General features: G+C 38.2%; 3 protein-coding genes across 6 annotated transcripts in view; 2 read left to right on the top strand and 1 right to left on the bottom strand.

Moving 5' to 3' along the window:
* Positions 1-277: 277 nt before the first annotated feature.
* On the bottom strand, positions 278-23,708 carry LOC132097371 (glutamine--tRNA ligase-like). Its single transcript, XM_059503035.1, has 23 exons — positions 23,553-23,708; positions 23,235-23,385; positions 22,348-22,457; positions 21,174-21,249; positions 21,030-21,094; positions 20,889-20,942; positions 18,585-18,639; positions 13,472-13,543; positions 13,293-13,378; positions 9,262-9,348; positions 9,089-9,188; positions 8,512-8,590; positions 7,192-7,431; positions 7,019-7,111; positions 4,397-4,534; positions 4,224-4,311; positions 3,527-3,673; positions 3,049-3,150; positions 2,846-2,938; positions 1,159-1,286; positions 1,001-1,067; positions 636-761; positions 278-546 (listed from the first exon to the last, which is right to left on the bottom strand). Exons 1-23 carry the CDS (start codon positions 23,661-23,663, stop codon positions 496-498), a joined length of 2,319 nt encoding a protein of 772 aa, XP_059359018.1. The 5' UTR covers positions 23,664-23,708; the 3' UTR covers positions 278-495.
* Positions 23,709-24,699: 991 nt separating this feature from the next.
* Positions 24,700-35,584, top strand: ogg1 (8-oxoguanine DNA glycosylase). Of its 3 annotated transcripts, none has more exons than XM_059503037.1 (8): positions 24,700-24,796; positions 25,177-25,332; positions 25,806-26,164; positions 27,071-27,250; positions 34,114-34,292; positions 34,621-34,768; positions 35,176-35,225; positions 35,343-35,584. In XM_059503037.1, exons 2-8 carry the CDS (start codon positions 25,223-25,225, stop codon positions 35,505-35,507), a joined length of 1,191 nt encoding a protein of 396 aa, XP_059359020.1. In that variant the 5' UTR covers positions 24,700-24,796; positions 25,177-25,222; the 3' UTR covers positions 35,508-35,584. The 3 variants fall into 3 exon arrangements, with proteins under 3 accessions (XP_059359020.1, XP_059359019.1, XP_059359021.1); XM_059503036.1 differs by lacking the exon at positions 24,700-24,796 and adding an exon at positions 24,912-25,014; XM_059503038.1 differs by lacking the exon at positions 24,700-24,796 and adding an exon at positions 24,994-25,014 and having other exon boundaries at positions 25,180-25,332.
* A 28,332-nt stretch (positions 35,585-63,916) lies between these two features.
* LOC132097374 (proline-rich transmembrane protein 3) overlaps positions 63,917-71,933 on the top strand; it is a 12,570-nt gene continuing 4,553 nt past the window's right edge. For both annotated transcript variants that reach the window (XM_059503039.1, XM_059503040.1), the window contains exons 1-3: positions 63,917-64,067; positions 71,141-71,233; positions 71,325-71,933. The exon at positions 71,325-71,933 is cut by the window's right edge and continues 219 nt beyond it. In XM_059503039.1, the coding sequence (XP_059359022.1) occupies positions 71,399-71,933 (535 nt within the window). In that variant the 5' untranslated portion in view covers positions 63,917-64,067; positions 71,141-71,233; positions 71,325-71,398. The remainder of the gene's footprint in view (positions 64,068-71,140; positions 71,234-71,324) is intronic.

Here is a 71,933-nt window from a genome sequence, read left to right on the forward strand (position 1 = left end):
TCTAATTTATTGAGAAGCACCTCTATATATGTTAATTTTTTCCCCAAAAATTCAGTAAAAGCAGGATGCCATATAGGGAACCTTTAACGTGTTATGAATTAGGACACCATAACCCTAATCTGGTAGTCTGTTTTAGAATAGTTATGATTCTCCCATAGAAATTTTAATAGATTTGCTTGTTGTCCACAAGAATGCCGGCCATGCCATTTATAATGTGAAGGATATTTCAAATAGAACTGCATTTCAGATGTTAGAATCTGTTCCAACAAGCCATCAAGCCAGTCAAAATCTTTAATCTGTTAATTTCATAGATGTTAAACCCCAGCAGATTGAAAAGGTTATACAAAACAGCCCAGCACTTGTACAGTTAAAAAAGGCTTTACATAATATGGATAGAATATGTTGAATTCCCTGGATTAATTGATTTTATTAAAAGCTGTGTTGTGATAAAGGCTGTGCAGCTGAAAGTAGTAAAGCTTCTGTCTTGCAGTCCAGTCATATCTTTCCTGGATCCTCCTTGAGTGTAACAGTTCTGTTAAACACCAACTGAGGAGAAAACAGTGACAGAGATGAAGTGTTGTCTCCTATACTGTATGTTAATCTGTTTAAACATAATTGAGTGTTTCTGGACTTACCTTTTCAGATGTGCTATCAGGGTCCAGTGAGAAATAACCCACTCTCTCAAACTGAAACTTATCAAACACTTTGGCCTTGCCCACAGAACGATCTACTAAGGCACTTTCAATCACTGTTAATGAATTCTAAGTAAAAAAATAAAAAGGAAAAACCGAGATTAGTAAAACTATCAAATCTTCAAAGAGTTAAGAGGAATGTCTACATTATAAGATTCATTCTCTGCAGTTGCTTGCTTTAGTTTAATATAGCATAAAATCATTAGTTTGTGGGGGTTAGGGAATCACTACTACCACTACTCATATACTTGGAGTTAGAATTTTCTCAAATGTTCAGATCAAACATTTTATATAATGTATTCCCTTACAGGGTTTATGTCACTCAGGAATCCAGCAGGAACTTCAGCTGGGTCCTCTGGGTTTTTATGGAGAAACCTACAGACAGAAACGAGATAGAATGAGGATGTGACATAAAATATGATTAAAAGTAAAATTCTTGGGTCTGTCAGTACACAAGGAGACTTACAGTCTTTCATACAGGCGCACTTCACACCGCAGTGGATCGCTAACCCAGTGAATAAATGCTTTGGGCTTTTCTGCAGAGTCTGAGCTGGCACACGTCACCTCTAGCTCACACACTTTACCACAGCCATCCTGACAAAAAGAAGATATTAAATAATATTGTCATTTATTTTGCATTATTCAACAGTTACAGTAGTTCTGAGTTGATCCTTGATTTTATCTGAACAAAAAGAGTGCTGATGTACAAACACTAAACATTTCACTGTTTGTGTCACTCCATTTGTCTGTGTTTGCTCTCTTCAGTTTCCTTTGGTCTTGGCATCAGTGGTAGGAGTATTTTTGTGACCCTTTAATTTTACACCAGTTGGTGGTGACAAGTGAATACATATTGTTATTACACAATCATTAATTCAACTGATTTGATCAAAACACTGAGTTTTTCAGGAATAAAACAATGAAATTAGGTTTATCAAATTTCACAATGTGTACTTGGACAATTTCACCTTGAAAGGTAAACTCACTTTTCACTCATAATAGGTAAGGTGGGGCTCTAGCCTCTTATTATTTTTAGAATGGTGCATCAACTTGTGAAATTTAAGTTGGCAAAAAATTAAACAAATTACAACAACACTGAATAGAACACTTAAACACTTAAACTTAAACCAAAATTAAATTTGTCTGTAAAGAGTGTGCCTACTGAACAGGTAGAGGAAGTTAGACTTCTTGGAGTTATTCTAGACAGTAGGCTGAAGTGGTTAAAACAGATAGAAAATATGGTAACAGTTATGGGAAGAGGCCTATCAGTTATTAAGAGATGTGCAAAATTTTTACCACAGTATTGCATCTCTCAAGTTGTGCAAACAATGGTTCTTACTCATTTAGACTACTGCCCAGTGGTATGGTCAAGTACATCAAGTAAAAATTTAGAAAAATTACAGTTAGTCCAGAATAGAGCTGCAAGACTAATTCTGAATTGTAAGAGAAAGGTTAATATTATGAGAATGCACAAAATTTTAGGTTGGCTACTGGTGAAGGACAGGGTAATTCTTTCTCTGCTATGTTTTATAAGAAACATTTTAGCATCGAGAGATCCAAGTGTATTGTACTCTAAACTTTTGTATAGTAATGCTAGTCAAAATTTTAGCACCAGGCATGCATTAAAGGGATATTTTTTGCTTCCTGTTTCAAAAACTAATGTCAAGCAACGAACTGTAATGTATAGAGGAATGAAAATATGGAATGAATTGCCATCGGATGTTACATGTTTTTTATCAAGTAAAACTAGGTTTAAAAAATTGTTAAAGAAATATTTAATGGTACAGTACACAGTAAATTGCTGATTTTGATGTTTTGAATGAATTTTGGGTTTGTATGTTTTATTGTATTGGTTTTTTATTGTTATGGATTAATGTAATGTAATTTTGTGTTTTTATTTTTGTCGGACCCCAGGAAGAATAGCCACTACCTTGGTAGTGGCTAATGGGGATCCAAATAAACAATAAACAATGTCTATTATACGCCTTCATCATCACACTCTAAACCCATGAGTATTTTTGCCATCAAACCATGTAGGAACTGAAGTAATAAAGCTTTGAATGTTAAAAACAATTTTATAAAAACCTGTTTAATGTTAACTAATCAAGTGAACCTAGTAGATCATGTGAACTACGTGAAAATTAGTGGTCTTTTACCTTGATGACGCGCTGCACAGAGATGATGTATCCTGCATGTCTCAAGCCTACTGGCTGATCTGGAGTCAGGCGCTTGTAGCCCTTCTCCATCACCTGCAGCAAATACACATAAAAAATAAACAAACAGGGTCAGCTCGGTTTATATGGGATGCTAATTCTGTTCAAAACTGATCCATGTTAGATTTTTTTAAAATCTTGAACACCTCTCTGAAGTCACTCTGCTCAATAAAGATGGTCTTTGAGAAGGGAACCACATGACTGCCCTTGGCTTCATTGGCTGGGAAGTCTGGTACTCGAACCTCCTTCTGAATAGGGGAGAAACAAAGCAGTTATCTACTGCAGTTATAAAAGTAAATTTATGCACCCATATACATTTCCTAAATTATATTTTACTGTTGTCCATAGCAACATTTCACTGCAACTACAGTTAATGACCTCAGAGGTACAGTATTATTTTTAATAATGAGCATAAATCTATAAAAAGGAAAGAAAGAGCTGAATGACCAAAATGACTTTACGTTTATACTATATATATATATAGTAGCCACTTAATAAGCAGAATAATTCAGTTTCAGTCAGTCATTGCAGCAAAACTGATGATCTGATGATGAGCTGATGATCACTGGATAGCTGTATATTGTCACATGTAATGAACACTTATGAATTTCTGCATGTGTTCACCTGTGCATTGGTTGGCAGGTTGGTGATGGTGACTTTGAGGGGCTCGAGTATGGCCATGGCACGAGAAGCGGTGTCATTGAGCACCTCTCTAACACACGCCTCAAGCAGGTGCGGCTCCATGGTGGTCTGGGCAACAGTCACACCCACCTAAAAGAGAACAAGAGATGTTGACAGAGGGTAACAGTTTCTAATAGTTGTTAATACATCAGTGATGGATAAAAGGGCCAACATCTTTTATTCTTTAATTATAAGCATCAGTCATTTAGTTTTCCTGTTAGACAGTTTAGCGTTGAAAGCAAGACAATTTAATATTTCGTTGATATTTGGCAAATAAGCAGCTATATCATTTGAACAAGTCTTTGAATGGCTATTAAAGATTTAATTGCAAGGACCTTGCAAACTTCAACAAATTTAGCTATTAGATCAGTGGAACCTATACCCCAAGCCACTTATATATATATAAAAAAAAAAGTAAAAAGTTTTGGTTTAAATAATTTATTTTAAAATCTATCAATGATTAATTAATAGGTTATCAGCTGGATATTCCCAGTTTACTTTTGGTATCATCAGAAACCAATATCTGTGGACTAGTGGTGATCGTCAGCTACCATTAAGTCTTTCACATACTATATTTTGATTTGTAGTACTTGTGACGTAATACAATGCCACACCATTTTTCTTTTTTTTTCTATCTTACCCGGGCACAGAAATTGTTAATAGCTTGTGGAGGGAACCCACGTCTCCTGAGAGCTGTGAGGGTAAAAAGTCGTGGATCATCCCAATCTCTGAAAAATACAATACAAGAGAACACCACATTACAATGATTTCTAGTTAATTAAATGACACACAAAAATGTTATGTATGTGTTACCTAACAACTCCAGTTTCCACCAGTTTAATGATCTTCCTCTTGGAAACAACAGTGTAAGTGAGATTGAGTCTGCCATATTCCCACTGCACCGGGCAGTACAAATCCAAAGCATTACACAACCAGAAATATGAGGATCGTCTGAGAGAGAGACAAAAACAGGCATTAAGTATGTACAGCAATGTTACTACATTTTCATAAAGAAATTAATTATTTAAGATAGTGTACAAATATTTAAACACTGACTTACTGGGTGCTCTAAAGTTTGCTGTTTAAAAAAAATTCTGAACATTATTTTAGCTTTATTAAAAAAGTTGTCCTTAATTGCAAATATATATGAGTCACTGGAGCCCTGAATGCTGAGTAGACATTGCAGTATTCATATGAACTAAACTACACAATATGGTAAGCCATATTGTAAAACAGCTGTTCATTCAGTACTCTGTATATCACTGCATAACAGTTTACATTTATATGCACACTGTCTGCAGTACAAACAATGTATAAGCTCATGTGAACTTCAAGGCCCATATTCCTAAAGATTCAAAGAATCCTCTCAGAGAGCTCCTAATTTAGCTTTAAAATGTATATGTAGGAGTCTTAGCTAAGTGCGATTCAGGACAAATCTGAGCGTGGAAAAGACAGAAAAATGTCTTGGTTGTCCAAGAAGGAAATAAAAGAGCACTTTAAATTGTAAGGTTTATTATAAGCCTTCACTTTGAAATTACAGGCATAATTTTCCCTGTTTTACCATACTCTCTCTCACACACAAATTATATATGTAAGAATGGTCACAAACATAATCTGTGCACAATCTAATGTGTAGCAACGTATTAACTCACTGTCATGCATTGTGCAACATTTCTTCTCCCTCTTCATTTTTCGATGATATTCTTAACTGCTAAATAAACTCTAAAGCCTCTTAAAAGTCCTAGTCCATACTCCTAACAATGTGTGCCATAAGACCACTTTTAAGGCTTAAGATGCTTTCTGAATTACTTTTTTCTTTACTAGGATCTTTTCTTTAATTTTAGGAGGAAAAGCATTTCTAAGAATTTCCTTAGAATTTTGTTACTAGGAGAAACTATATATATATATATATATATACAGTACAGACCAAAAGTTTGGACACACCTTCTCATTCAAAGAGTTTTCTTTATTTTCATGACTATGAAAATTGTAGAGTCTAAAGTGTAAATTAATCCATAAAATATATTACATTAAATACTACTTAGAACATTTTATAGTTATGTTGCTAGCGTTAGCCACGTAACTCGCCGCAATTGTAGTCAATTGCAAATGCGCAGTGTGACTGCTGTCAAGTTCGTGCAAAACCCAACCTCAGAAAAAACATGAATCACACGTTTTCAACCGTGTTCCTGAAACCTCATGTGTGCGTCTCCTTAATCAAACACACCTGATTCAGACTCCAAGACCTGAAATGAGTGTGTAAAAGGAGACATTAAAAATGTGCAAGGTTTAAGAGGATCCAGGAACAGGGTTGAAAACCACAGTATTAAAGTATAATATGTATTTAAGGTAATTTTGAAATCCATATGGAGAAAAAAAAATTGAAAACAATTATTTCAGAACAAAACCGGTTAAATAAGTGAACTGTCCCTGATACTTCGATAAATCAAGTTTTATTAATTGATGAATACTTTGATGAACCAATATAGGTTCTTAAATTCCAAGATGGATCTTTGCAGGTGATGAGTGAATAAAATGTCACTAAATATTATTCATAGTGTACAGATAAAATACCTTAGGATTTATTTTATTTATTTATTTTTTCAAAATAAAAAAATTAAATAAATGGCTGAAATGTGAGGTTTCAGTTTTTGGTCAAAACTTTTCTTGAACATGAAGTACATTTGAGTAGATAACATGCTATGCTCCGAGTCACCCAACCAACACCTTTTGTTCATTTTAAAAATTAATCTATCAGTATTAATGTTATTATTTTAAAGTTTACACAAACACAAAGTGCATAGCACTGCTAATTTTATTTGTTGGTTTGGTGAATGATTTTATTGTGTGTATCAATACTTGATTTTTGGTGACTGAACATTTCCTTTTACCACACATTTAAACAAAACTGTAACGATTCTGCGAATCATTTGTCGATCATTTTGATCACTATAATTGAGTTTCTTATCGTTTCATCTCTACACATAATGATTATCTCAAGAAAGCCAATTAATGTTGTTAGTAATGTTGTTAACACTTGTTAGTCAATTAGAAAAAAAAGCTAGAGAATTTTCCTAAATATAAGCTAAATATACTACATAATCATTAGATTTTAATTAACCTGTTAGTGAAGTTTTATTTAATGCATGTTTGAATAAATTTATCATGAAAATATATTATTACAGTCACAATTTAAATGTTTATTTTTCAACAACAAATTGAAGTAAACAAATAATTTAAATATAAAAACAGCCTAAAAACATGCAATTAAAATGTTTGTAAACAACTCTTTTCTTAATCTAAAAAGCTGTTAAATTTGATGGTTTGGGCTTGTTAGTTTTGACCTTTAAAGCAATGTACCCTTTACAGCTTTAGTTGAAAGAGATTTTATTATTATTATTATTATTATTATTATTATTATTAATGTTGACATACCTGGACTGAAACTCTTTGGTGCACAGTGAGTGTGTGATGTTCTCAATGGAGTCACAAAGACAGTGTGTGTAATCATACGTTGGGTATATGCACCTGTGCACAGTACATAAGAAAGTATGGCATAACGACAATAAACAAAAATCACACCACATGAGCAAAATAAAGTGTCCTACCAAGTGTCTCCTGTCCTGTGATGTGGCGTGTATTTGATTCGGTATGCCACAGGGTCCATTTTTCCATCTTCCATCACCATCTTCATTCTGAGAGTGACTTCTCCCTCTGCAAACATGCCCTTTTTCATCCTGTCAAACAAAAGCAAAGATTCTTCCACAGGTCGCTCTCTCCAGGGGGAGGGAGGGATGTTGTGACCCTTGAGTTCCTCTCCACGTTGGTGGCACACATATGCATGACCCCTGACATACAAACAAAAATTAATCATTAGTCTATCATATAAACCACATTCAGATCCAGCACACATTAATGTCACCACTATGGTAATTCCACTGCTCTAAAAACAATAAGGCAACACAGTATAACACCAAGTCAAATAAACTTCAATGATATCGATCTATCCAGTTAGGAAGCATAGTGATTGTGAATCAGTAGCCACACTTACATGGACACTTTTTGTTTTAATCAAAAAGAAATAATTCTGAATGTTAAATCCAAAAACAGAGTTTACACTGTTGTTCAAATGTTTGGAGTCTCTAATAAAGATCAAGGCTATGTTTATTTGATCAAAAACAGAAAAAAATTGTAAAATATAAATATTATTGCATTAACTAATATTTTATAATACTAATATTTTTCCAATATACTTTAAATTACAATTTATTTCTGTGACGCACTACTAGAATTTTCATCAGCCATTACTCCAGTCTTCAGTGTCCAGTCTAATATGCTGATTTATTATCAGTGTTAAAACTGTTGTTCTGCTTGATATTTTTTATTTTTTAAACTGGGATACTTTTTTCAGCATTTATTCAAAATATAAATCTTCTCTAACAATTTTTTGTAGGATCATATCACACTGAAGACTGGACTAATCATGCTGAAAATTCAGCTTTGCTTCACAGGAATAAATTCTATTTTAAAGAATATATAAAAAAGAAAACTTATTTTAAATTGCAATAATATATTTCACAAAATTATTTTCTTTCTGTATTTTTGAAAAAATGCAGCCTTGATAAGCATAAGAAACATCTTTAAAAAAACATTCAAAATCTTACTGATCACAATCTTTTGAACGGCACTGTACATCATAACTGAATTTAGTTATTACCGGTAGTTTATGTGCATGTCCATGCTTCAGATGGAATTTAATCTTCTGACATGCACACCGCACACAAATGCTGAATTTCCCACTGTTTTCACGTACTTTCACATTCTCCTTTATATTATATTTTAAAGTAAAAGTTTACCAAGTTCATTACTATGAAAGAAAGTCTAAAAAAATCATGCAAAGCCCTGTGGTGTCAGATTTGTAATCCCACCTGCGAATAAGATCAACAGCAAGATCATAGAGAAGCTGGAAGTTATCAGAGGCGTGTGTGACAGCGTATGGTTTGTACCCTGAGTGAGAGAGAAGAACAAACAAGCAAACATCAACAACATGTTTGAAGAAGGCTCTTTAATAGACAAGTTCACATTTGAAACACTGTAATATCTGTCATCCAATACAAAGCCCTTTCATTTAATTTTTCCTTTTAAATCTTTTTCTAAATTGTTTAAATGCATAATGCATTGGAAGCACATACTGCTGTAAAGGGTGGCACATCAGACACTTAAAGGGTTAGTTCACTGTTGCTGCTGACAACCGCTGAGTGGCATTAAACAGCTTGAAAGATCAAAGACCATTTTTAATATAACTCAGACTGGATTCGTTTGAAGCAGAAAGTCAAATACACCTAGGATGCCTCTGTGGTGGGTAAAACACATCCCAATTTTTGGCTGAACTAACCCTTTAAGTGTCTGCTTTTCACGTTTGAGTGAACTACACATTGAATATCAGCTGTAAACTGCAATCAGGTTAAGTCTGACTGCTCAAGCAAGTCAGCTCTTAATACTCACCAAGCCACTCCACCATTTCTTTGATGGCAGTAAAGTACTTCTCCTCCTCTTTCTCAGGGTTTGTGTCATCATATCGCAGGAAACAGATGCCATTATTGGCCTTCAAAAAGACGCAATGTCAGAAAGGAATTTCTTGTTAGACATGGTTCATATGAGTCTGTGTTTGTGTGTACCTTGGCATAACCAAAATTGAAATTGATTGCTTTGGCATGACCAATATGCAGAATCCCATTAGGCTCAGGGGGAAAACGGGTGCGGACCTACAAAGAAGTGGAAGAAAAGTGAGATTTGGATTCAAACAGTATGAATTAGCTCAGTTTAGTTTCTAAAAAAAACAGTGATGCACCAAAATGAAAATTCTGGGTCTGATACCAAAATCAGGATGTCATTTTTAATAATTGTGTTTCTACTCTAATTTGTTGTTGAAAAATAAACATTTAAACAGTGACTGTAATAAAAAAAAAAATATATATATATAATAATAAAAAAAGATTTAGTCAAACGTTATCTATAGCGAACAGAACAGGCCAAATAAAAATATAATTCCAATAATTGAAATTTCAGTATTGGACAAAAACGTTCCATTGTTAAAATATCAGCAAGTCAAAAAAAAAAAAAAAATCTTAATCTTAATCTTCTTCTCGTTTATCATCTTAATCTTTCATCAGAATGTAATAACCTCTGTCACCTCAGATGAAACCTAGGCCATGCAGGATAATGGATGATGCTAACCAAGACTTTTAAGTAGGGCTGGACGATTATGGCCTAAAATCAAAACCTCGATTAATTGAAAATCTTACCTTGATTACGATTAACCCTTAAACAGGCAAGAGTGGAAAATGATAAGCAAAAAATATTTTCATGTCATTTTTTTTTTTACATCATCTGAGCTTAAGTAAAACATATCCAAAATAATTTTTGAAATATTTGATATATTTTGGATTTTATGAGTTGTGACTCCCAGGTCACATTGCCTGATTAGGGTATAAAAAAAGGACCCAAGTCATTAATCTGTTAACTGTTACTGGCCTACTTGCCACTGCATGCTTAAAACAATTATATCATATACTTTACCTGATGTAATGTTGACAAATTATATATCATTCAAAAATTATATATCATCAAAGCTTACGAACTCAAGATTCAGCCTGTGAAAACCATTTTGAAATCGGACCCTGCTTTGCCATAAAAATGGTACTCTGTTACCCCCCATTTTTTAAATAGGCATTAAAGTGCACTATCCAAACTTAAATTGCTGTAATTTATGAACACTTTGGAATATGAACCATAAGGGGCAAAAGTGGAATTCTTTCAAGAAATTGAAGTATCAAAAAGTTATAGAAGTTTAAATGTACTGTAAATAATATGCACTATATTAATTTTATTATGTTTTATTTATTATAAATATTTTACATAACAGGTTTTACTCAAAAATTTGTATAAAATTAAAGCCTTGTGTCTAAATAAGTTATGTTACAAATTTGAAGTTGATATGAAAAAAATTGAAGTTCATGTGAGATTTTATTTAGGGCGTCATACCACACACATCCACTGGGAGTCATCAAAACTATTTTGAATTTTGCTTAATGATTTTTTCTCTAGATTTCTCTGTGAATTTCACTTCTATCTCAAAATATGAAATCCTGAGACTCAGACCTTTCCAATGATATGTTTATAAAATTATAAGATTATAAAAGTTTTGGTTCTAGAAGACCGTAATGCATAATGTTTTATGACACTTGACCCTGCCCACTAAGGGCGAGGTTACCGCCATTAGATTTTAAAGTACCATTTCCATGGTACCATTTCAATGTCCGATTCCAAAATGGTTTTCACAGGATGAATCTTGGGCTTCTAAGCTTTCAAATGATATATGATTTATGATGATTACTAAAAGATTTAGTAAAAGACAACAGAGAAAATGACAACAACAAAAAAAGAGTGCCAAGCGTCCCACAGGTTATGGGGTTAATTTCTTTTACCAAGCTCCTCACCTAGTGGGTGGTGTCAGGTTTTGTATTACACAATTTATTTGAACTACTTTACCTTTACTAATCTTGACAAAACACATATCATCAGAAAGTTCTGAGTCTTACGGTCCCATCTGCCAACTGTTTTTTGATATTGAGACTGAAATGTATAAATTTGATACAGGAGAATGCAAAAAAAAAAAAAACACCCAGTGGCTATTTTTGGTAAAACGCCTAAAAATCTCATGGGAAGTTACATTTTGTGATATAAAATTAAAATTTAGAACACAAATTGGTTAGACATATGACTTTGATTTGATAGTAATTTTAGAGTAAAAATTATTTTGTAAAATATATATTTTATATAAAATATTTAGAGTACATTTGATTTACAGTAAATATAATAATTTTTTGAAGTTACTTTTTTTTTTTTTTTAAAACAAGACCAAACTTGTCTATATTCCAAAACATTCTTAAATTACAACCATTTAAATTTAGTGTAATGTTACGTATATTCTCATACTCAATAGTCTCTTTTTTATACCCTAAACAGGCAACGTGACTCAGGAGTCACATACATTTCAAAACGTGCTAAATAACAACATAAACAACATATGACAATTCTTTTTTCTTCAGCACCCTAAGACAATGTTCAGAATTAATGTTAGCAGTTATATATTTCTTTTTCCAAAAGAAAAGTAAGTTTAATATATAATTAACTACCTCAAAATCTGAATGTTCTCCACCACTGGCAGCCATGTTGGATTTAGATCAGGCTGACTAATATACCACTGAAAACTTGAAGCAAATCATGTGACCAGCATACTTGAGATTTAATAAAAAAATTGTTCTTATGCCCCAAAAAAAGACAATAAAAACTATATGACTTGTGAGTCACGTTGCCTGATTTAGGGTTAATGAACGATTATTTTGTTTCAGTTTTTTTTTTTTGCCCTCATAGTTCACTGACAAGGTTTGTACTGTAAATATGATTGACTATCAGCAGTTATTTTATCTATGTTCGTAACATTTCTTACTAGGGTTGGGTATCGTTTGAATTTTATCGATTCCGATATATCGATTCCTAGTTTCGATTCCAATAAGATAAAAAATCCAATATAAAAAAATTAAGTCAAACATTTAGATGTCAAATATTTTTACAAAGCATTCTGTTGCAGCTGAATAACATGAGCAAAAATCAGCAGCCTACAAAACACTGCAAGAGGAATTTTGCCTGTGATTAAAAAAAAAATACTATAGCAAAAACTAAACAAAATTTCAGGTACAGAAACTGTAATTAAAAGTTTAAAAACACTGCATAGTTTTCTTTTTATAAATAAAATGAAGATTAATCAAGTAAAGTTATTAAATATATTCAGTCAAAATCAGTGAATGATTTTCTTTTGTTCTTTGATTAACATTAATGACAGGCAGCGCGTTTATTAGGCTGTTGTCTCTTTAAGCAAAAATACTGCACGTGTGTTTTCTTTCTCATCTGTTTACGTTCACATAAGACAAAAACGGCTGCATTTATGATGATATACTGATGTAGTTTCCCGTATCGTAGTTTCAACTCTGAACAACCTTTTCTACAGTTAAAATACACAGAACAGTCCGAGAACGGACACAAACCGGGAACCCGCAGCGCGACCGCCAACCGCTGCTCTCTGTTCACGCGCTTGTGCTTCATGTGCGCTGCACACAAACATACTATAATAAGTTTTGAAATTCTAAGCTACTTCAGTGATAAATCACAGGACAGCGCTGACAACTAGTTTCTGTGTTCCTCTATGCGCGTGATCTTCATAGATACTGTTTATATGAGTGTTTTCGTGCCACAATGCAGCTGTGCGAACATGGTAGCTTGATATAATGATACACATCCGATCATCTAATCGCTTGAATGTCCAAACCATAAAACAAATACAACTGACAAAGTTTAGTGAAGACGCAAGGCTCAATGCTCACGCGCCATCACTATGTGTTGAACCGGCGTTCACCTCCGTGTTTTGCTTTTATGCCACTGACTGGAGAGCAGAGTCGTGTGGCTACACACGCGCTAGTATGCTTTTAAGGGGGAAGTGTTAACAAGATTAAAAAAACGAAATAACCGACATGGGAAAATTACGTCGGTTAGAGGTTATGAATTTCGGGGGGTTTTTTCGATTATTTTTCGATTAATCGTCCAGCCCTACTTTTAAGCATCATTTAGTAAACTTGCATTCAGGTCATACCTGTCCTCCAGTCTCTTCCAAGTGCTTCTTCAGCAAATTCATGGTGTTGGGCGTTACAACATAACCTTCAGTCTTGTAATTCTCCCCTAAAGAGAGATAACAATAAGCATCATTATTTACTTTTAGCCAGTTTTCTCCTGATGGTGCCAGGGAAGCTGCCAATGATCAAAAAGTCTCACCTGGCTTATGGAACTTGAGCGCCTCTCCTCTCAGCTGCTCCATCAATGATTTCCCCTCTGTGTTCGCTTCACCTAATAAAGCGAAAACAAATTTTATGAAGAAAAAATTTGGGGATCTAGGTTGCTTCTGTTGCTTTTTAATCAAATATTAAGCCACCTTAAAATTAATCCATATAACTGAGGGGTTTTATCCAAGTATTGTGAAGAGATATAATAGCTGTATACTGTATGTTCCAGTTATATTTAGGATTGATTTTAAAGTACTTTTACTCATTTAGAAAACCCTCAATGACCTAGGACCAAAATATATTGCAAATATGTTCACTGAATATAAACTTAACAGACCACTCAGATCATTAGGATTGAGTCAGTTAGAAATACCAAGGGTTCACACAAAACAAGGGGAGTCCGCCTTTAGTTACTATGCTGCCCGTAGTTGGAATCAGCTTGGAGAAGAGATCAGATGTGCTAAAACATTAGTCACATTTAAATCTAGACTCAAAACTCATCTGTTTAGCTGTGCATTTATTGAATGAGCACTGTGCGATGTCCGAACTGATTGCATTCTATTTTACGTATTCACTGTATTTTATGTAAAATCATTTTCTATTTTTAACTGTTTTAAATTAATTAAAAAAAAGGACATTTTTAAATCATTTCCAAAGTTTTAAAATTGCTTGTTTTATTGTTGTTATTATTTTTCTTCATGATTATTTTACTTTATGTAAAACACTTTGAATTACCATTGTGTACGAAATGTGCTATATAAATAAACTTGCATTCACTTGCCTATGATGAGCAGATTTAATTTATGCATTTTAGATGATCTCTTTAAAAGAACTGTTTGCCCAAAAAATTTAATCTTTGTCATCACTTAGGCTACGTGTGCACTTATCTTGATACTTTTGAAAGTTTCTCTCCGTTCTACAGTAAGACTGTGTTTTTATCCAGCAAAAACTGAGCTTTTTTTTTTAAATATACTATCTGAAGTTTCTGCATTGTAGTGTTGACTGGAAAAACAAAGTTTTATTTATTTTTTTTTTAACGATGCATGTTTAGTCGTGATGCATATTGTAACTAGTGGTTCCCTTTCAAGGGAACTTCGAACTGAGTCCTCTAGGGGTCACTATGGGGAACGCATTGTCATGACCCGTGTCTGAAGCATACATTGAAAACACCAACAACACGTTGGCCAGCTTCCCACGGTCCAGGACCCACCGCTGCTGAGGCACAGATGAGATTGAGCTTGTGGGGATCACAGGCGGATCTGCCTGATGACTTTAAAGAGGGACTTTCCCTCTCATGCTCATTGGCTGTGGATGAGAGAGAGCCACTGGAGGATGATGTTATTTCCTTAACATAGTCTAATCTGGGGGCCAGTGCTCTGCTGGGTTCTGCCCTGCGTATGACGAGCTGTTGGAGGTAATGGATCGCACAACAGCAAGGCTGGACTTGCCATGTAAGCGGGGCTAAGAAAGTGACGCTGCAAGGTTGTCTCGATGAGCGTTATCTTTCAGGCCATAGCCCTCCAGCTCAGGTGTGCCTTCCATTTCTTTCGAGCTGTTGGAGGTAATGGATCGCGCAACAACAAGGCTGGACTTGCTGTGTAAGTGGGCTAAGAAAGTGATGCCGCAAGGTTGCATCGATGAGTGTTATCTTTCAGGCCATAGGCCTCCAGCTCCGGCGAGTCTTCCATTTCTTTCGAGCTGTTGGAGGTAATGGATCGCGCAACGGCAAGGCTGGACTTGCCGTGTAAGCAGGCTAAGAAAGTGACGCCGCGAGGTTGTCTCGATGAGTGTTATCTTTCAGGCCATAGCCCTCCAGCTCAAGTGAGTCTTCCATTTCTTTCTGATCTCCATAAAGAGATCAAGAAGGAATGGATGAGTCCATTTTCCTCACGAATCTATCGATTAAAGCATATACGTTGAGAGCATGGGAGGATGCCCCCTGTAGAAGAGACTGGCTAGTTATCTCTCTAAAGGCAAGATGTCCTCTATTAATACTCCCTCCTTGCCATCTAAGCCCCTTCAGTCTTATTTTTGTCCGAATTATTCATGACTATTTTTATATAGTTTTAGTTGACGAAAACTGATGACATTTAGTCTAGTTCTGGTCAATGAAAATTGCATTTTAGTGGGTTTTTAGTAATGCAATTCTATTTAACATAGTCAATATGTATAAGTTAACATAGTCAACAAGTAGAAGTACCTAATAGTAAGATGAAACCAAAATTTTCTTTTAGCCAAAATCTGTTAAAACTAGTTTATATTGTTATATTATTGTTACCTTATAAACTCAAGAATACGCCCATTCCAGACACCTAAGATGCTCTGATTTGAATTTACAACATTTATTTTTCCAACCAAACATGTTAGAAGTACACACATTTTGTGCTTGAAGAAGTGATGTCGCCTGTGTCTGCGCAGTGCGACCTGATGCAGCCCCTGAAGTGAGACACAGGAAACTTACATACTGCAAAATACATACTGCAAATTTACATACTGCAAAATAATAATAATAACGTGACTAAATGAGACAAAATAACGTTGTAACTAGGGCTGCACGATGTGTCGTGTAAGCATCGATATCGCGATGTACGAATACACGATAGTCACATAGCAGGATGTGCGATGCATGCAGGTTGTCATAGTTGATCCGTTGTTCATTAACTGTACGGGCCAGCTGCTCCGCGGCCCTTGACGAATTGCACAGCTTAACCATCATAGAGTGAATGTTTTGACAGGGCAGAGAGAGAGAGAGAGAGCGCGCATGAGAGAGAGAGAGAGAGCGAGAGAGACCGTCTTCAAACAACACGAGCGCTGTCTTGTTCTCTCTCCCTCGCACATATTAATCAATTGACACGATGGTGTCGATGTTTAAATCATTTAAAATAAGAATGTAAGTGTGCTCACCCGATTTTTGTTTGTAAGAAAAAAATTGATTAGATTTCATATCGCAGTATATATCGCAGAAAAATAAAATATCGCAATGTCATTTTTTCCCCAATGTCGTGCAGCCCTATTTGTAACATTTTGTTTCATTTCGTTTTAGTCAACGAAAATTAAAGAGACATTTTAGCATTTAGTCTCGTTTTTATTCATCAACAATAATGCATTATACAATTAATCAATCATCATCACATGACAAGCATTTACTTTGCCGATATTTAGTCATAATTTCATAATTAAGTCATAAAATGTCACGAACAGCTGTCTAACGTCCTAGGGGCAACTCCCATGTAACGTTGGTACGTAGTGCTCGCCATTGTTCTTGCCTGCACTCCCCTCAGAATGGTCACATGGGTATACTGATCCCCATAGCGACCCCTAGAGGGCGCAGTTTAGAGTTCCCTTGAAAGGGAACTTCTCAGGCTACTTATGTGACCATGGTACCCTGAGTAGGGAAAGAGACACTGCGTCCTCTAGCTTTCTGATATGCTTCAGACACAAGCTTCAGATGAAGAAGTGGATGACGTGTTCACCCAGTGCCTATTATACTATATTCGCACTGGTAGTGACGTCATTGGTTGTCGCCGGCCAATGTGTTTTTGGTGTTATTCAATGTATGCTTCAGACATGGGTCACGATGAGGCGTTCACCAAAGCGACCTCTAGAGGACACAGTGTCTTGTTTCCTACTAAGGGAACCATGGTTACATAAGTAACCTGAGACGTTTTGAAATATCGGCATCAGCCGATAGATTTTTTTTTTTTTGGCTGATGTGTTCGAGGCCGGACTTTTATTTTGACGGTGCTGAGAATGGCAGCTCCTAAGCAACAGTGCTGTCTAATAATCAGATAGAATGGTTAAACAAAGGAATAAATATATACAAAAAGTATGATAACGATTGCTTTTATATTATAAGTAATAGAAAGGCAAACATTGTAATACTTTCTCATTTGTCGTTTGCATTAAGCAAATACACATTTATATCATTTAAACAAATCTTTGAATGGCTAATGAATATTTAATTTCACAAACCTTGCAAACTTAGTGAAATCCAGCTGTGAGATCTTGAAGTGTGCATTTTTATCCAGCATGATCAAGTGTTCTCTGGTCAGTCTGTGTTAACTGAATACTCTAAACTCGTGATTTAAAATTATGCTGTGCTTTGTGCATTTGCGAACTGTCATGTTAATTAATAGTAATTTTCTCTGTGCTGCATGTAAAATGAGTGTTACCCTGGCTTTATTTGAAAAAATATTATTCCCAACCCACACAAACTTCCTAGAATACGGAGTGCCCTGTTGGTTACAGTGTTTTACTTCCTTTTTAATTATATTTTTTATTAAATATTTATTTATTTGTAAATAAAAATTCTTTGTCATCTAAAGTATAAGTATGTTTATTTTACACATTTATTTTTTAATCCATTGTCAAATGGATGGTATTGCACTCCAGAATGGAGGCAGATGAACGTGAGCTTGCAGGGTTAACATGACTCAATTACTGGAGAAGTCCAGCATACGTCACCAGAGAGAAGCCTATAGCTTTCACTTCAAGATCAGGTCAAGAATTTTTTTCTATTAATTACTGTCATCATTTTTTTACAAGAACATCTAGAACATTCACCTTCAAAATAGATGGATTATTATGTGAATTTATATTTCATGCCCTCTTCAATCCAAAATATTTCTTTCAAATCTTTCTGATTTGCACTGGTACAAGGGCTGTGTAAAAATCCCTGCCCTACAGTAACCTGAGAGTCACATGACAACGCAACAGTTAGCAAACAACAATGATTCAATAATTTCCTGATGGACTAGATCAAGTCCAACCCTACATTTTTCTCATTTGAGCGGCCATTTCACTCAGATATATACATCACAATAGTTAATTGCAACCTCAGATTGTAAATAGATTATTGCAACTTCAGTTTTTATGCTGACATTGAACAGCCCTGCTTTGTATGGCAATATTTACTTACAGTACCACAATGTCCACGGTATAGCAAAATCTCTTCAAAAGAACATTTGTATTGTCGCCACAATATATCACCTTACTGCCCAAATTTAGTATCTCTGATGCAGCATTTAATTTACATACAACCAAAGATTCATGAGTCACATTAAATTGATGAGGGAAAAAAAACATCTCCGGTTTCTTTGTCTTACCATTTGGAACCTTCTCAATCTTCACATCTTTCTCTGCAGCTTTGGGTTTGGCACCCTGTGATAAGAGAAAAAAAAACATTTCACAGCAGCACGGTTCACATAACAGCAACAGAAATGTCTGTTACTCATTTTAAACCAGTATGCTGCAGGTGATAGTGGTGTAGGGCTGTGTATTGCCAAGAATCTGGCGATACGATACACATGACGATACGGGTTGCAATACGATATATTGCGATACTGTAAGCAAGGCGATATATTGGGATATTTCTTATTTAAGGAATAGTATATATTGTAAGGAAAGCTGTCATTAAAAACACCCACCATAAGCAAACCTTAGCATAAATAAATAAAAATAGTTTAACCAGAACACAGTGGGATCTGCATTTGTAATAATCAGTCCCTGTAACATTCATTGTTATTGAATCACTTTTTGTGCAGTATGAGTTAAGGGGGATAAATTAAAGTGCTTGCAGGATCCTTTAATAAAATAAAACAATATAAAAACAATAAAAGCATAATATAAAAAAACAAGCCTTGTGCATTATGAAGAATATAAAACAGTTGGTTTGATACCTTTATCTCAAACGGTGTCAGTTTAATTAAAGTGGGTACGGTATATAAAACAGTTGAAAAAATATGGATTCAGTACTTTAGATCATATGGTGTTGTCGTTTAATGGATTTATATTTATTCTGAACATTTTAGTATTGGTTTTATATTATAACGTCACGTAGTTAAATTGTTTAATTTAAAAGGTTCATTGTTAACCACCCCCCCCCCCCCCTCTCTCTAGAAATTAAGCCTTTTTCAACGTAAAGGGCATACATTTCTGACTATCTGAGTTTGTTTGGGCTTAAAACATAACATCCGTAACTTAATTGGCAAAAAAAATAAAATAAATGAATGTCTACTGAATGTCCAACTAACTTTACCAACATCGAAAACTGCGATGCGAGCATCACACCAACTGCACAAAACGCCCCTAAAATGAGAGAAACTGCAGCCTCAGTTCCGCCGTTGCCACGACCATAGACTGTATATAAACAGGCCGTGACCCGTGTGAAGAGGCCCGCATGGGGCTCAACCATAGACGGGAGGGGGTCGCACCGCACCTGTCTCTTCACACGGGTTGCGGCAAGCGGCTGAACCGAGGCGGCACCAGCGCAACAGTCCCGCAGTGGACGTTACCACAAAAGCCTAAATGACAAAATACTTCAGCTTTGTACACCGAAACTGGGACAAATCTTTCACCATCCATTATTAGCAGCGAACTACATTTACACTAACATTAGTGGTGTGCTTTAATGCTAGTATTTCCTGTCACTCAGGATTTGTTCAGAGATGAAGACTCCCATCTAGCGGTCGGAAAATAAACTCGAAACGAAACAACTGCCATTAATCTTGTATGATTTTTTTTTTTTATATTGATTTTACGTTTTTGAGAACCGATACAGTAACGCCAAACAAAATATAGCGATACTCACGAGTACTGATATTTTCTTACACCCCTACAGTGGTGTAGCCAAAACTCGCCCTGTTCTGTGCATGCCTCAAAAGGAACAACTGTTAAACCTGTTCTTGCTCAACAACAACTCATTCAGGGATTAAAACATATGTATGGTATAGAGGTAAGATGTCCACATGCCCACATCGATATCGATATCGCGATGTGCGCACTGGCAATGTTTAGTATTGAGAATGGAAATGTAAAATTAAGGCGATATGATGATACGTGTTGATTAAATACATAAGTGGTTCTCAATTCCAGTCCTTACGTACCCTCGCTCTGCATATTTTGCATGCCTCTCTTGTGTAACCTGATTCAGATAACTAGCTCTTTAGAAGAGAGCTTTATGAATGAACTGTTCTGATTGATAAGGTCCCTACAAAATGCCATTTTAATCAAATAACTATGACTAAAACTAAATCAAAATTTGCTGTCAAAATGAACACACACAGAAAGCACCTGGGGAACAGTGTGATTAGTTCTGTCTCAGATTTTAAGTGTTTTTTATTAGTACATTACTTCATAACTAACTGCTACATCAAAGCTTATAAATGCATAAAGACAAATTACTTTGGAAGTCTAAAACCAGGAATAAGACTTGCAATCAAGCACTGTAATGATACAGCAGTTTTTGGGCCGGTACAACATAACCTGCCTATATACTGCTACATAATTTATAGAAAATGTTATGAGAGATTTCAATTTGTTATGGTTCGCAACAGATCCTCACCAGCACTGTTTCCGTAGAAAAGGGGTTATGTGTGTGCCACAAGAAAACAGAGAAAGTAAAAATATACCTTGTGCTTTTTCTCCAGATCTGCCTCAGTTTTTGGACCCAGAAGGTGCAGGACCTGAGAAACAATGCAACAATGATTTGGTGCTCATACACACAATGATTTGGACTGATTTGAGCAAGGTAGTAAAACTGTCACACGAACCTGCATATCCACTTCATTCTTGACAATCTTCCCATCAGCCCATTTGAGAGCAGTCCTGGCCTCACCTGAAGAGCACAAACCGACACTATTCCTCAGCAGCACCACACATGACTGTATTCACACAAATATGATATGCTGCCTCACCCATGAGTATCCCCATGTTAAAGCGATATCTCTCTGCCAACAGCTGATCTTTGTGCTTCCTGATAATCAATTCAACCTGTGGAATTATTAAATTATTAATATTCAAAGACCGATTAGAATTCATGAAGCACTAATTGAAAACTACTTTAACATTTATTTTAATTCTTTCAAATAAATAATGGATAACTAGATAAATTAATTTCTCACTAACTTGCACTAACAATACTTTTGCCTCAATATAAACCTAATTACTGTTTATTAATACTAAGTAATTTAAAGTAGTTCTTGACAATTAGTTTGGGTAGGATTAAGGATTTAGAATAAGGTCTTTCAGTGAGAATTGGACACTGAGGTGTTACCAATATTCTTGAGAAGTGAGAAGGTTACATAAAAAGCATGCATTTCAAGGTTAGACTTTTAATTTTGATGTTAAATTCACTATTGTATTGTATAAAAATATTGTGTATACAAAATAATTAGTTCAATTACATAAGAAGTAACTAATTAAACTCACTGCCATTTCAATCCTTGGCCACTATATAAACAATAAAAAATAAATGAGAACAAAGACGCGTCATTCAGATGAAACTGGTATTTCTCATTATCATCATAAACTTTTGATTAAAACAAAAAAGCTTTTGGTGAAACGCTAATGAGCTGGAGCAGGCAGCAAAGGAAAAGCAGTCAACGAATGTCCAGCATACATAGGAACCTTTCAAAAGAATCGCAGTTTTCATCAGAAAAAAAAAACAACATTCTGAAATTAGTAATAATAAAAATAAGGAAAAGGGTTAATTTTTGATTGCCCTATTTATGATGACATCTCCTACATGTCTGCCCTCACACCTCAAAAATCTTTTCAAATTCGGTTTTCTTTTTTTATTATTATTATACAATTAACAAAAGCAAAAAAGGACTCTTACACTGGCTTGCTTATTCTTTTCCTATTCTAACTTTTTATTTTATTTTTATTTATCATATGATTTAAAGAACCTTGCTGTGTGTACTGCATTAAGTTAACTGAGACTTGTTATAGCACTTGCATACCATTGCTCTTTTGTTGATTTTGATAGCTTCCATTTTCCTCATTTGTAAGTCGCTTTGGATAAAAGCGTCTGCTAAATGACTAAATGTAAATGTTATGTAAAAAACCCTGGTAATGAAGTATCCTTACCGCATCTTCTATCTGCTCAGGTGTGACCACCACTCCCACGCCACAGGCAGCCTCAAACTCAAATCGATCCAGATTCTCCTGAGGGTGGCTTTTTATAAAGTCCAACGCCGCTGAGATAAATATCAGAAATAAAAATGTCAGCAAGTGGCGAAATGCAAATTATTGAAGCCCTCTAAACCATGACAAAGGGTCTCGCTAACAAGCATTAACATCATATGGTGGTTTATTTAGTAGTGCTGATAGATACAGATAATTCTGAGAATCTAATCTTCTTTTATAGTTTTCTCTTCACATTTATATTTGAGTTTTCTTTTCAAATTATGTCGATATTTCTTTGTCTAATTAATCTCGCCAAGGTTAACAAGTTGCATGTCTTGTTTTCGATTTCCCGCAATCATGATTACGGTGTTAGTACATTCACTGTGCGTTGAAAAGTCACACAATTACAGCTGAATTGAATTGGCGTATACTTATATGAGGGGTGCTTTAATGTAAAACCTCTTAATCTCGCAGATAACAATAAGAAAAATACGTTTCTTAAGAATTATGACCCATTTTTGTACAAGTTAAGGCATCTGTTTACATAATTCACTTTCATTTTATATTATTTTATTCAAATTAAGTTTGTTTTCTTGCAATAAAAATAATATTACAATCATTTAAAAACACTACCGTAAGTTTTATCAGAAAATGAATGCACTAGAAATGCACAAAACATTTGCATCATTTTAATAATCACATAAAATGTAAAAATCACAACAACAAAATATAAAATAATATATATATACTAATTTTACTGATCTCTACAGTACATATAGAAATCAAAACATTATGGACACTGGGGAAAAAAACACAAAGTGACAGAAGAGTAAAGACAATCAGATAACCTGACAGCTGCAGTTCTGAAGTAATTTTTCGTGTAATGGTGTATTCTGTGAGGAAAGACAGTTGATTGGAGTCTTTGAGTCGAGTCACCATATTATACAGCATAGTGCCTGCAGTCTTATCAATGCTAGCGGAACCCAGCAGCCCTTGAGCCTGAAAAATAAACAGTAACATCGGCAATAATATTACAAGTCTTTTCCAAATACTTCTTGTAAATGTAACGAGTGAAGAAACTGACACGTGAGTTTTCTAGATAGGATGGTGAGGTCGACAGCGCACAGCAACAACTGGTTTATAATACGTATTAATTAACTATGTACCTGTTGGATCGCCGCCATGAGTGTTGATGAGAGTGCTTCATTTTTCAATGTTTCCTTAGCTTTCTGCTCACTGAGGCCAATTGACATGAAGATAGACACCGAGTCCGCCATTTCTCTTCCTGCACACAATTCCAGCCCCGCAGGAGCACAGCTCAGCAAGCATGCATTCGGATTGGAACGAACCATGATGTATCCAATCAGATTTGTGCATCCTTCCACCAATAATCGGTACGCTTCTGTTGACACACAGTTGCATCAGACGAGCATTGCCACGTGAAGTGCAACAAATTGAAAATAAATAAATATCTTTACATTTTTTGATCTAAGTTATGTAAAGGAACTTTAGGACAGTTTAGCTTCGCCACTGTAACGTTAAGTGTACAGATCAAGACCACAGTTGAAAAAGACTGGAAGTCACCCAGGGATCGTTTACTGATGGCCAGTTAAACTCCGTGAACGTTTCATGACATATTTAGAACGCTTGTATTAAAAATAGAATTGTCCAATAGAAAAAAAAACCTTAGCAGCCCAGACTAATGATTCTCTCGAATTATATATTTAAATAGTTAATTGTCATATTTTAATCCTTTACTGTATATTTATTTTCTATGGACTCTAAAAATATTTTTGAGTTATCGGTTTTTTCAAATAAACTCTTTTTCAAATAAACTCTCTTGATTTTAAGTGATATATATATATATATATATATATATATATATATATATATATATATATATATATATATATATATATAATACTGTACAAACTGTATATTCTATGGCCCTACACCAACCCTACACCTAACCCTTACCCTCACAGGAAACTGTGCATTTTTACTTTCTCAAAAAAGCTAATTCTGTATGATTTTTAAGCGTTTTGATGGGGACATGGGTTATGTCCTCATAAGTCACCCTCTCCCTGTAATACCTGTGTCATACCCATGTCATTATACAGAGTTGTGTCCTTATATGTCACAAAAACAAGAGCACACACACACACACACACACACACACACACACACACACACACACACACACACACTATAAACATTTTTACACCGAGTTGGATTTTATGTTAGGATGTAATCCACTAAGAGGAGTTCTTCAAATGAACTGAGGAGGGCAGCAATACGCCTTTGATGTGTCTAGTCTGCCGAAGCAACAGAAGAAGGATGGACCAATCACCGTCATTTACTAGACGGTTTCTATTTGTATCTCGGAGGACAATCCTTTTCATTATTAGACGTAATTTATTTACTGACTAAATTCCAATACGAAATAATAAAAAATCTGGTATAAAAACAAACAAACTACGATTTGAATGCACCTTGATGGAGGATTTCTTTTTATGAGCCGTCGAACGTCGCTTGGAAGAATGTGCATTAAGTTACACATTAGCTAGCAACAACCAAATGGATTACAAAATACTTTTGTACATGTATGAAGATATATTAGGTATACTGGTATAGTCTGACTTATCTGTGTCTCTTTGTTAGCTACAGACCATTGTACATTTCACTTTTTGTTATGTGCAAACCATAGTTTTGTGTGTGTTTCCATAGCATGCATTTACATCTGTTTTAGTTTATGTTATTGTTTCCTTTAATGTATTTTTGTTATCACAGTAGCTGATTTGGCTTGTCCTAACGGTGTAAGGAACAGAGCTACATAATGTCCCAGCATGCTCTGCTCTCTGCGGGTTGTAAGGCATGGCGGTCTCTGTCATGTCCCCGGTCAGAGCTTCGGCTGGATCTCACTCTGGGATGTGGTCAGACGTTCCGGTAAACTATATATTACTGTTTCATTGCTGTCTTCAACAGAAACTTTTCTTATAGGGGTCACATTTTATGTTTTGCATTTTATTAACTCCTTGATGTCCATTTAAATTTGAAATTTTCTAGGCCTCAGATTTAAGCAGGCTGTTTTCGATACTGTACCTTTAAGATATCTGCCTGTAAATGACTGGTCCACCTCCTCATGTGTGATATAATTAACAACACCCCCACCAAGCTGCTGAATACTAATATACTGATATGAAAATATGGGCAGTATTAAAAAATAAAATGAATAAAGAAAGAAGTGAATTAAGTAGTGTACAGTACAGTAGCACTGTGTAGTATTGTGTAATTAGTAAACTAGTATTCCATTATGAACAAAGCATTAGAATTAAACAAGCTGTGTTTTTGATAATGCATATGAACTTCTGTGTTTAGTTTTCCACTATAAAGAATGACCATATTGCCCATTCCTTTAGATGGCGTGAGACTGGAGATGGTCATTGGACGGGAGTAATGCGAGGAAAAGTGTGGACACTAACTCAAACAGAGGATACGTTATGGTACTATGTTTACAGTCATCAAATAAATCCAGGAACAGAAAACAAACAGAAATGGAAGGTGGAAGAGGAGGAGCAGTTATTGGGGAAGATGTCAAAAAGAAAGACTGACATGAAGCAGGACGAAGCGGGATTTTGCACAGTGATGTCAGATCCTGACAACAAAGAGGAGGAACTTCTGAGGGACTATTTCCAGTTGGGTGTTAAATTAGGGGATCTCTACAGGGACTGGAGCACTGTGGATCCACACTTCAAACATACAGCAGACATCTTCAAAGGTACATAAAATTAATTTAGGAATTTTTCTTGTGTCATATGATTTTCTACTGAACGCAAATGCAGTGTTTGCCTGAATGTTCATGGTGCTTCCATACAATTAAAGCATATATTGTGCTTTCTTATAATGCCGACACCCTTGGTAAGAGTAAAACATGCTGTAGATAATTGAATTTGCCGCATTTTTCCACTCCTGACATTCACAGGTTGACATTAAGTAAAATAATAATAATAATAATTAGTAAAAATTATATATTAAAAGGGTCTTTATTTTTTGGAATTTAACAAAAAAAAGCAAACTTTCTTATATTCTAGTTTCATTGCACACACAAATTTAAAGATTTCAAAAAAGAAAGTTAAATTACAAAAAATAAAGAACTTTTCCGTGATATTCAATTTTTTTGAGATGCACCAGTATGTGTACAAAGATATATTGGGAACCCCTACAATTAATACTTCATCTAGCCCAGCACTTTGACACCCCCTGGGCTCGGTATGTTTTCAAAACCATATATGTGAGACAATATGTAATTTCCACCTTTTAAGCGGCACCAGGTGTGATTTTTTTTTCTTTCATTAAAAGAATATTTGAACATATAGAACAGAAAAATTATTTTGAAAAATCTAGATCCAATGTAATATACTTTCAAGAAACAGATTAATCATGGCTGAGTGCACATCTACATTACAGTAACATCTGTAACTGAAAATATTCACTTCTGCATGAGGCTGCATTAGCATTGCTAAGTGTCAATAATATATATCCAAGACAACTGACATATTTGCATGTGCAACATCATTCAAAATATGCTGCATTCACCTTTAACAATGTAGAAGAAAGGTTCTTTTGAACAGTTCTTAATACAAAACACCTTTTTTTTCTGCATCTGTCTGTTTGAACATCTCAGGAGTGCGTTTGTTGCGTCAAGACCCTGTGGAATGTCTTTTCTCATTCATCTGTAGCTCTAATAATCACATCTCGCGGATTCAAGGCATGGTCGACAGACTGTGTCAGACACTCGGGGCTCTCCTCTTCAAGCTTGATGACGTGGCCTATCATGATTTCCCCCCTCTCCAAGCTCTTACAGGTAGCTATATTAGTGCTTATAGAATGCAGTAGCTAATCAAACATGTTTTAGTTCAATACTGCTTAATATGACTTAGTTATCCTGTGCATAAATTTGTCGCATCTCTCCTCTCACACATAGAGCACTGCAGTAATGCATATTGTTTTATTTAAAGCAAGCTGGTACACCCTTAATCTTGTTAAGTCTTTTGTGATTTTGGGTTCAAAGTGATACAGTTACAGTGTTCACCAGCCATTGTTTTCTAGTACTAGTTTGGTTGAAGTAAAGTTTTTTTTAAAAACCTCTGTATTTTAAAGATAATGTATACAGTAATATTAAAAATATATAATTTTCTGCTTCTGAAATTGTAGACCTGTAAAATTTTCTTCATAACAAATATTTAATCAATTGCAAATAACCAGAAACAGGCTGGCCATTTATTTTAATTCATAATTACATCATGAAGCTCAGTACAAGTGGTCCATTGATCCTACAATTGAATATAATGTATATTAAATTAAAATAATAAAAATATAAATAAAATAAAAATTGGACTTTGGTATTTACTAAATAAAAATAAATGAATAAACTTGAAATATTGAATATTTAAATTTCAATTAGTTTACCCTAAAAATATTTACTCACACCCATGCGTTTCAAATCCATAAGGCTTGTGTTTAATCTTTGCAACACAAAAAAAGATATCGTAATGTCTGGAAAAATTATGTCCCTCCATTGGAAGCCCATTCACCCAAAACTTTGCTTTATGTGTAAGTGACTTGTTCTCACATGTTGTGCAAGCACATTTAAGCTTCTGCAAGAACCAATGAGGTTTGTTCTTGAGCGTCATGTATGCTGTTAATAAAAGCTGAAATTAAATCTGTAGATCAAATCATCATTAAATCTGTTCAACAATCAGTGTTGGGAAGGTTACTTTGGAAATGTAATAGGTTGCAGATTACAAGTTACCTTGTTTAAAATGTAATAGTAGTGTAACTTTTTCAATTACTTTATTAAAGTAATGTAACTAATTACTTTTGAGTACTTTTTGATTACTTTTATAAATTTGTGAAAATTAAAGAATAATAAATAAAAGCATATACATCAACTTAAATACAGTTATCTAATAAGCATGTGACGTATTCTGTGTAATAAACTCCTGAAATATTGGTGTTTTTTTTAAACTGCTGTCTCTTTGTATATGATGATAGTTTTCTCAAAATAAGTAAAATGCACATGAAGTGACACATAGCAGTTTTAGGAATTATGAGGAATATTGAGGCGGCACAGGTTGAAAACATTGCGAGCTTCAGTAGGCATGTGTAGTAAATGAAACCATGTCTTTGCAGGAGGGGCGGACTGGGAAAAAAATTCAGACTGGAAAATTCAAACTCATACAAACCAGTTCATGGACAAAACTATTTTTTGTTTGGACCTGACATAAAAAAAGGTTTAAATCTTTAGCTTGGGGACATGCAAAATAATTAAAAGTTCTCTCCTGAACTGCACCTTCACTTCTATTTTTCTCTTCAGTCTCTTTATTTTGTCCCTGTTATCCATCTCTCTCATGACTTTAATACTCAAGATTGAACAAAACTATACTTTACAAACAATACTCTACAATACTACAATATCTTTATAGAAAAATCCTAATACTGTACACGAGTCATGTTTTTCCCTTACAAAAGTTAAACATGCTTTTATTAGCCTATATAAAAGCAAAAAAAACTTTTTTTTTTTTTGCAAATGGATTTGTATTTATTTTTAAATAAATGCATTTGTAAAATAATTTTACATTTTTGGTTACCACAGTTAAACAATAGTAACCATTTTCTCTGGATTTATTTATATTTATTTATAGTTAAATATTAAAATGTTAATTTTCGTAAGGGTTGTGTTGTCTGTCGTAGCTCCCCCTAAACCTATAAAAAAAATCGGATTTTTTTTCAGCTAAATTACTACTGTAACATTACAACAGATAATAATGATGTCCTTTATATAGTATTTTGAGTGATGACTGATGAGCAACGTGCTGCTGCTTGATTAAAAGAACAAAGACAAAAAAGCATCTCTACAGATGAAACTGACCTGAAACCCTGAACAGTAGTTCTGCTTCTCTGCTCCAGCAGTCCACTGCTCCAGTCTCTCTCTCTCTCTCTCTCTCTCGCATTGATTACTCTGAGTCTGATCAAAACCGTTTGGCGGAGGCGCGGAGAGCGCACGCGTCATGACTAACAATTCATGATTTATTAGAGATTTAATTATCAAATGGCGGATTCACAAATGATCGCTTTAGTACATTCGGCAGGCAATTATACAATAATGATATTAAATAGTGGGGCAAAATCGGCTGCCAGGCCACCGGGAATTGTCCCGGTTCTCCCGGTGTCCAGTCCGCGCCTGATTTCCACAGACACGCAGAATGTGCAAGTCATATATTGCATTTTTGGGGCTTAATATTCACAGACACTAGTCCATGTCATGTTTTGATTCAAGTGTACTGACCTACTTTTGATTTAGTCATCCAAAATGTGGCATATTCCGTCCGCGTTAGGCATTCCGTTTTTATGACTGGATTCTACAAACCAGACTGTATTTCTGCATCCCGGAAATTATTAGGGCGGTATGTCTCAGAATAGTCAGTGCAATTTGGGAAATAAATCAGTTAAATCTGTATGTGGATGTGTGTAAATATTCAAATGTAATCCCCTTTGTAATCGTTAAAAATTTCATAAGTAACTGTAATTTAATTACTCATTTTTTCTTAGTAACTGTAACTAATTACAGTTACAATAATTTTGTAATTAAATTACGTAACGCCGTTACATGTAACTAGTTACTCCCCAACACTGTCAACAATATCATGTCTTTTGAAGACTTGCATTAAACTGCTTAGTATTAAACTGTCTCATATGGATATAGGTTGTATTTAAGTTATATTCACTTTCTGAAGTGTAATAGTTTTTATGAGAATGGATATTCAGTGGAGGGACAGATACCTTTGAGATTACATAAATATTATTATCTTTGTGTTTAGAAGATAAATTGAAGTCATCATGATATTGAGAAGTAATGACAGTTTTTTCATACTTGCGTGAAACATCCCTTTAATTTTTTTTAATAATGTGAGAAAAAAAGAGCATGTCGTGATATGATAGACATGAAAATGGCATACATTATATGTAAGAAGTGGGTTGCCTGTGATAACAGTTAGTTTTACAGTTTACCATCTGTCACGATCGGTGTTACAGAAAACACAGGAGAGGGAACCAATCGCAGGTAAGTCATTTATTAAAGGGTAATCCAAAAGGGGTAAACAGTCCAGGCAGGGTCAAAACCAGAATATCCAAATCCAACATAAACAAGACAAGAAGACACGAAGACAAGGTAAGGCAAGGCAAGGCAAGGCAAGAAGCGACGGACATGAATAATCATAGGACATTAAACAAGGACTCCGTAACACAGACTCAGACAGACCGGGTATAAATACACAGAAGGATAATGAGGGAACAGGAGACAGGTGGGGAACAATCAATACTCAACAGGAGGAAGGTGACCAAATAAGGGAAACAGGAAGTGATAAGGTGACAGACACCGTGAGAAAGGAGGACACCTAGTGGAAACCCAGGGAACACAACCCAGACACTGTGAGGCCAGAGTCCTCCAGGGCGGGGCAGAAGACCACCACAACCGTGAGGTCAGGGCGGAAGCCCCCCAGGGCGGAGCAGAAGACCACCACAACCATGTGGTCAGGACGGAAGCCCCCCAGGGTGGAGCAGAAGACCACCACGTCCTTGTGGACGAAGCAAGAGTCCTCCAGGGCGAAGCGGAAGGCCACCACAACCGTGTGGTCAGGGGCGGAAGGCCCCCAGGGCGGAGCGGAAGACCACCACGTCCTTGTGGACGAAGCCAGAGTCCTCCAGGGCGGAGCGGAAGGCCACCACAACCGTGTGGTCAGGGCGGAAGGCCCCCAGGGCGGAGCGGAAGACCACCACAGCCATGTGGTCAGGACCAGAGCCCCCCAAGGCGGAGCAGACCTCCATGCGGCTGGACCAACGGGACGACGAAACTCTGGTAATCCCCTGGTGTTCTTACTGGACTCCAGAAGATTGGTGCTGGCCTGACACTGCTCATGAAGATCATTGGTGACTTGTATTTGTACATGAAGATCATTGGTGACTTGTATTTGCACATGAAGATCATTGGTGACTTGTATTTGCTCATGAAGATCAATGGTGACTTGCCTTTTTTCATGAAGATCAGAGGTGACTTGCCTTTTTTCATGAAGATCAGAGGTGACTTGCCTTTTTTCATGAAGATCAGAGGTGACTTGCCTTTTTTCATGAAGATCAGAGGTGACTTGCCTTTTTTCATGAAGATCAGAGGTGACTTGCCCTTGTTCATGAAGATCAGAGGTGACTTGCCCTTGTTCATGAAGATCACCGGTGACTTGACTCAGTCCTTGAAAATCACCAGAGACTTGACTCAGTCCTTGAAAATCACCAGAGACTTGACTCAGTCCTTGAAAATCACCAGTGACTTGACTCAGTCCTTGAAAATCACCAGTGACTTGACTTGACTCTGAAAGTCCATGGTGACTAGCCCTGACTCTGGAAAGTCCATGGTGACTAGCCCTGACTCTGGAAGATCAGCGGTGACTAGCCCTGACTCTGGAAGATCAGCGGTGACTAGCCCTGACTCCGGAAAATCAGCGGTGACTAGCCCTGACTCCGGAAGATCAGCGGTGACTAGCCCTGACTCCGGAAGATCAACGGCGACTAGCCCTGACTCCGGAGGGTCATCGGCGACTAGCCCTGACTCCGGAGGGTCATCGGCGACTAGCCCTGACTCCGGAGGGTCATCGGCGACTAGCCCTGACTCCGGAGGGTCATCGGCGACTAGCCCTGACTCCGGAGGGTCATCGGCGACTAGCCCTGACTCCGGAGGGTCATCGGCGACTAGCCCTGACTCCGGAGGGTCATCGGCGACTAGCCCTGACTCCGGAGGGTCATCGGCGACTAGCCCTGACTCCGGAGGGTCATCGGCGACTAGCCCTGACTCCGGAGGGTCATCGGCGACTAGCCCTGACTCCAAAAAGTCCACTGGGACCTGACTCGACTCTGGAGGGTCCACTGGGACCTGACTCGACTCTGGAGGGTCCACTGGGACCTGACTCGACTCTGGAGGGTCCACTGGGACCTGACTCGACTCTGGAGGGTCCACTGGGACCTGACTCGACTCTGGAGGGTCCACTGGGACCTGACTCGACTCTGGAGGGTCCACTGGGACCTGACTCGACTCTGGAGGGTCCACTGGGACCTGACTCGACTCTGGAGGGTCCACTGGCACCTGACTCGACTCTGGAGGGTCCACTGGCACCTGACTCGACTCTGGAGGGTCCACTGGCACCTGACTCGACTCTGGAGGGTCCACTGGCACCTGACTCGACTCTGGAGGGTCCACTGGCACCTGACTCGACTCTGGAGGGTCCACTGGCACCTGACTCGACTCTGGAGGGTCCACTGGCACCTGACTCGGCTCTGGAGGGTCCACTGGCACCTGACTCGGCTCTGGAGGGTCCACTGGCACCTGACTCGGCTCTGGAGAGTTCACTGGCACCTGACTCGGCTCCGGAGGATCAACTGGAACCTGACTCAACTCCAGAGGGTCAGCTGTGACTCTCATCCTGTGCAGCGGCGCTGGGCAAGCAGCCATCTTGGGCCATGACTCTGGACAGGCGGCCATCTTGTACTGTGGTGCTGGGCTGGTGGCCAATTTGGGCTGTGGCGCTGAACCGGTGGCCAATTTGGGCATTGGCGCTGGGCTGGCGGCCATCTTGGGCTGTGGCGCTGGAACGGTGGCCAATTTGGGCATTGGCGCTGGGTTAGCGGCCATCTTGTGCTGTGGCGCTTGGCTGTTAGCCATCCTGGGCAGTGGTGCTGGACTGGTGGCCATCTTGGGTTGTGGCGCTTGGCTGGTTGCCATCCTGGGCAGTGGTGCTGGGCTGACGACCACCCCGACGGAAGAGACAGAAGTGGCTGGGGCATCCCACCGAAGCCGATGCTGCAGGTAGCGCACGAATTCCCAAAATTCCAGTGTCTCTAACTGCGCCATCTCCTCATGAGACACTGGATCATCCAGCCCGCCATTGAAATAGTCCTTGAGGGCCACATCGTTGTAGCCCATGCCCATGCCCTCGGCCAGGGACCAGAACACCTGAGCCAGGGCACCCACTTCATTGCCCTCTTGGCGGAGGGCGTCAACCGAAGGTACTTGGTTCGCCGCTCCGCCATCTTGGCTGGGGAAGGGAAAAATGACATACCGCTGGTTCCTAGTGTGACGGAGTCCTTCTGTCACGATCGGTGTTACAGAAAACACAGGAGAGGGAACCAATCGCAGGTAAGTCATTTATTAAAGTGTAATCCAAAAGGGGTAAACAGTCCAGGCAGGGTCAAAACCAGAATATCCAATTCCAACATAAAGAAGACAAGGTAAGGCAAGGCAAGGCAAGGCAAGGCAAGAAGCGACGGACATGAATAATCATAGGACATTAAACAAAGACTCCGTAACACAGACTCAGACAGACCGGGTATAAATACACAGAAGGATAATGAGGGAACAGGAGACAGGTGGGGAACAATCAATACTCAACAGGAGGAAGGTGACCAAATAAGGGAAACAGGAAGTGATAAGGTGACAGACACCGTGAGAAAGGAGGACACCTAGTGGAAACCCAGGGAACACAACCCAGACACTGTGACACCATCATTATACAAAAAATATTTGGCTGCTGAATAAATGTTATCAAAATCATTTATGTATCATAATCCCAAATTATAAAGCACTTAATGTTTAATATTTGAATGTTTGTATGTATGTGACAGATCCTAGTGTGGAGATGCATTTGCGTGATTTGGGTTTTGGCTACCGTGCTCGTTTCCTGCAGCAGAGCTCACAAATCATAGTGAACTCTCATGACCCTGACTGGCTCCTGTCACTCCGTAGCGCACCCTACCTGCAGGCCAGAGATTCACTGAGAGCTCTTCCAGGAGTTGGTCTCAAAGTAATTATTTATTCAGTCTACATTTATGCATAAAAATGTACAAGTACATGAATGGAACTTCTAAACTTGCAGTTGCAACACAAGTACTGTAGCATTCTCAACTGCTTCTATGGAGGATTTTCTCTTTTAACTTTCTTTACAATGCAGTGCAACACTTTTGTGTTTGTATATTTGGATAGAGTATGCTTTTGGCATATGCCCTTTTACTGCATACTTCCCTTACCATGAGATATTTTATTTTAATTTTATCCTGTTTATTCTAGCTATTAAATGCATTCATTTATCATAACTGTCTTACATTTGTGAAATCTATCTTTGCTGGGATTAGGTGGCTGACTGTGTATGTCTGATGTCACTGGATAAGTTTGAGGCTCTTCCTGTGGACACCCATGTGTGGCAAATTGCCAAACGTGACTACTGCTTTGCAGGTGGGAGCAGCCAGAAGACTTTGACTGATAGAGTCTACAAAGAGATTGGTTAGTACCCAAAAATGATACCCCATCCTGAAAACCACTCACAACAGCATAGCAATTGTGCCTGTTAATTTTGGACTGACACACAAAAAAAAAAAAAATAAGTGAGTGACGTGACATACGGCCAAGTATGGTGACCCATACTCAGAATTTGTGCTCTGCATTTAACCCATCCAAAGTGCACACACAGCAGTGAACACACACACTGTGAACACACACCCAGAGCAGTGGGCAGCCATTTATGCAGTTGGGGTTTTGGTGCCTTGCTTAAGGGGACCTCAGTTTGGTATTGCTGGCCCGAGATTGAACCCACAACCTTAGGGTTAGGAGTCAAACTCTCTAACCATTAGGCCACGACTTCCTACTTTACTTTTAAAATAAATTAGATTTTTTTTTATTCTCTTTTGCAGGTGACTTCTTTAGAAAACTCTGGGGTCCCTATGCAGGCTGGGCACACTCTGTAAGTAATACTTCACATCATCGGATATTATTATTAATAATATTATGGTATTTTTTTATTATTATTATTATTAGTAGTACAGAATGATTTATTCTTTTTGTCTTTTTTGGGTCTCAGGTACTTTTCTGTGCTGATCTAAAGAGGTTTCAGAAGCTGAAAGAAGAGATTCCTGCACTGAAAGATGAGAAAACAGAGCTGAAGAAAAAGATGAAGGAGAGAAGACATGACAGATGTGAGGAAAAACAGAAAAGAAAAAAAGGCAAAAAGCAGCAGAGGACATAAGGTCAAAATGACATTGTGGATACATACTGTACTCAGGCTACAGAAAGTCTGCTTCCAGTGTGCTCTTTTTCAATAAATGTAGATTAATAAATTTTAAACCTCTACAAAATCTGACAGCTCAATGTTATTGGTAAGAGAAAGGACCATATTTTACACTTAAAGGTATACTCCATCCCAAAATGAAGATTTTGTCATTATTCACTTACCCCCATGTTGTTCCAAACCTGTAAAAGCTTTGTTCGTCTTTGGACACAATTTAAGATATTTTGGATAAAAACTGGTAGGCTTGCCCCTAGACTGGCAAATAAATAACAAGTGTCAAGGTTCAGGAAAGTATGAAAAGTATCATCAGAATAGTCCATCTGCCATCAGTGATTCAACCTTAACATTGTGAAGCAATGAGAATACTTTTTGTACACAAAGAAAACAAAAATAACGACTTTATTCAACAATTCTTCTCCTCTGTGTGTCTCCTAATCAGCGTAGCACCATTTTGGCAAATCTGAGCTGTACGCAGATGGCGTACGCTCTTCTGTTTTAGCCGCGCCACAATGCAGGGGCGTCGGACTGGGGGTAAAACCAGTACTGATTACCAGGGCCCCAAAGGAAGAGAGGGCCCTTGAAAAGATTGGAATATATTTTATTTGACTTGGATATTTTGATGGGCGGGGCCATGGGGGCCCATCAGGACTGCCTATGCATAGGGCCCGTGATCTTGTGCAGCGCCCCTGCCACAATGATACGTTTTTTACATGTATTTACACTTTGGTTTGAAAGCAAATGTGCAGTGTGGAGCGTTCGCCATCTGCGTATAGTCTAGATTTGCCAATATGGCACTACACTAATTTGGAGACTTTGGAGACTAATTTACAAATTTTTTGCGGGGTTTGGAATGACATGGGAGTAAGTGAATAATGAGACAATGTTTTGGGTGGAGTATCCCCGTAATTGTATAATAAATGTGCTGTTTTTTGAGAATTAGGCATATGCAATATTGGACCCACCGGTGGGTCCCCAGAGTTGATGTGGTTAAACACACTGAAGGCTTTTTGTTTGTGGCAAAGGATGAATTACTTTTATATTATGTAATTGTTTTTTTTTAATTTGTAAATGTGGTGAAATGGTAGAGTATTATAACATAGGGCTGCACCATAAATTGGAAAGTGAATCGAAATCACGATTAGACAGAAGCTGCGATTGTCATGCGTGTCAGTGAAGCATGGTTCTGTGATCAGCAGTAAATCTTCATACAAAGGCTCCTTGCATAAGAAACCCAGGAAATGCCTATAGCGGTAGCTGGATAAATAGAAGATTTAACTGTTTTTATTGATTCAGCGTGACTAATAAACATGATTATGACAATATATGGTTTATCTGAGTTATTAAATTTTTTATTAAAATAAAGTATGTTTATAATGCAATGCCTTTATCACTGCTTAGAATACTATGAAATATGTTGCGACTGATGTTATGAAGTGAGTTAGGAGTAAAAACATGTTATTAAATGTGGTATTTTCACATGCTTTCAGGTGGAACTGCATTTAAGTCTGATTTATTCTTCTGTGTCGGATATACACCATAGCCTCTATGCCGAAGGCTGTGCATTGGTTTTGATTTATTCTTCTTGATTTATTCTTCTTGACAGCTACACATTCACCTCAAAACAGATTAATCCGCGTTGCATCACAACCCACGCATGGAGTTTAATTCTGGAAGGAACTGCAATTCCAGGTTTTCAAACATAGATGGCGAAAAAGAGGCAAAATTTACAGACTGCAGCTGTAAAAAAGAAGGTGTAACATTAAAGTATATTAAAATGCAAAAAACACACAAAACTCAAACACATACAGAGGGAGGGGTACTAGAAGACCAATCACAGCCCTTGCAGTCCACGTAGATTTGACGCATTGTGACATTTTTGGAAAGGTGCACGTCAGGCTACGCCATAGTTTGGACGCTGAAGTATAAATCAGCCTTAATTACACAGAGCCGTAGTTCACTGAGAAGCAACGCAAACAGCTTTCATTATCGCTAACGATTTCTTAGTTTTCTAAATTGCACAATAAAATTGCCTGCCATTGTTTTGTGTAACTTATCTGTGAACTACAGCTCTGTGTAATAAATGCTGCTCCATCTCAAAGCACGTGGTGATGATTTACTGATGATTACAGAACCGACTTTACTAACAATATGCAAATGACAATCGCATTCAATTAATCACGCAGCCCTATAATATAGATTTTTTTTTTTAAATTACCTTTTCTCAAAGTTCAGCACTGATTTGAACGTGAGTTTGAAGTAGCATAGTTTTAAGTCTCGGTTTCTACATGAATCACCCAAATGACCTTTTTTGAATTTAAAATGGTAAATTTCGGTGAAAGGTATAGATCTTGGTTAACAATCTCCATTTTCTCTTGATTGTAAATCGAATGCTCCTACACAAAGATACTACAATGTTTCTGAGCAACAGATACAGTAGGAAATGAATGAATCAAAATACATGTTAATTGACTTAAGCATACAAATCTCTGTTTATCTATTATAGGCCATTGCTTTCTTCTATTCATTTTGTTCATGTGACCGTGTTATGTATGTGCCTGATTAGTATCTATTTCTATAGGCCACTATAACTAAAGCATCCACCTTATTGGAATGGTCAAAGCAAGTCCATGAACACTCAAGTTATGTTAGCTAACGCCTTCAAATTATTTTTTTTATTATTTTTTTAGCAAAATCATCTGCTGTAGCTAACTTTAGATATATGTTATATGCGTATAACAATGGTTGCAGATGCACAGTTGATTTGCTCTTGAGTATTCACAGACTTGTTTTGACCATTTTTAAACAGAATTAGAATTTATGTGCCTTAAGTGTCCACAATTTTATTTTATTTTGTATGTCCTTGATTTCTATTTAGAGATAATTTTTGACTTTGAATGAGACTCATGATATGGACTGTCAGTGACACTGTTTTTTTTTTTTCACATCAACGCAGACATACGATGTTTGAAGGTAGGAGCCAAACAGACTTTCAGTCCTGAAAATGTCTTTGTTTGATATCTGGTCCTCTGATAAAACATTTCTATTATGCAAGTTATTTTGACATTGCTTGGCATGCTGTAAGCCCCTCAGAGCAAGAACAGTGCATGGGTCACACTTACATAAGCCACTGACTCAATCCAGTCTTTCCTTTTTTAGTGTCACGGTGTTTGTGTCTCTGGGCGAGTGGTCGTGCATTAATGCATGGATTTGTTTAACTAGGGAATAAAAGGTATTCATGGTAATTGAAGTGTAGTTCCTCTTTGTATATCATATAGATTCAGATGTACTTGCCAAATTATTAAAGGAAACATTTTTTCTATTTAACGCGTTTAGCATTTTAAATCAATAAATGTCAGTTTGTGGTTGATGGTTATTCTGGTGTCAAAAATGAGTAGTCTTTGTTTTCAGTTACATTACTCTCATGTGTACCTCACATTATTGAATAAAGCATTGTCTGTCCATATAAGATGGCCCCTTCTACAAATGTGTGCTTGTGTAATTGAGTTTGTGTATGTGGATTGAGCTTCTCCGTGATGATTATGCAACTGTATCTGTCTTTGTCTTTGTACCACATACGCTTACTCTCGGTGGCCTAAATCTGTTCTTTCTCCTGTCAGTCTGTAAATATCTCTGTTTTTCATTACACTGAGTCCCCCTTTCTCTTTTAGTGCTCACACATATTCAATTACACAAAAAAACTTTTTCCATATTTAAACCATTCACTGGCATGCACCCAGTAAGACCCACTCTGCATTGACTTTTATAGTTACTATATGTGACCCTGGACCACAAAACCAGTCTTAAGTGTCAATTTTAATAAATTAGCTTCCCAGTGATGTATGGTTAATAAGGATCGGACAGTATTTGGCTGAGATACAACTATTTGAAAATCTGTGGGTGCAAAGAAAATCGAAATACTGAGAAATGAGCCTTTTAAGTTGTCCTAATGAATTCTTAACAATGCATATTACTAATAAAAAAATAAGTTTTGATATTCACAGTAGGAAATTTACAAAATATCTTCATGGAACATGATCTTTACTTAAAATCCTAAAATCTATCATTTTGAACGATTTGTTTTTTTTTTTTTTTGTTTTTTTTGGGGGCTATTGCTAAAAATATACCCCAATGACTTTAAGACTGGTTTTTTGGTCCAGGGTCACATATATGCGGACTGTGCTCCAAATGTTGAAACAACCTTAAATATTCTAAATTGAGTGAAACATGCACATAAAAAGCTGTAGGATTTTCAGAAGCAAGAATGAAGAAATTAAGAAATATTATTAATATTTCACAAGTCAAGTCAGCTTTATTTATATAGAGCTTTATACAATGCAGATTGTTTCAAAGCACCTTTAAAGTGATAAACAGGGAAATAGTGATTCAATAGTCCAAACTAAATTTTATCATTCTGTAAGGCAGCTCTGAAAAGACGATAGTAATTCATCAATTACCGGCATCCAGGTGGATGCTGCACACTGGTGGTGGATGAAGAGATACCCCCTGACAATGTAAGCGCTTTGAGTGCCTAGAAAAGCGCTATATAAATGTAATGAATTATTATTATTATTATTATAATTAAATTCAAGTTTATTTGTATAGTGCTTTTTATGATACAAAACATTGCAAAGTAACTTTACAGAAAAATTAAGTTTCTACAATATTTAGTAGTAGCTTATCAGTGGTGACTGTCAGTTTATGTGCATATGGCAGGAATTTTCAGAAAAATTAATACAAGATGTAGTCAACCAGATGATGGACTATAAATAGCAATTATTATATGATGCAATATGACTTGTAGCAATATTTGTTAGTTTTGTATGTTGTTTCAGGGTTAGCATCATCTGAGGTCCTCTGAGGGGCTTGCATCATCTCTTCTCATGTGTCCCCCAGATACAGATCCCCTGTAAAGACCTTGTCTCAGAGGAGCACCAGGACAAGATCACAGGAAACAGATGATTCTTCTGCACAATCTGACTTTGCTGCAGTCTGGAATTGAACTACTGGTTTCATCTGGTCAGAGGAGAACTGGCCCCCCAACTGAGCCTGGTTTCTCCCAAGGTTTTTTTTCTCCATTCTGTCACCGATGAAGTTTTGGTTCCTTGCCGCCGTTGCATCTGGCTTGCTTAGTTGGGGTCACTTCATCTACAGCGATATCGTTGACTTGATTGCAAATAAATTTTTTAAACTGAACAGAGATGACATCACTGAATTCAATGATGAACTCCCTTTAACTGTCATTTTGCATTTTTGACACACTGTTTTCCTAATGAATGTTGTTCAGTTGCTTTGACGCAATGTAGTTTGTTTAAAGCGCTATATAAATAAAGATGACTTGACTTCTGGATCCAGACTGGAGCTTGTGGCAAAACAGAGAAACAAATAGAGACATAATTAGTGTAGCTGCTTTTCCAACCAAGTAAAATTAATTAATTTAAGCCAAGCTAAAGAATAATAATGCACACTCAGATACAACTGCAGTCACAAATTATGAGATGCATTAATCGAATGCTTGGCGAAAGAGATGTGTTTTTAATCAGAGAGAGTGTGTCTGAATCCTGAACATTATCAGGAAGGCTATTCCAGAGTTTGGGAGCCAAATGCGAAAAAGCTCTACTTCCTTTAGTGGACTTTGCTATCCTAGGAACTACCAAAAGTCTAGCGTTTTATGACCTTAGGGAGCATGATGGGTTGTAGCATGGTATAAGGCTAGTTAGGTATGCAGGAGCTAAACCTTTTAGGGCCTTATTTTTTAGGGCCTTTTAATTAAGTAAATTTTTTTATCCTTTTTAAAGTTTTAAAATTGCTTGTTTTATTTTTTGTTATTATTTTACTTTCTTTTATGTAAAGCACTTTGAATTACCATTGTGTATGAAATGTGCTATATAAATCAACTTGCCTTGCCTTGCCTTATAGGCAAGTGATAATAACTTGTAACTGATACAAAACTTAATAGGTAGCCAGTGCAGAGACTGTAAAATTGGGGTAATATGATCATATTTTCTTGACCTGGTAAGGACTTTAGCTGCTGCATTTTGGACTACCTGTAGCTTGTTTATTGATGATGCAGGTCAACCACCTAGAAGTGCATTACAATAGTCTAGTCTAGAGGTCATGAATGCACATACTAAAAAATCTCAGGTTAAAAATAACCCAACCTGTAACCCAACTATGGGTTGGTATAGCACCTTCCCATCTGTGGGTTATTTCAACCCAACCCATTGGGTTAAAATTCTGTTGGGTTAAAAGTTAACCTAACAGTTGAGTTAATTATTTATATTAATTAACATCAGTATTTTTATTAAAAATGACTTAATACAAACCATATTATGAAACTACTTTGTTGTTAATTACAGATTTTATTTTAATATGCAGTAACACATTTACAAATATATTTTAAAATATTTTATTTAATTGTTTCTTTCACTGGTCCGATCCGATAAATGGTCCGTGTGGCTGATTTCGTTCAAAGTTTCACATTTCACCAGACATTTTTATTAACTTTAAAAGATTAGCTGCAAAACTTTTTAGACAAGTATTACTTAATGTATTAATGCTGGCGAACAAACAGGAATAGCATTAATTTACAATCGATCTGATTCTCTGGGGGAAACAAACGGACTAAAGAGAAGAAAAACTTTTTTAACGTATAAAAAAAATAATAATTAACGTATCAGACACATTACTTAATGTTATAACAGTTATATAAATCATACGATTATATTAACAGTTACTTACCCTTCATAATCATGCAGGCTGCCACTGATGTCCGCGCTGAGTCGCTGTCTGGACCGTTAAAATTTGAACGGAGTGAAGCGGGAAACATATTTAACCCAACAGTTGGGTTATAACTAAAAAAACCCAACGACGAAAAAAAAATGACCCAATAAATTTTAAGATAACCCAACACATTGACCCAATATGTGCAACACAACGGTTAGGTTAAAAAAACAACCCAACGTTTTTTACTGTGCATGAACTAACTTTTCTGCATCAGAAACAGGTAACATGTTTCGTAGCTTTGCAGTGTTTCTAAGATGGAAGATTGGTGTTTTTGTAACATGGGCAATATGGTTTTCAAAATACAAGTTGCTGTCTAATATAACACCCTGATTTTTGACTGTAGAGGAAGTAACAATACATCGGTCTAGTTGCAAACTGTAGTCTACTAGATTCTTTGTACAGTTTTTAAGTCCAATAAGTAATATCTCTGTCTTATCCAATTTCAATAGGAGAAAATTATTGGTCATCCAATCTTTAAAAAAAAAAATCATTTTTTTTTTTAACACTCTGTTAGCTTAGTTAATTTAGAAGTTTCATTTGGTCTCGTTGAGATATATAGCAGAGTATCATCAGCATAACAGTGGAAACTAATCATGTATTTTCTAATAATATTACCAAGGTAGTAGGATCTTAACCATCTTAGAGTGTTAACTATCTTTGTGAGTAAAAAAGGAATGGAATAATTGACAAATCTCATAAACTTATATTTTATTTACAATAGAATACAGATAACATATCAAATGTTAAAAGTGAGATTTTGAAATGTCATGCCAAATATTGGCTCATTTTTGATTTCATGAGAGCTACACATTCCAAAAAAGTTGGGACAGGTAGCAATAAGAGGCCGGAAAAGTTAAATGTACATATAAGGAACGGCTGGAGGACTAATTTGCAACTTATTAGGTCAATTGGCAACATGACTGGGTATAAAAAGAACTTCTCAGAGTGGCAGTGTCTCTCAGAGGTCAAGATGGGCAGGACCACCAATTCCCCCAATGCTGTGGCAAAAGTAGAGCAATATCAGAAAGGAGTTTCTCAGAGAAAAATTGCAAAGAGTTTAAAGTTATCATCATCTACAATTCATAGCATCATCCAAAGATTCAGAGAACCTGGAACAATCTCTGTGCGTAATAGTGATGCATGGGTCGCAGTACCGCCGCTGTCTGCGTAGGGCAGGGATAGGCAACTCTCTTGTTCATGTGTTTAATTAGGGTTGGAGCTAAACTCTGCAGGACAGTGGCCCTCCAGGATCGAAGTTGCCTATCCCTGGAGTAGGGCACCAACTCCCAGAGGGGACACCATCCCAGTTGCTAAAAAAAAAAAACTTGCATCATTCTCCCATCGAGTGTTCATAATTGATGGATGGACATCTATGCCCTGGTAAAGGACATCAGCAATCCGGCGCAAAGAAAAGAAAACTAAAGAAAGTAATAAAAAAAAGAAATCTGGCATAAAGTTGGCCCTCAAATTTAGGGACCGTCTCTAAAGTTACATGCGATATTGGTATACACTTTTCTAACGTCAGTAGCATTTGAGGAGAATGACTTGCAATCATAAAAACAACTGTAATTGTTCATCTAGGTGTCAGCTATAATGCACAATTGAATTGAATGTTTGATATTTATTAAAATAAACTGTAAATCATATGTAAATGATGGTACTTTTTCACATGGGCTCAAATGCAAATTTGAAGCTCAATAGCATTTGAGGAGAAAGACTTGCTGTCATAAAACAACTGTAATGTGTTCATTTAGGTGTCAGCTACAATGCACACCTTATACATTATTAATATATATTAAAATAAATTATAAATCATTTAGGTAAAAACGAGGCCCATTTATCACTTCCAGGCACATTCCTGTGAAAGGTTATTTTTTATATATATAATTTTTTTTTCAGGTTCCCTTACGAAAATTACCCATGGTTTTAAAGGTCCCATTCTTCGTGATATATATAATATATATATATATATATAGTATAAATAATATCTGTAAAATTCTAAAGCTCAAAGTTCAAAGCCAAGCGAGATATTTTATTTAACAGAATTCACCTACAAAAAACGACCCGTTTGGACTACATCCCTCTAGTTCCTGCAGTAATGATGTCACTAAAACAGTTTTTTGACTAATCTCCGCCCACAGGAATACACAAACAGGGGGACGTGGTCTTGTTGCGCTCCGACGGAGAAGAGGAAGAGTTGCGTTTGTGTTTGTCGGCCATGTCGTCGAAACGCTGCTATTTTCATCTCGGAGTCCAATCACCTTTGTTTGGGCTTCCCAGGGATGCTGTACTTGGAGATAAATGGTTACAATTTATGTTTAACTCGGTTCCCGAAAATTATAATCCACATGTAAAACTATGTGCAGCACATTTTGCTGAGGACAGCTTGCGGAGGACAACTTCAATCTCAATCAGTTTAATGCCGGATTCGCACAAAGATTATTCCTGAAAGATGGAGTAGTTCCCTCTTTGTCTGGAGAAGGCGTTGTTTATGGACCACAACCGATTGTAAACACAGTCAAAGTTTCAAAAAAGCGCAAATAACGGGACCTTTAACAATAACACCACAAATCATCGTTCTTGTAGCCACGGTAACTGCAAATTAACCATGGTTTTGTTACTTCAAATAATAATTTACAAATAAGTATTAATACACTGTAATTTTATATATATATATATATATACATAAAACAAAGACGCAACAAGGATTAGTTAATAATAACTGTGTTAAAATGACATAATGTAGGCAAATACAAAATAAACAGTTCATGTACATGTTATTACGAATGGGAAGGGACGTGTTATTACGAATGCCATGTAATTACTGCTGTTACACTTACAGGACAATCAAATCCTTGTTTAGGCTACTGACCAAACATTTAATTCAAATATTCACTTAAACTTTTATTTTTGGCCACCTTTTTGCTATAGATGACACCATGGGCGGATCTACACGGGGGCAAGGGGGGGGGCAGGTGCCCCCCCCACTCTAGAGCCTTGCCCCCCAAGCTGCCCCCCTAACTTTAATGATCCAAAAACTGTACTTACAAAAACAACCCACCACTATGTCCAATACATTTACCAAAAGTGAACAATTTAATTTTTAATTTTAAATGTATTATTCGCCCTTCCCCCCTGCCCCTCAAATACTTAGTTACGTCCCTGATTCAAACGTGCAGAGCGGCGTTCGCTCAGTCTGGCTCATACACACAGCGAGTCTGCTTCGGTGCGGTGGCCCTGCAACCAGAGACTGAGCTGCCCCGGTCAGATCCTCTGAAGGTGAAGTGAGTTTCCCCAGGTGTAGTTTAAACACACGTTTAACTTAAAGTTACATTTGTAATGAATGTATTGTATGCTAAAGACGATTCAGCATCAGCAAAAACAGCGAGTCTATTACGTTAGGCAAAATCAGCGGTCAAATCGCTCCCTCGTGATTTGTAAGAGCACTCTTCTCTTTGATTAGCCTGATTTTGATTTTAGTAAAGACAAGAACAGCTTAATAAAAATATAAAATATTGAGGGGCAGCGCTAGGGCTGGGCTAATGGGGCTTAAAGGGACACTTCACCCATTTGCATTTAGCTTTGTATTGTTAGAAACCCAGTCATATATTATAATGATCATGGATTTTCCCTTTATTTTTCCCTGAGATGGGAGAAATAAGGATTTAAGTGTTTTACTTCCTGCTTATTATGACGTAAAAATCGTCATTTTGCGTCATAATAAGCAGGAAGTCAAAATTCATTGAAAAGTGTAGAGACTACAGAGACTAGCTTATTATTATTCCAGGGGGTGGGACCCACTCACCCTACAGGCCTATTACAGATCAGTGGGTGGGACTAAACTTACAGAAACGAAAATGAAAATCCGCCATCTTGTTTGGAAGCTATGTAGCTAAGCTAACAAGCGCTTATGGAGTCAGATTTACGAGAATGGCTGGAGGTACAACTCATGATACGGAAGAAGAGGATTTTCTGTTGCTCGAAACAGATGTTCGTGGCTATCTATACGAGCCACAATATAGCGCAGAGCAGCTGAGGCTGATGGAGGAACAGGAGGCGGCGGCTGCAGCCGATGCCGGAGACCTGCCTGTTGCGTCCGAGGAGCCCGGGCGTGCTCGAGCTGGTGCGGACTGGTGGTGGCTGTGCTCTCGTTGTGCGCCTACGGACACAGAGCTCGAGTCCGTCTGCTGCAAGAATTTGAAAGATGCCAATTTCTCCTCGAAGAAATGTCTGAGGCAGACAAGGACATGGATGTTTGCGTTGTGAACCATCCTAGTTTAGCCCCGCATATGGACAGAGGCGTCCTGGAGACATACTTCAGAATTCCGAAGGTAAACTGGAAACGCCAGCCGAAGCCTGCAAAAATGGACGTCTAACTGTAAAATAAGTGTTTCAATTTTATTTATTATTCATTTCGTGAAATGTACACAATTTATTCAAGCATTATTATCACGAAATGATTCCCGGTTAATAAGTTCCGTAACGTCAACTGTAAACTGTTTGTGCAGTACCTTTTTTAATGCACAAAAAGCTTACTGTGGCATTGTTTACTACTGTGGCACGTAAATACCATACATCGCTAACTGTGTCCTCAATGTCTTGTAGACAATATCGCCTAACAGCGGTGTTCTGGATTAGTGGGAGTGGCTTGTGGAGCTGTGCAAATGTGTTGCATTTTGGGAGTTGTGGTTTTACATACAAATGAGCCCTAAAGTTACTTTCTGTAATAACTCGGTCAAAAAGGCACCAAATTCGAAAGTTTTAATAGATTTCGACTACATATATGACCCACTTTCAATGAAGATCAATGTTCCCACGGGTGAAATGCCCCTTTAAGCCCCGAAAGTTTTTAGTAAAGCCCCGAATATTTTGTTAAATTGTCTTTCTCACAGAGCAAAACAATTCATCAGAAAAACAAATGTGAATAAGATTACAGCGGCCGCGATTAACTAATCATGAACAGTGCATATTACATTTTTATTTATATTTTTCCCTTTGCATTAAAGGTACTTTTGACGTGCTTTTGCAACGTTGAGCATTGTAGCCAATCACAGACATGTCTGTTGATCACATCGGCCAATCAGAGGCGTTTAAATGAGTCGCTGTGCTGAAGATGTGTTTTGCGCGAGCTCACCGAGTTCACGTTCGCAAACCTGTCATTATTATTGGCAATAAACTTAAGATGCAGATAAGAGATTCACTTGATATTATTATTGATGCTGCTCTGATGCACTACATTACGCAACGCTCTGTTTGTTGTTATGAAGACTAAAAGTTCAGCGGTCTAGCTCATCAATGTCAAAATTATTAATTAACAAATGGCTGGTAAAATGTAAGTAGATAATTTAATATTTGACTGTTTTACAATAGAAAAGTTCAACTTTTTTATCTATTTATTAAATTTTGCCTTTTTGAATTGAAAATATGCTATAATTTCCTTGATTCATTTATGTAAATTAAAAATAAAATATTAGTTGCAAATAGTTACAATTATTTCACTAATACAACAAGCCTTTCTTTTTCTTTATTCCCTTAAATCGCTTTAATAATTAATTAATTACTTTAAATAAAAATACCCAATTTTAGTTTGGGCTGTTACGTTACAACACACAGTGCCAGTTAGGAGATCGATCATTTGATTAGCTAAGCCTAAGCAGTCCTATTAAATCCAATTCCTCTCAGATATCACAGCAATGAAACCAGGTTACAACTGGGGAAATAACAAATACAATAGAATTAAGTAGTCTAAACATAACTGGTGTGTGTGTTGTGAATTAAAAAACGTTGTAGTGTGTAAGGGCATCATTAAACAATAACTACTGTAGTTTAAAAGTGTTTTTGTGTTTTTTTTTTAAAGCAATTCATATATAGGGATTCCATGTACCCCTGCCACCCTGCCAAGACCTTTTGCCACCCCTTTGCCCCCCCCCATGCAAAATTTTCTAGATCCGCCACTGGATGACACAGACTTTATAATTTCTTCAACAAAAACATGGATATCACTGTTACAAAGGAGGCTCCCGTGCTGCCTCCTTCCCACCACCAGAGAGAACTCTCACCTGAATATTGACTGTACCCATTGAACTCCAATTCCCATCCTGCCGCATTCCAGGGACTAATTACACACACACCTGCAAATAATATACACACACACATATAAGCAGCTCACTCACTCCTACTCACCGCGAAGTCTTGATTTGCCCCGGCTGTCACTACTGAGCGTTTGTATCCATTTATTCTGCCTTCTTGTGTTGACCTGGACTGTTTTACGTTTACCTATTGTTCTCTGCCTGCCCTGATTCGGATTGACCTGTTCCTGTGATTGTTTGCTAGCTACCCTGATCTTGTGCCTGTATCTGGTTCTGTCTCAGCCTTGCCTTCTCCATTGTATCTACTGGTGATTGACCCTGTCTTGTCTGACTATCCAAATAAAGCTGCAAATGGATCCCGCCTCTGCTGATGCCTCACAACAATCACAACCCTTACAAAAATAAACCATGGTTTTATCATAGTAAAACTGCTTAATTTCCTTTTGCTTGATTTCTGAATGCTTGAGATTATAAAATAAATTAGAGTCATAATGAAGTTATAGCCATAGGTAAATGTCGAGAGCTACAATTGTAATTTGTAAATAATACAATTTATTAATTTACTTTTTTATTTGATTAAAGTTATATTTTCATCCCTATAGTAGGTGTTTTTTTTCCATCATCATATTTGAGGAAGGGGGGCACCACAATACAATCCTGCTTAGGGCACCCATTTGGCCAGCAGCGGCCCTGGTGGGTCGTCTCATAACCCGTGGACCCTGCGGGGCTGGTTGGGGCGGGTAAAGAAATTGTCACTTTATTTGCGGGGCGGGTTGGGGCGGGTCATTAAAAAAAAAACAAATCCATATATGTTGTGGTGTTAGGCGATATGGTGATTTTTCAAATCAGATCAGGTCGACGATACACAATATTATAGTGCATGGGTGGAGCAAGAGAGAGACTCTTTGTTCTTGTCATAGCAGAACTGTGGCATTAAACTCAGTTAGTGAGGGCTCTTTTAAAATATTGCACACATATAGGCCGTTCAGATTACTTGTTAAAGTGCAATGAAATACCTTATAGCTGCAGACGTATGTCTGTTTGTGGTACGTCTGTTTGTGGATGGAGACTTCACTGGCTACATAAGCTAATCGTCATTTGCGTGCAGTCGCATGCGTGTGTGTGTGTGTGAAATGCGGTGCTGAAGTGAAATTAAAAATTAAAATAGGCCGCCTAATAACTTGCGGGTCGGGGGTTGGGGCTGGTAAGGAAATTTTACTTTATTTGCGGGGTGGGCTGGGGCAGGCCAAATAATTTCATAAAAGCAGGAAATGCGGGTTGGAAAAAAACCCGACCAGCGCATCACTAGTGCGTAAGGGTCAAGGCCGGAAAACCATACTGCGTGCCCGTGATTGTCGGGCCCTTAGATGGCACTGCATCACATACAGGATTGCTACTGTAATGGAAATCACAACATGGGCTCAGGAATACTTCCAGAAAACATTGTCGGTGAACACAATCCACTGTACTATTCACCATTGCTGGCTAAATCTCTATAGGTCAAAAAATAAGCCATTTTCACTGGGTCAAGGCTGTGACAAAGTGGAAAACTATTCTGTGGTCAGACGAATCAAAATTTTGAAGTTCTGGGATGCCATGTCATCCGGACTAAAGAGGACAAGGACAACCCAAGTTGTTATCAGCGCTCCTTTCACAAGCCTGCATATCTGATGGTATGGGTTTGCATGAGTGTGTGTGGCAGCTTACACATCTGGAAAGGCACCATAAATGCTGAAAGGTATATCCAAGTTCTAGAACAACATATGCTCCCATCCAGACGTTGTCTCTTTCAGGGAAGACCTTGCATATTCCAATATGACAATGCCAGACTGCATCAATTACAACATCATGGCTGCATAGAAGAAGGATCCAGGTACTGAAATGGCCAACCTCCAGTCCAGATCTTTCACCCATAGAAAACATTTGGCGCATCATAAAGAGGAAGATGTGACAAAGAAGACCTAAGACAGTTGAGCAACTAGAAGCCTGTATTAGACAAAATGGGACAACATTCCTATTCCTAAACTTGAGCAACTTGTCTCCTCAAATCAAGTCAAGTCACCTTTATTTATGTAGCGCTTTAAACAAAATACATTGCGTCAAAGCAACTGAACAACATTCATTAGGAAAACAGTGTGTCAATAATGCAAAATGACAGTTAATAGCAGTTCATCATTGAATTCAGTGATGTCATCTCTGTTCAGTTTAAATAGTGTCTGTGCATTTATTTGCAATCAAGTAAATGAGATCGCTGTAGATGAAGTGACCCCAACTAAGCAAGCAAGAGGCAACAGCAGCAAGGAACCGAAACTCCATCGGTTACAGAAAGGAGAAAAAAACCTTGGGAGAAACCAGGCTCAGTTGGGGGGTCAGTTCTCCTCTGACCAGACGAAACCAGCACTTCAATTCCAGGCTGCAGCAAAGTCAGATTGTGCAGAAGAATCATCTGTTTCCTGTGGTCTTGTCCTCAGTCCCCAGGCGTTTGCAGACTGTTATAAAAAGAAGAGAGGATGCCACACAGTGGTAAACATGGCCTCGTCCCAACTTTTTTGAGATGTGTTGATGCCATGAATTTATTTTCCTCTTAAAATAAGTTCCACTATTCAGGGAACAGACAGAGTCTTAATAGACTGGACAGTGCAAGTACTTCTATCATTTAAGCGGGTAGAACAAAAGTCATCATAGTAGTTATTTGAGAATTGGCTTACTAGTCATATGGAGCGAAGTGTCCTGGCGATGTTGTCCAAAAGGACTTCTGCACCGACTCTGCTGGGGTGCAGGCCATCAGCGCGAAAAAGCCTAGGACACTCCCAGAAAAGATTCCAATTATTAACAAATAGTAGTTTCTGTTCTTTACACCATGACAATAACCATTCGTTTAAAGCAAAAAGTCTAATGAACCTTTTGTGTCCTCATCAATATGTGGGCAGTGGTCCTGACACGATGATTGTCGCTGTGGGCACCATCTCGATCAGGCTCCTGAAGTCCCTCTTCAATGTCTCCATCTGCTGCAGCGTGGGGCTCTCGTCGGCCTTCAGGATCGCGGGTATCTATGCAGAAACATCCAGAACATGAGCACCAGGGAAACAGTGAGTGTGCACTTTACCTTCGGCTAGCGTAGCACGGACGTGTCAGATGATGGAGTCTCCGAAAATCACAGCGTTCTGGGTGGAGATCTCAAAGACTGGAGGGGGAGAAGTCGTCAACTGGGGCCTGGCTCGTGTCCTCCGTTGTGGATGCACCCAGGGTCTGTGGTGTCCCGTCGCAGGAGTGAAGGACATCTGAGAAGATTGTGTCCTGGGTGCACAGGGCCTGTGCAGAGAAACACACGGAGTAGTTGTGGGACTGTTAGCAGTGCACTATATACTTACCCCAAACTTATGAGTATCAGCCTGGGAGGTTTCCAGCATGGCTCTCCGCTCACTGAATGGAGCTCAAACGTGTCCTCACCTGCACTCAAAGGTAGACATACATCCACCATTAAAGCTAGTAACAGTGAGTAAAACAATGGTAATGTGTGTGAATAGAGTATTAGCAATGCAAGCGGTATTAGCGGCAACCACGCTGGCGATGCTAACGGGCTATAAGCTAAATAGCGGATTTGGGAAATCAAAATAAAACTATTGATAACAAGGCACTCTGATTGTTTTTGGTGTAGAATACGATAGAGGATATATTCACACATTATAGAAATGAAAATGATGTTGTATAAAATTGATTTTTAAGATAAAAAATAGTCGATAAAAAAGAACGTGATGGAGCTCAAACTCAATACACATGGCAGCAACAAACAGGACATGACATAATCAAAATGCTACATTAGTGAATTAGAGCTCATCATATTCATTAGTCATTATTCATATTAAATCAGTTCATTGTTGATTCAGTTCAGTTTAATAACTGTGCAAAGTTGATCAATTATGAAAATTAGATTAATTGATCTAAGAACATGTAGAAAACATTGATGCCATCATCCAACTCAGTTCATTTCTCATCAACTATTGCCAGTCAGTCAAGTCAATAATCTTGCCAAAACAATAAGGTCTCATCACTAACAGTAAAAAAAAAAAAAACGAAAACAGAGAGCAGTATATTTTGACAACATTTATTAATCTTTATTAAGGTATTCTTTAGGACATTGTCAAATGATACTGAATAATGTGGATAATCAGGTTTTGTTCATGCTCAAGTGCCAGCATGAACATTACGACCATGAAAGGCATGAACAGAGAGCAATCGCTCAGCGCTATTGCCATGAATGAATGCATGAATGAATTTGGCAATGCTTGTGTGCAGTGTGATGTCATTACTGCTCACTGGGCAGCCTTGGGGAGAAACATGCAGTCAAACATGTGAAGAACAGTCTGAATTTCTGTGATGACACAACGCAAGACAGATGAGGTTGCTTTTTTAGAACAGGGGTTTTCAAACCATTCCTGAAGTCTTCCTAGCACTGTCCATTTCGGATGTCCCCAATGTTGCAACAGTGTTTAGCAACAATTAAAAAAAACATATTTTGAAAGTTATGCATTATTTAGTTGCCCAGTGGAAGGAGCTCCAAGATTGAATATTATATCAATTACATATTATATAATTTTGCCATTAAACCACTATTTGGTGCTTAAAGGGGCCATATGATGTTGCTAAAAAAAAGAAAATTTTTGGTGTATTTGTTGTAATGAAATGTGTTTATGTGGATGAAGGTTAAAAAAAACATTATTTTCCCCATACTGTAAATTATTGTTTCTCCTCTGTGCCCCGCCTTTTGAAACGCGTCAATTTTTTAAGGGCTCATCGGTCTGAAAAGCAAGGTGTGCTCTGATTGGCCAGCTATCCAGTGCGTTGTGTTTGGCCGAATACCTCAAGCATATGACGAAAATGTTACGTCCCTTAACATATTGTGATGCCCTGTCTGGTCGGAACAATGAGACATAAACATAAAACCAATTTCTAGTCGTGTCTTTTGTCATTGCCTAAGTCGTGGCCTAACGGTTAGAGTGTTGGACTTGCAATCCAAGAGTTGTGAGTTTGAGTCTTGGGCTGGCAGGAATTGTAGGTGGGGGGAGTGAAAGTATAGTGCTCTCTCCACCTTCAATACCACGACTTAGGTGCTCCTGAGCAAGGCACCGAACCCCCAACTGCTCCCCGGGCACCGCAGCATAAATGGCTGCCCACTGCTCCGGGTGTGTGTTCACTGCTGTGTGTGTGCAGAGCACGAATTCCAAGTGTGGGTCACCATACTTGGCTGTATGTCATGTCACTTTTGGAAGGCCAAACAAAGTAGTTTTGCTTTCTCACTGAAACAGCATCACACACAGTGGCTTTGAGTGAGTGGAGACCAGAGGCCTAGAGTGAGCAGAGGCGGGCGGGCTTGAGAATGGCATGGCTGGCGGATTCTAAGAAGGAACATCTGTTGGGCTTGCAGCAACCACATGTGATGACCCTAGGCTGGACTCCGCTTCGTCCACAGTGAAAGCCAATCCGGCGATCCACAGTGCAAAGTTGATGTATTTCCTCAGCGACCAGCACGGATCAGCTCCAGGCATGACGAAGCGGACAGCATCCCCTTTGGGGGGCCAAACTAAGTAGTTTTTTTTTTTTATAAAGAATGTGTCTTTGGATTTGAGAATTTAGTCAAGTCAAGTCACCTTTACTTATATGTTGCTTTAAACAAAACAGATTGTGTCAAAGCAACTGAACAAGATTAATTAGGAAAACAGTGTGTCAATAATGCAAAATGACAGTTAAATGAGAATTCATGATTGAATTCAATGATGCCATCATCCAGTTCAGTTCAGTTTAAATAGTATCTTTGCAATCATTTGCAATCAAGTCAATGATATCGCTGTAAATGAAGTGTTCCCAACTAAGGAAGCCAGAGACGACAGCGACAAGGAACCAAAACTCCCTCGGTGACAGAATAGAGAAAAAACCTTGGGAGAAACCAGACTCAGTTCGGGGGCCAGTTCTCTTCTAGCCAGATGAAACAAGCATTCAGTTCCAGGGTGCAGCAAAGTCACATTGTGCAGAGGACTCTGAGGACGTCTGAGACAAGGTCTTTATAGGGAATCTATATCTGGGGCTCATCTAGTTGTCCTGTTCTCCGCTGTCTTTCAGGGCTGTAGACGTCCTCTCTAGGAGTTGATGGTGACCTGGGAATAAGAGAGAAACAGACTAAAATTAGCATAGATGCCAATCTTCTAACGATGTAGCAAGTACATTGGGTGTTATGGGAAGTGTTCCCAGTTCCAGTTGACCTAATTAATGCAGCCTAAAAATCCTTTAATGGATATGGATATTAGAAGCATATTAGTCTGTTATATGTAAGCCAGTTTAAAGAGATGGGTCTTTAATCTAGATTTAAACTGCAAGAGTGTGTCTGCCTCCTGAAAAATGTTAGGTAGGTTATTCCAGAGTTTAGGCACTAAAGAGGAAAAGGATCTGCCACCCACAGTTGATTTTGATATTCTAGGTATTATCAAATTGCCAAAGGTTTGAGAAAGCAGCAGATGTGGAAGACTACAGGTATAATGTAACAAGAGCTAATTCAAATACTGAGGTGCTGAACCATTCAGGGCTTTATAAGTAATGAGTAATATTTTAAAACCTAGATGATGTTTGAAAGGGAGCTAGTGCAGTTTTGACAGGACCGGGCTAATATGGTCATACTTCCTGGTTCTAGTAAGAACTCTTGCTGCTGCATTTTGGACTAACTGTAGTTTGTTTACTAAGCATGCAGAACAACCACCCAATAAAGCATTACAATAATCTAACCTTGAGGTCATAAATAGATGGATTAACATTTCTGCATTTGACATTGAGAGCATAGGCCTTAATTTAGATATATTTCTGAGATGGAAAAATGCAGTTTTACAAATGCTAGAAACGTGGCTTTCTAAGGAAAGATTGCTATCAAATAGCACACCTAGGTTAGAGTATTTAGGTCCTATAATTAACACCTCTGTTTTTTTTTTTCAAAATTCAGCAGTGAGAATTATATTGACTATGCATTCCATTAGTTTTTCAAATTGGTGTGTTTTGAGTATCATCAGCATAACAGTGAACGCCAACACCATGTTTCCTGTTGATATCTCCCAAGGGTAACATGTAAAGCATGAAGAGTAAAGGCCCTAGTACTGAGCCTTGAGGTATTCCATACTGCACTTGTGATCGATATGATACCTCTTCATTGACTGCTATGAAATGATGGTGGTCATATAAGTACGATTTAAACCATGCTAATGCACTTCCATCAATGCCAACAAAGTGTTCTAGTCTATGCAATAGAATGTTGTGGTCAATAGTTTCGAACGCAGCACTAAGATCCAATAGCACTAAAAGAGAGATACAACCACGATCAGATGATAAGAGCAGGTCATTTCTAACTCTAAGGAGAGCAGTCTCAGTACTATGATACGGTCTAAATCCTGACTGGAAATCCTCACAGATACCATTTTTTTCTAAGAAGGAATATAATTGTGAGGATACTACCTTTTCTAGTATCTTGGACAGAAAAGGGAGATTTTGTCTGTAATTAACTAGTTCTTTGGGGTCAAGCTGTGGTTTTTTGATGAGAGGCTTAATAACTGCCAATTTAAAGGTTTTGGGCACATATCCTAATGACAATGAGGAATTAATAATAGTCAGAAGGGGATCTATGACTTCTGGAAGCACCTCTTTTAGGAGCTTAGATGGAACAGGGTCTAACATACATGTTGTTGGTTTAGATGATTTAACAAGTTTATACAATTCTTCCTCTCCTATAGTAGAGAATGAGTTGAACTGTTCCTCAGGGGATCACTCGTGCACTGTCTGATGCGATACTATAGCTGATGGCTGAATGGTTACAATTTTATCCCTAACAGTATCGATTTTAGAAGTAAAGTAGCTCATAAAGTCATTACTGCTGTGATGTTGGGAAATGTCAACACTTGTTGATGCTTTATTTTTCTTTAATTTAGCCACTGTATTGAATAAATACCTGGGGTTATGTTTGTTTTCTTCTTAAAGAGAAGAAAAGTAATCGGATCTAGCAGTTTTTAGTGACGTTTCACAAACGAATTTCGGGAGAAGCGTGCACGGATAATTAACACGGCCAGTTCATCATCATCAGCAATTACACTGGTTACCAATCAGCTCGAGAAAACGCCTATAAATAATCAAGTACATCCTACCTTCGTTATCTCTCGACTTTCAGAATTCGGTTCGCGCAGTTTGCCATCTCACCACAGACCCAATTTTCCATCCAACGAAGAGATCTAACGTTAGACCGGGGATTTTTTCAGATCTGTTGCAATTCGCCGGCCCCATGATCACTCCTATCCCGCCTAACACAGCCGCCGAGCATCAAGCGTTATCGCGACACCTGCTCTTCTCAAACAGCCACACGCTGTGGCCAACAGACCATGCAAAGCCCCGAGCTCGCCTCGCTCGACACCACCAGAGAAGTAATGGGGCCGCGCCCCAGATCTCACCGAAGCAAAGCCTCACTCACTTGCTGCCGCGGCTCAGCCCTTCACCGCGGCTTCCGGCCGTAACGCAGTTCGAGGCCGCCTCCACTAGTAGCGCAGACCGTGTGTTGCAAATTAATATTTTCAGGTGAAGCTGCTAAAATGCAGGTTTCGCTGCTAAAGTTTGTTAAACGATGTTATGACGTAATTCTGTCCGATGTCGATGCCATTTTTATCCGTGAAGCCAACAAGGTATTTTTTCAGAGTTGTTATCCACACCGAAATGTCTGAACCCATTAACGTTACACCTGCCTTACCGTGCATGTCCAAACCTCACTCAGATGATACAGACATAAGTTTCATTAAATTTTCTGGCAGGATAAATTTATTTATGGAAATATTTCACCATTTACTGGCGCGATCACTCAGAATTGATCTAAAATGCAACTGCCCTCGTGTTTTCCGCAGGACCGCAATCGTGAGTAAATTTTCTGTTGTCTTTTAGGACTGTAATATGAAAAGCATGCAAAATAATTTTTTTTTTTGGAAACCATGTGAAAGTGAATAGCACATAACTGCAAGTTAACTGCTATAAACATGTCTATCGGTAGAATGTGTTACAAGACTAAACATGCTTCGTTTTCAAAGCCTCTGTTTCTACAGTCCATACTACAACGTGAAAACAGCATCTTCAAATTTATCCACTCTGAGGCCAAAATGAGAGGAAAAGATGTTCTTCAACAGGAACATATTAATGTGGACAAGGCTCGAGGAATTGTCTATTGTTACTAACCCCTCTACTTTCCCGCAGCCAACATCTACAGCAGCCGAAGCAAGCATAAGCTGCTTTTACTTGCAACACTGGCCTGCACATCCCAGTATTTGCATCCTGTTACTTCTAACCCCCAACCCCCCCCCCCCCCTTTTTTTTTTCTTTTTTAGTGTCCTCCAGCTCAAGTAGCAGACATTAGCATAAGGTTGCCTCTGCTAGCAGTGCAGGCTACTCAGGTTCAAGACATCACACATCCCAACCCATTCGCATGGCCTACAGCTACAGCAGCTGAAGCAAACGTGAGGCTGCCTCCATTTGTAAAAATGCCCACAACTCTTCCGCTCCCTCATGCTATTAATAAACCATTTTCTGTTCAGCGGCCTCCAGCTCCCGTAGTAAACACTAGCGTAAGGCTTCCTCCGGTAGTAGTGCAGGTTGCACATAGGTTCTTCAGGATTCCCTTCCTGTGACCAACAACACGTGAAGCAAGTGCGAAGCTGCTTCCACTTGCAACCCAGACCCTTACTGTCTTCCTGCTGCTACTTACCTCTTTTTTCCTTTTCAGTGGCCTCCAGCTCCCGTATCAGACGCTAACGCAAGCATGCCTCCGATAGCGGTGCAGACCCATCCACAACCCCCTTTTCCGACAACCCTCTCCCCTACTCATGGCCTGCAGCCCCACAGTCTAACCCCAGTGTGACATTGCCTCTCATATTGGCGCAGGCCCCTATACCTGCCGTTCACCTCCTCTTTCCCCCTCTTTACATCCACTTCCGAAGCCGTCCCAAGCGTGAGCATTCCTCCGCTAATGGCGCAGGCACCAATGCCTGCCATTTACCCTCTCTTTATTCCACTACCAGAACCGTCCCAAGCGTAAGCACATCTCCGCAGGCGGCTCCAGCAGCTATCTTTCCTCCTCCTCTCTTGCTCCCCCTTCCTTCTCTATGTTCCGCCCTACCCATCCCTCCAAACACCCTTGGCTCAGGCCCCGTTGTCCGCCATTCCCCTCCTTTCCCCTCTCTCTTCCACTCCCAGAGCTGTCCCAAGTGTGAGCATTCCTCCGCTAATGGCGCAGGCCCGAATGCCCGCCATTTACCCTCTCTTTATTCCACTACTAGAACCGTCCCAAGCGTAAGCACATCTCCGCAGGCGGTTCCAGCAGCTACCTTTCCTCCTCCTCTCATGCTCCTCATTACTTCTCTGTTCCGCCATACCCTAATGTCTCCATATAAAAGAAGATCACCGAACCCTCATCAGCCAACCCCCTTAATGCCAGTCCATCCCTGTTCACTCAAACTCGTGACCCACCATAACTAACCCTCTTTAAACATCCCCTTATCCATCCATAATAGCCCATCCTCACTCCAGCATCCCAGCAGTGCCTGCTCCTGTAGGAGCCTCTATCTGTTTTTCTCCACTGCCACAGCAGTGTCTGCTCCAGCAGGAGCGTCCATCTGTATTTCCCCGCTGCCGCAGCAGTGCCCGCTCCCGCAGGATCCTTTTTTCCATATTTCCTCAGTGCCGCAGCAGTTCTCGCTCCCGCTAGAGTTGGGCGACATGGTCATTTTTTCAAATCGTCATATCGTCAGCCTGTAAGATCGACAATGCACGATATTATCATGCATGGGTGGAGCTAACCCCTTTGTTCTTGACAAATCATAACTATTGGATGTTTTAAACCGCGCAGGTGCGCGAGAGAGAGCCTATGGAATCACCAATAATCAAAAGCCACCGCCCCCTCCATCGGTTTCGGAGGATTTCACCAAAATCACTGGTCCGCTTCTACATGGCCCTCCCAGCCGTTAGATTTTCCCCAGCCATTCATATCCTCACCCCTTTCGAGCTATATCATCTTGTCCTGGCAGCCTTTCTGTGGGGAAAAGAATGGTCCAGCATTGTTATTCACTGCGATAACGAGGCTACTGTACATTGAATTAATAATGGCCGTTCTCATTCACCCACCTTAATGCCCTTTCAAAGACGTTTAATCTGGATCTCCGCTAACGATCAGTTCATCATAATCTCAAAACACATTCCTGAGGCAAGTTTTGCCTTTCAGAAATTCAGGCTGTTGGCACCGCAGGCGGAACCACTCCCAACCCCAGTACCTCCTTATTCAGAACTAATATTTCTCTGAATCATCCTCTGAGACCCCTTCTCGAAACTTCAAGAGGTTCTATTCTCCAAGCCATTTCCCCAAGTACTCTGCAGTCATACTTCACAGCATGGAAATGCTTTAAAGCATTCCACTCCGCCTTTAATCTACCGTTCCCTGATTTTTCCCTGCTCTCCATCACCTCATTTATATCACACCTCAACCTTAACAAAACCCTCCAAGTCAGCTCCATCAAAAGCTATCTAAGTCGAATGCAATTTTTCCATAACCTCATATTTGGTTCACCCTCACCCCAAATAGCCAATTCACAGACCCCCCTTCTCATCAAAGGCATTCAAAGAGCCCACCCCACGCGCCCAGACTCCAGGCGCCCCATAAACTTCGAAATCATGATTAAATGCATTTCTACGCTTCGCAAAGGTTACCATTCCATCCACACTGCTCGAACGCTAGATGCCATGTTTATTCTAGCCTTCTTCGGCTTTCTCAGATGCTCAGAGCTCACTACCACTTCCAGCTTTAATCCAAATATCCACCCCACCATTTCTGATCTAGCAGTCCTGGATAATGAAGCCATGTCATTTCATATAAAGCGAAGTAAAACAGATCAGACCATGAAGGGCCACTTTATTTTTATTTTTAACCTCCAATCACCTATTTCTCCAATACCAAACTCTCCTAGCCTTCCTCCAGCCCAGGAAAGCCCAAGCTAAATCCCTTTCCGACCCTCTTTTCACAGACGACTGTAGCCGCCCCGTCTCCCATCTTTGGTTCCAGAAACACTTGAAATCTGTCTTACGTCTGTCCGGCATCTCAGCTGACGATTTCTCCAGCCATTCCTTCAGAATCGGTGCAGCCACCACAGCGGCTTAAAATGGCCTTTCCCAGCATCAGATCCAAACACTCGGTCGCTGGTCATCAGAAGTTTTTAAGAGCTACATCCGATCAGACCGCGTAAATCTCAAGAAAGCCCATCAAACCCTCATCAGCCACCCGTTTTTTTCCCTAGCCATCTCCATTTCCCAATTCCAACAGCACCCCGCTCCTTCAGGAGCCATCATATATTTCCCCTGCTGCTACAGCAGTGTCAGCTCCCGCAGGAGCCTTCACGTGTTTTTTCCTCACTGCCGCAGCAGTGTCACCTCCCGCAGGATCCTTTACGTATTTCCTCACTACCGCAGCAGCGTCGGCCCCCGCAGGGGCTTTTATGAATTTCCTCACGGCCGCAGCAGAGTCGGCTCCCGCAGGAGCCTTTAAGAATTTCCTCACTTCCGCAGCAGTGTCAGCTCCCGCAGGAGCCTTAACGTATTTCCTCACTGCCGCAGCAGTGTCAGCTCCCGCAGGAGCCCTTACGTATTTCCTCACTACCGCAGCAGCGTCAGCTCCCGCAGGAGCCTTTACGTATTTCCTCACTGCCGCAGCAGTGTCAGCTCCCGCAAGAGCCCTTTTTCATATTATCCTCACTGCCGCAGCAGTATATGCTCCCGCAGGAGCCTCTCCATATTTTCTCACTGCCGCAGCAGTGTCAGCTCCCGCAGGAGCCTCTCCATATTTTCTCACTGCACAGCAGTGTCAGCTCCCGCAGGAGCCTCTCCATATTTTTCTCACTGCCGCAGCAGTGTCAGCTCCCGCAGGAGCCTCTCCATATTTTCTCACTGCCGCAGCAGTGTCAGCTCCCGCAGGAGCCTCTCCATATTTTTCTCACTGCCGCAGCAGTGTCCGCTCCCGCAAGAGCCTTTTCCATATTTTCTTACTGCCGCAGCAGTGTATGCTCCTGCAGGAGCCTCTCCATATTTTTCTCACTGCCGCAGCAGTGTATGCTCCCGCAGGAGCCTCTCCATATTTTTTTCACTGTCGCAGCAGTGTCAGCTCCCGCAAAAGCTTTTTCCATATTTTCTCACTGCCGCAGCACTGTATGCTCCCGCAGGAGCCTCTCCATATTTTTCTCAATGCCGCAGCAGTGTATGCTCCCGCAGGAGCCTCTCCATATTTTTCTCACTGCCGCAGCAGTGTCAGCTCCCGCAGGAGCCATTCCGTATTTTTCCACTGCCGCAGCAGTGCCAGCTCCCGCAGGAGCCTTTCCATATTCCCTTACTGCCGCAGCAGTGCCAGCTCCCGCAGGAGCCTTTCCATATTCCCTTACTGCCGCAGCAGTGTATGCTCCCGCAGGAGCCTCTCCATATTTCCTCACTGCCGCAGCAGTGCATGCTCCCGCAGGAGCCTTTTCCATATTATCCTCACTGCCGCAGCAGTGTATGCTCCCGCAGGAGCCTTTTCGATCTTCCCAACTGCCGCAATAATCGCATCTCCAGTGGGAGTTCCCATCTCTCTTTCAAGTGGATGCTTCCATGGAAGTCAAATAGACACTGCCGTAACATTTATACACCAAAGGACGCCCAGCACCCATCTAACATTTAAGCACAGCTTTTTTCTACTAATTCTACTAATTAAGTAATGTGAAAACTACATGTCAACTAATGCATTAATTTGCTGATATATGTCAGCTAACTGTAATATATTAGTGGACCATTAGGTTAGGGTTAGTAGAATAAATTGACATGTCATCACAAAGTTACTTATATTTAGAATGTCTAAAGTGGACTATAAAATAAAAAGTGTTACCAACATTTATTACAATTTGTTGTTTACACATTTTCCAGTGCATAAAACATGTTATAAGCATCGGTCACATAACTCTTATGTCTAAAATGGACCATAGAGCCTAGTCACACTCCTGGCTATAAAGGAGACAGAAAGTAAATGTCCTTGACAGATTACTGTAATCCTGTTAACCTGCAAACGATTAACATAATGCTCCTGATATAATCTGACAATGTTTACCCATATGTACAATTATAATGAAAATTATTCAATCCCCCAGACATGCACGCACACACATACACACACACACACACACACACATACACATACATTCAATATTGTTAAATAAAATTCAATATTGTTCTTTTGATTTATTTGTATAGTAGGGTAGAAAACTGTGTTATTGTAAAGAAAACTTAGGGTTAGGGTTAGGGTTGGAGAAAACTTTGGAGGAGTTGAAGAAAAAGCACAATATTATCAAAGGTAGTAAAACGTTTGATCAGACCAACTCAGAAAACCCTTAATTTACTTACAAAATATTTCAATGCAGAGTATTAGACAAAAAACTAAAAAAGCATGGCCATAATGTTTGGACATCTTGATGAACACTACTCTAGACTGAGGAGAAAATAACATGGCAACTTAAATAAGCTGCAGTTCTGGAAGAATTTTTTATGAGAAATGTGACTAAACTGGAACTTATTGGACCAATGGATCAGCGATGTCTGGTACAAAAAAAGGCAACGCTCATGAGAATACTATCACCATGGTCAAACAGAGGTGGACCAGTCTTGTTAGGGGAATTTGCTGTTTCAAGAAGTGGATATCTTTACTGTATTAAGGACATAATGGATTATTGAATGTACAGTATGAGGCCACTGGCAAAGAGTTAGCCTTCAGTGCGTAGACTAAAGCTTGATGATCACTGGACACTCCAATAGGACAATTATCCCAAATACTGTACATCCAAATATACGCAAGTTTGGTTCAGAGATGGGTCATACAATGTTCTTGAGTGGGCTATCCAATCGTCAGATTTAAATCTTATTTAAAAATCTTTAGTGGGGTTTGACTAAAGCAGTGGCAACATGAAAACCTTATTATGAGTGATCTGGAAGCACGGAATGTGTTAAGATCCCAGTAGACAGGTCTCAGATGATTATTATAAGCAACATTTATAAGGAAATGAAAGATGAATCAGTAAAAAAAAAAGAAAAGAAAAGATCAACTTTTTCATTCAGAACTTAAAGGGGTATAATAAACTTTATATAGCAGTTTGGTTTAATTGATTTCATATAATTTTGTCCACATTAGCAGAGTGTCTTGCAGGTCAAGAGCGTTGAATTATTCTGATTGCAACTGTAACCCAAACAAACCCAAAATGCACTAATACATTCATAGTTGCCTTTACAACTGATTCAGACTCATTAGTAGATATTTATATAACATTTACATATGGTCAGATATAAGGTAGCTATAGTATAGTAAGATGCCACAACAATATAACGCTCTCTCTCTCTCTCTCTCTCTCTCTCTCTCTCTCTCTCTCTCTCTCTCTCTCTCTCTCTCTCTCTAGAACGAACGAATGAACATAGGCGCAGTATTTGTGTCGCATCGTCTTCACGGGCAGAATTGCTGAAGGAAATACAAAAGACAAATGAATGAACGACGCTAACGACTGAACTGCAACAAACGACAGTCTCACAGGTACGAATGTTTCATTTACTCATCTCTGAGAAAACATTTTTAAATATTAATGAAAATAGCTTACGTGTGTATGCGAGAGCGACTGTAATAACATGGTTCATGACCATGACAGCTGCTTACGCAGTAAACTCTTTCGACTTAACGTCTCTCATGGAGCCTAAATGTTCAGATGAAAATGCTTGATTAGAGATGCTACTGTTTATTTTAGTGTCGTTGCGTTTGGGAAAGCATTGCGCTAAAGGACGTAACGTTATATACACACAGTACAGAAAAATGGAAAGCGACTGCAGCACGTCAACCGCAACCCTGGACGGTAGAGGGTTTTCCCACAAAGAGTCATAAGATTACACCATTATAAAGATGTCAATCATATACATGTCTTGTCACGAATGATGCTGCATGGGTCTACACCATCTAATATTTTGTCAAGTAACCTGATATGTGCTATAGGCTACGTGGGGCGACTAAATTACCCATTTTTAGGTTAGACAAACGATCAGGTAGAAATAGGTGAGACAACTGTACAGTTTCACTTTGTTTCACTTTGAATATGAGCAGATTACAAGAATTACAAATATATCAAATTTCTACATTTTAAAGAGGTCATGAAATGCATTTTTCAGTTCTTTACCTATGCCTACTGTACTTGTACTATATTATGTTTGTAGACGTTAGCTTACAAAGTTTGCAATCATGGGGACGGGGCGTTACCTTTTTAAAAAATGCAAGTAAAATTCCCAATGCTGTGATTGGCAAACTTCATCGTAACTTATCAACACTGTATTCAATGCCTGACGTGTTTTGATGCTGGAGATGGCCAGCACTGTATGTGGCCAGAGCCTATGTGTTTGAGTCTGAGTCAAATCCCAAGGCAGAAGAAAGTGAACCATGGATCAGTGCAACCACAGTTGCAACAGTCTGCTTGCTGATCTGTACGTAGGCTACATTAAAACTTATTATAACTGGCATATGGCAAAACTATTATTGTTAAACTGGCATCATGTTGAGAATAATAAAAAAAAAAGAGTCTGTTATGAAATGAGACAAATAAAAACATTCTCATTCATTTTGGATTAGTTCACACAAAATGTAAATTTGGTCATCAGTTACCCCCATGTCATTGCAAAACTGTAAGACATTTGTTCTTCTAAGGAACACAAATTAAGATAAATTAAATGAAATTAGATATTTGATCCATCGACTGAAAGTTTATTTACCCCAAAACTCAGATGTTTTAAAACATAAGTATTAAGATCCAAAAATAAATCTATGTGAATCAAGCAGTTTAATCCAAGTCTTATGAAAAGACAGATTTAATGTAGGCTTTTACTCACATTTGATTTTATGAAGAAGATGGAGAGAATGAATTTCAAAAAGGTTTTTGCCAGAGAAGAAGTTAGAATGAGAGATGAGAGATAGTGTAGAGTTTGGTTGATCAAGTGAATCAAATACTGATTGTATGAGCCACATTTAAAGACATACACACAACGGTGACCACACACTGAATTCAAGATGGAACATTGCTCATCCCTTAATAAACCTGGCATGTTTGAGAACAGTAGAAGAGAAACACTGGTGGAGCATTGCAAGGTTTGGGGTTCGATTCCCCGGGAACACATGATAGGTAAAAATTGATAGCCTGAATGCACTGTAAGTCGCTTTGGATAAAAGCATAAATATAATTTAATTTTAATTTAGAAGAAGTACATCTTCGTGCATATGTGCAGTTTCATTTAATCTGCGTTGCGCATGGATTGTCAGGAATTATGTATGTGACATTCCTTGGAGTTTCAATTGTTTATGTAAAGCAGCTGCTGTATACCCTTATGTAGCAAATTCAAACAAATAATTTAATCCATACACATGTCTCTAAAGTGAAAGGAATGCTGCAATACTCTTAATTAATTTTTACCTCAGTCAGACATGCACACATACACACAGTTAAATGGTTAAACAGGACACAGTTCTGATCTTACTGCATACAAATGGGCCTCTGTCTGTGCCTGGAAACATTCATGGAAATGCACGGAAATGTCTGACTGTATGGAATCTGAGCATGCATGAGAGGGAAATATTGAGTTATATAGTGCCAGCTGCACTAATAGACTCGCTTTCAACAGGAAAATTTCTTGATGCAACCTCTCTGTTTTTAAATGTGTTTTAGCACCATGTATTAATTTTACAATGAATTTTCATTTCATTATATTTCATATAATTAAGGCAATGACATGATGTTTTTTTTTTTTCATGTAGGCCAAAGTAATGCATTTAGTCCATACAATGATTTCAAGATTAATATTACAATTACAATTTTACAATACTAATATTTATATGTTTCAAATATGTTTGGCGTGTCAAAATCCAGTGGACAGCCTAACAAACACTGTAAACTAATAAAAAAGAATAAAGCATGTGTAATTGCAGTCAGGAGCATCTTGTTGTAGACAATATTGACAGCAAGCACTTGTTGCTGATAGTATTTTCAAAGTCAAGGACCAAGTGCCCATCTAATGTGTACCTTAATGGTGATTTCAAATAGACTTAAGCAACTTTTGTAAACACACCATTTGGTGGGTGTTGGTGGGATTATACCAGCATCCAAAAGATAACATATGCTGGTCATCTAGCATGCCAGCATCTCATGCTGTGGACCAACATAACAGCACTAGCATCCCAAGCTGGTCCATGATGACAGAATATTAAAATTTTCCTTTGGATATTGTGTGTAGGCTTATTCTTTTACGGTGTTAGACTTTTTATTAAAGAAAAAAAGAGGCTATGCACAAAGCAGATATACATACTTTTTGGTTCTTCCCATGTTTCAGCTGTTTTTGTCATGTAACAAGAAAGAAATTGACTGTCCTATTAATAACACATCTCTCCTGTATACAAATTCAAAAACAGCCAGAAACCTTGGTGTTATGATTGATGATCAGCTGACTTTCTCAGACAACATTGCTAAAACTGTCCGGTTTTGAATAAACTGCAGATTTGCTTTATTCAACATCAAACAGATCAGGCCCTTTCTTTCAGAACATGCTGCACAACTCCTTGTTCAAGCTCTTGTTCTGTCCAGGCTGGTCTATTGCAGTGCTCTCTTGGCAGTGTCACATGTATTGGTTTAGTTTTCTGTGTTTCCGTTCTCCTGCTTTGTTTGTTTTCGTGGTTTTTTATTTAATTAGCTTCACACCTGTTTGAGTTCTCCTAATTAAGTTTCTATTACTTAAGTCTGTGTTCCCTTAGATTCCTTTGTCTGCTGGATCATTTGTGTTTGGTTGTACCCATTCTCTCCTATGGATTATTAAAAGAACTCTTTGTTTATACTCGCAGGCCAGTTCTATCAAACCTTTACAATTAATCCAGAACGTGGCAGCAAGATTAATTTTTAATGATGTGAAAAGAATGGGGTCACACCTCTGTTTATCAATTTGCAATGGTTACCAATAGCTGCTCACATTAAAATTCAAGGCATTGATGTTTGCCTAAAAAACCATGACTGGCTCTGCACCCTTTACCTAAATTCATTACTTCAGACTTACAAGTGCATCTCAATTAATTAGAATGTCATGGAAAAGTTCATTTATTTCAGTAATTCAACTCAAATTTGAATCATACACAATACACAAGTTTCACAATTTGAGTTGAATTACTGAAATAAAGTAATGTTTTTTCCACGGCATTCTAATTTATTGAGATGCACCTGCATATGCCCTCTAGAATATGCCCTCTTAGATGCCCTTTTGACTTGCACACTATTCATTTGCTGCTTGTTTTCCAAAAATGTTTTTCTATTCTATATGTTTTCTTTTCATTTATTATACAATTAACAAAAGCAAAAAAGACCTCTAACACTAGCTTGCTCTATTCTTTTTCTATTCTATCTGTTTTCTCTATATGTATTATGTTATTTAAAAAGCCTTTGCTGTGTGTACTGCTTTAAGCTAACTGAGACTTGTTATAGCACTTGTATATCATTGCTCTTTTGTTGATTTTGATTTCTTCCATGGTTCTTATTTGAACAAAGTAAGTCACTTTGTAAATGTAAATGTAATGTAAATGTATATCGCTTGAATAAAGTGTGAACAAGAATATTATTAAAATTCATGTCAAAAGATCAGCAAAGGGCCAGAAGCAATTTGTAAATGGTAAATGTAAAAATCTGTTTATTACTTCTCTCTCTCTCTCTCTCTCTCTCTCTCTCTCTCTCTCTCTCTCTCTCTCTCTCTCTCTCTCTCACACACACACACACACACACAAACACACTTTTTTAAGGGAAAATTCATTTCCTGACAGCAAGAGCCAATGTACATGTTAAAACACATTGACACACGTTGAACAAACAGAAACTGCCTGGAGGAAAAGATCAAATCAAAATTTTCCAGGAACTGGAATGTTTGGGTCTAGAATTATACATAAAATAGAGATACGTAAAATAATAATAATACAAAAAATCTAAAATTGCGTGATGTTTTGACATCAAAGGAAAATTTCATTTTATTTTTTTGAGTTTTTCACTTTATTCAATTCACATATTGTGATAGGACGGATCAGTGTTGACAGAAAGCGAAGTGGGAGAGAGAGGGGGCGGGATCAGGAAAAGTCCTCAAGCTTGGATTCGAACTCGGGAGTGCAATGACACTGTGTGTTGACGCACTGCCCACAATGTTATCAGTTCGAATCCCAGCTCGAGGACTATTCCTGATGTTTATCTGCTTACCCCCAGAGTATCCAAGATATAAGGGACTTTGTTTCTTAAGTAGAACACAAACCAAGATTTTAAAGTCAAACTGTTTCACAAACTGTTTAAAGTCAAACTGTTGCAAAAACTGTTGCACATATCACTCTTATAGTGTAAGTGGATGGGAATCACAGGTAAGACATTTAAAAAAAAAACCCTGCAGCTCGTGATGATACATTGATGTGTAAAGACACAAAATGATCAGTCTTTGAAAGAAACTGAACAGTATTTATATTGTTTTTTACCTCTGATTCACGCAATGTCTGAACTGTTAGAACTGTCCTGATTTGTCTTCCTATGCATGTTCTCAGCAGAAGGGCGCATGAGGCGTCCTCTCATCTTCTTGCTTTATGGCAGATTGCAGACTTATAGTTGCTTTACCACCACCTATCTCTCAAGTGGAACATTGACACTCTATCTACAAGCTCAATTAGTAATGCACTTACGTATAAGTTGTGATCTGCCAAAAAACAAGAAGACGCCTCAGACACCCTGCTGCTGAGAACGCGCTTAGGAAGATGTGCTCAGGAGAGTTCTAACAGTTCAGACATTGCGTTGTAATATTTTGGTGGGTTGTAATATTTTTAGAATGTGGTATATTACATGAATAATGTTATTTATTGTGAAAATTCAACTCTGCAAAAAAGTCTGTGGCATCCAACCTTTTATTCTTTATGTTTAACATTAAAAACAGTGATAAAACACTTTGTTTCATTATGCTCTACTGTTTCTGTCAACATGCCTTCTGAAGCTTTCATTCTTCTGATGCCTTTATTCATGCCTTCATTCATGTTTATTTCGTGAAGAGGAAAATATTTATTTTGGTGTTTTGCCTTTATTAAAATACATTAGTGGAGTGCAGACAGGAAGTGAAGTGGAATGTGGGGTGGCAGGATCGGGAATTAAAGTATATTAAAATAGAAAGCCATTATTTTAAATTGTAATAATATTTGACAATATTTGTTTTGCATTTTTTATCAAATAAATGTAACCTTGATGAGCATAAGAAACCTCTTTGATTTTTTTTTTTAAAATCTTAATTCTGCTTGCAGAAAGTGAAACTATTCAGAGCGCTAAAAATTCTGTTACTGTGTACAAAATTTAGTGGAAAACATTTGTTTCATGGTGCAAGAAGAACAGTATAAAGATCCAGTATAAGTCTTAGTATAGTATAATGACCAATAGTACACATTTTGACAGGAACTTCTTCAGCAGGACAATGCATTTACTGCCTTTAAAAGCAGATTGTTGGAAGTGGATCTGAGAATCTTATATAACACAGCTCTCTTGCCCACTGTAGTATCAGTCAGGCATGTAGAAGAGCTCCATATATTGTCAAGCCACTCACCTTTCACTGAGTTCAATGCAAGGTGTGGCTCAGAATGGCTCAGAGGTCACTCTGTCTGAATGTGGAATATTCGACACCAACTTATGTTTACTCTTTTGGCTACCTGGGTTAAATTCCCAGATAATTCATGCACTAATAAAATGTGTACAAAATATGTAAAATTTAAGTCATAAATGTTAAATGTTATTTTGCTTTTTATCCCAGTAACATCAGAGGCTACATGCCCTCTGCCCTTAATGTGTTTTGCACATTTACTTAAATGGTGTCGAGAGTTTTTGTGTCTCTGAGCAGAGATTGTTACATTGGATCATCAAAGCTATAGCATTGGTATACAAGTGTGCAGGAAATGAATCCCCTCCTATAGAGTTGTATGTGTCAAGTGACTTAACCAAAAGAAAATGTCTGTTTACCCAGCGTAACCTTGGTTCTCTGAGGGAAAAGTGTGAGACAGACTAGGGGTGCCCCCCAATTCTACTATTTCAGAGAATATGAATCGGTATGAATGGGCTGCTAGCCAGCCTTATAGTAAGTTGGGGTATTCATTATTCCTGAACGGTACTTCAGAGCTTTACAAAATTAAGCATGTGACATAGGCAATAGGTAAAACCCAACATAAAATACAGTACATTACATTACTACAGTAATATTTAACATTTCTGGCTGACCTTCTGTGCAAAAGAACTATCAAGTCTGGTGATGCAAGGCCTCTGCACAACAGTACATCAACTTCACCTGTCTTTAAATGAAAGGCATGGATGAATTTCAATGGAAGACACCAGATTGGTTCAACTTTATCATTTCATTAAAAGACTTAATCTCCATCTCTTCTGAGTTTTAGAGTAATTCATAGTCTGTTCATGGTTAGCGTATGATAGTATGCAATTAAAATAGGTAAAGATGGTGCTGGCTGAATGTTATTTGTGACTTTCATGTTTCCTTCTTGCCTTAGATGGGTGAGGAGAAAAATGACATCTTGTTTTACACTAGGTTGATCTCAGGAAAATGTGGATACCTTGTAGAGAAGCTGTAACAACTAATCAATAAAATGCAATCCAACAGCAAAATCCATCCATCCATCAGGTATACCTGCACAAGTAATTAAAAAGCTCAAGTGCATGTATAAAAATATACATTTCTAATTTTAATTGAATGTATTTGTTTCTCTCTGCAGGAGAAGAAATTATAAGGAACAGTTGAGCATATGATTTCAAAAAGCAACCACAGCCTATAGGACAGACTGTCACTATGGTGCCTCTACTCCAACTTTTTTTTCTATTGCCTCTTATTAAGCCAATCACAAATCATGTCCATGGAAACTCTATTTCATCTCCAACAACTCATTCAAATCACAGTCTGTTTTCTCGGACTTACATGCTTTTCAGAAAAATTGAACACAGATCGGCAGCCAATGCTGCGTTAGAAACTGCAAGACCGTTTCTTCATGGCTTCTATCAGAAAAGTGCTGTTAAATCAAGTGAAGATCCAAACGAATGGAATGAAAGTGGAAATACTGAGGAAACACTGTCAGAAAAAACATTACATACTGACATAACTGGGTTAAGAGGTATATTTTTATTATCACCCAAAAGAGTCAAAAGAGGTCCTACCCAAAATGCCGTAATGCTACAAGATGCTGCTGGAAAAGAAAAGGAGACTGCTGATGAGACAGAGTCAATGACAAAAGGACCAGTCACTGAATTTGAAGAGAAAGACCTATCAACAGCTGGGTCAGGTGATATGTTAATACCCAGAGAAATTGGCTTCATTGGATCATCAACAG

Source organism: Carassius carassius, chromosome 21, assembly GCF_963082965.1.
Source record: "Carassius carassius chromosome 21, fCarCar2.1, whole genome shotgun sequence".
Taxonomy (NCBI): Eukaryota; Metazoa; Chordata; class Actinopteri; order Cypriniformes; family Cyprinidae; genus Carassius; species Carassius carassius.

Coding starts and splice junctions, on each gene's coding strand:
- LOC132097371 (XM_059503035.1), bottom strand. CDS start 23,663: ATGGCGGACTCGGTGTCTATCTTCATGTCAATTGGCCTCAGTGAGCAG. Junction 23,386..23,552: donor TCATGGCGGCGATCCAACAG/GTACATAGTTAA, acceptor TTTATTTTTCAG/GCTCAAGGGCTGCTGGGTTC. Junction 21,095..21,173: donor TAACATGGGGATACTCATGG/GTGAGGCAGCAT, acceptor TGTGCTCTTCAG/GTGAGGCCAGGACTGCTCTC.
- ogg1 (XM_059503037.1), top strand. CDS start 25,223: ATGTCCCAGCATGCTCTGCTCTCTGCGGGTTGTAAGGCATGGCGGTCT. Junction 26,165..27,070: donor TACAGCAGACATCTTCAAAG/GTACATAAAATT, acceptor TGAACATCTCAG/GAGTGCGTTTGTTGCGTCAA. Junction 34,293..34,620: donor TTCCAGGAGTTGGTCTCAAA/GTAATTATTTAT, acceptor TGCTGGGATTAG/GTGGCTGACTGTGTATGTCT.